At 33.2% G+C, this 72,089-nt stretch overlaps 5 protein-coding genes and 1 pseudogene across 12 annotated transcripts in view; 3 read left to right on the forward strand and 3 right to left on the reverse strand.

Moving 5' to 3' along the window:
- LOC106774201 (UDP-N-acetylglucosamine transferase subunit ALG13 homolog) overlaps positions 1-3,226 on the forward strand; it is a 4,844-nt gene extending 1,618 nt beyond the window's left edge. For 4 of the 6 annotated variants that reach the window (XM_014661106.2, XM_014661104.2, XM_022786031.1 and 1 more), the window contains exons 2-4: positions 604-833; positions 1,216-1,312; positions 2,728-3,226. In XM_014661106.2, the coding sequence (XP_014516592.1) occupies positions 654-833; positions 1,216-1,312; positions 2,728-2,984 (534 nt within the window). In that variant the 5' untranslated portion in view covers positions 604-653 and the 3' untranslated portion in view covers positions 2,985-3,226. Of the gene's footprint in view, positions 1-582; positions 834-1,215; positions 1,313-2,727 lie in introns of all 6 variants that reach the window. The other 2 variants (XM_022786032.1, XM_014661105.2) reach the window with 1 other exon arrangement.
- Positions 3,227-19,749: 16,523 nt separating this feature from the next.
- Positions 19,750-22,652, reverse strand: LOC106773360 (transcription factor MYB115-like). Its single transcript, XM_014660058.1, has 3 exons — positions 22,123-22,652; positions 21,716-21,842; positions 19,750-20,160 (listed from the first exon to the last, which is right to left on the reverse strand). The coding sequence occupies exons 1-3, from the start codon at positions 22,650-22,652 to the stop codon at positions 19,750-19,752; spliced, it is 1,068 nt and encodes a 355-aa protein (XP_014515544.1).
- A 22,868-nt stretch (positions 22,653-45,520) lies between these two features.
- On the reverse strand, positions 45,521-49,573 carry LOC106774361 (probable serine/threonine-protein kinase BSK3). The gene is made up of 10 exons (XM_014661333.2): positions 49,328-49,573; positions 49,010-49,230; positions 48,414-48,549; positions 48,155-48,288; positions 47,956-48,061; positions 47,544-47,629; positions 47,117-47,305; positions 46,783-46,947; positions 46,519-46,632; positions 45,521-46,053 (listed from the first exon to the last, which is right to left on the reverse strand). Exons 1-10 carry the CDS (start codon positions 49,407-49,409, stop codon positions 45,811-45,813), a joined length of 1,476 nt encoding a protein of 491 aa, XP_014516819.1. The 5' UTR covers positions 49,410-49,573; the 3' UTR covers positions 45,521-45,810.
- An 11,373-nt stretch (positions 49,574-60,946) lies between these two features.
- Positions 60,947-64,344, forward strand: LOC106773730 (rop guanine nucleotide exchange factor 7). The gene is made up of 7 exons (XM_014660473.2): positions 60,947-61,506; positions 61,984-62,106; positions 62,201-62,355; positions 62,489-62,563; positions 62,643-62,933; positions 63,152-63,508; positions 63,609-64,344. The coding sequence occupies exons 1-7, from the start codon at positions 61,191-61,193 to the stop codon at positions 64,101-64,103; spliced, it is 1,812 nt and encodes a 603-aa protein (XP_014515959.1). The 5' UTR covers positions 60,947-61,190; the 3' UTR covers positions 64,104-64,344.
- Positions 64,345-66,875: 2,531 nt separating this feature from the next.
- The window catches only part of LOC106773361, a 20,014-nt pseudogene continuing 14,800 nt past the window's right edge, over positions 66,876-72,089 (forward strand).
- The window catches only part of LOC106772942, a 3,555-nt gene continuing 237 nt past the window's right edge, over positions 68,772-72,089 (reverse strand). Inside the window, exons 1-7 of one of the 3 annotated variants that reach the window (XR_002669739.1) lie at positions 71,764-72,089; positions 71,293-71,374; positions 70,687-70,859; positions 70,093-70,156; positions 69,949-69,997; positions 69,392-69,518; positions 68,772-68,808 (exon numbers count right to left, since the gene is read on the reverse strand). The exon at positions 71,764-72,089 is cut by the window's right edge and continues 235 nt beyond it. Coding sequence is in view for 2 of the 3 variants with exons in the window: in XM_014659589.2 (XP_014515075.1) it covers positions 69,981-69,997; positions 70,093-70,156; positions 70,687-70,859; positions 71,293-71,374; positions 71,764-71,907 (480 nt within the window). In the remaining variant the exon portion in view is untranslated. Of the gene's footprint in view, positions 68,809-69,358; positions 69,519-69,948; positions 69,998-70,092; positions 70,157-70,686; positions 70,860-71,292; positions 71,375-71,763 lie in introns of those variants that run through there. The other 2 variants (XM_014659590.2, XM_014659589.2) reach the window with 2 other exon arrangements.

Below are 72,089 nucleotides of genomic sequence, written 5' to 3' on the forward strand. Positions count from 1 at the left end.
TAATATTTAGTCTAATATATGTTATTGCTATGTGGAAGTGATTTATTGTCAAACTTCATTTCTGTGTAATGAATCTGGACTGTGTGAATGAATCTTGTAAGCCCTCCATAATATATTTTCTCTCTTTTTTAATCTTAAGTAATACCAAGAGTGTTGTACAAGAAAAGACAATATCTAGGTAATTAATACTAATAACCAAACTAGCTTTCTAGGACATACTACTTAGCCTATCTAAACTAGTAATCAAGACAAATTATTTAACAATTTATAGTTAAATGTCAATATAAAACTAACTTTAATATGAAATATTAAATTAGTAAATAATAATACTTTTAAGAAAATTGGAGAATTATTAATATTTATAGTTTAAATATATTTTGATATAAAATGTTAAATTTAGCAAGACCTAAGCCCAATTTTCCAACCCAGGAGACTACTCAACCTAGAAGAAAAGCAAATCCATTGCTTATCTCTAACTTCAATTTCTTGCACAATGATCAGAAGGGTAGTTTCTCAGTTTAAACTGGATAGTTTTTGTTCATTGGCATGTTTTGTTTAATGATGTAATAAATTCTCCTTAAGGCTAGTTGCTTCTGATGTCAGCACAACGGAAGGAGGACTATAATTGAATTGAAACAAGTGGGTGTAGCTAAATGGGGAACGATGAAGGTGGTGATGAGAAAAAAAGAGTGGTTTTTGTGACTGTTGGGACAACCTGTTTTGATGCTCTTGTGAGAGCTGTGGATTCTAACATCGTTAAGCAAGCCTTGTTTGCTAAAGGATACACCCACCTTTTAATTCAAATGGGTCGAGGATCATATCTTCCCACAAAGGTACTTTCCCCTTTATGATTTGTTTCCCTCTGTTTTCTCATTTGATATTTTTTGGTTGAGAATTTCTTTTGTAATAATTAAATTTTAAATCAATTTGTGCTGATAGGGGATGTGAAATTCTCACTTCATTTGTTGAACCAACATTACAAGCTTGCTTGAAAGAAAGGTTAACATATCATTGGTTATCAGATAAATATGTATGGATATGTTTAACAAACTCAACTTAAGCAAACTGACATCTAGTAACTGTATGCAACAAAGTTTAACTAATTCAAAAGATGGACGGGGATAACAATTTGTAGACTTTATTATTCTCTTTTTTATAGTCTCGTTTTACTAAGTGTTACTTTCTTGTTATTAACCTTTTCTTTTATATTTGTAGTCTGAAGGAGATGCTTCTTTGGCTGTAGACTACTTCACTTTTTCATCCAGTATTGCAGCTCATCTCAGATCAGCTTCTCTTGTCATCAGCCACGCAGGTATGTTGGCTACAACTTGTCTATTGCATGATTTTTTGTGTATTCTTATGTCTATATTGGTAGGTTATCATGTACTTTGTCTTGGTACCTCATTCTATATTCTGCTATTATTAATCAGCTTTCAGGACGACTGTGTTTGTGCGAATGGTGTTTGGTTAATGTTTGAGAACCTCTTTCATTTGAAACTAAGAAGTTGATAGATATCAATTCAGTATATAGGGATCAAATCAGCAGTAGGAGGAATTTTTATTGCATACCACCGTCCAACTTTGGGTACCAATAGGAGGATCTTTTCAGTGAGCTTTGGTGTTTTACAGTAGTTTTCTTGGGTTCCTCTACCTAGGAACCTAGCAGTTTCATTCTAAACCGATTGGATATCAAATAGAAGTACACCTTGTTATAAGAGATTAACTTCACACATGAAAGATTTACAAATATGAGAACTCCATTTACAAGTTGTCTAGAAGATGCTTCCACCAAGCACTTAGAAACTCTGAAAGCATGAAGTAATGTTTATTTCTAGATGTTTTGTTGCAAGTCGTTATGTGCATGAATTTCTATTTGTCCCAGCCAGACATGATGAACATTATGGCAATAGACTGGTTATTGTAGAGACAACTCTTCTGTGGAGAGTAGTCTCTAAGTACACTTACCTTTATACACACCCTTCTACCATATATATACTCCTAATGATTTTTTATTGAATAACCGCTATGCTGTTTTAATTCAAAACTTCTAACACGTAATCAGTTATTTTCTATGACATGTTCTTATTGATTACTATCACCAGTCCATTATTAATGGATCCTTTCCTGATTCACTTGGATCTCAATTCTCATCATCTTAATTAATAGTGGCTGACCTACTTGATTCCTTGGGCCCATTTGATGTTAGCTTTCCCCAATTTATGTTCTGTTTCAAGCACAAACTTGGTTTATAAAACTATTCTGATTTACTCTAACTACTCTGAATTTAAGCGGGGTGTTACTGTAACATTGGTTTAAAGAAGCAAAGAATAATTATTCATTTGCTTTGTTGCTGCCCTATCAGCTGTACAGTATTCAATATCAGTATTTCCTTCATTAGTCACAAGATATATAATGGATTTGATGAGTATCGGGAGTCATTTTGTTGTATCTTATTTAAAATGGATATTTTGATATGTTGGCACTGATGTTTATTCCATTACTACCAATGCTATTCCTTTCATCAAACTCAACACTTAAATTTGTTGCTGTATTGTGATTAAGCTGGGAGAACATCATTCACATGAAAAAAAAGACAACAATGCATGATAAGTGGAAGCTTTAAGTAACCTCTGTTGTGTTATTGTCAAGTCAAGGGTTAGGTAATCTCTATTTTTCTGTTTTATTGTTTGGGGCTTGGTAACTTACTGTAACTACGAATTTATGCAGGGTCCGGTAGCATATTTGAGACATTGCGGCTTGGCAAACCTTTAATCGTGGTCGTAAATGAAGATCTGATGGATAATCATCAAAGTGAACTAGCCGAAGAACTTGCTGATAGAAAACATCTGTATTGTGCCAGTCCTCAAACACTACAGCAAACTATAGCGGATATGGATTTAAGTTCTCTCTGTCCTTACTCTCCAGGTGATGCTACACCGGTGGCCCAGCATATAAACTGTTTCCTTGGTTTTCCTGATGACTGATCTATACAGCCTTTTTGCCCCTCTTTTGTGGTTAAATGCCATTGGGAAGGATAATAATGAATTCTTGTCATATTTTGATGCCATAAATATTTTGGTCTTAGGAAGTGAAGTTCAGGTTAGTTTAAGTAATGTCTTGTGACACTTAACAGGGATGATATTCAATTTTGATAATCTTCGAATGCATTAAATATTCAGTCTTAGTGTTGAATTGAAGTGTAATGCACATGAGGGTTGGTACTAAAGTTTTGGTCGTCTCGGTGCCCTGAATATTCAGTTTTGGCGTTGAACTGAATATCATTTTCTAATCAAGCAATGTATATGTATTCGTGTACGCTTCTGAGTTAGTTTTTCACTAGTGCAGCGAAGGGAATATATTGCGAGTATTTTTTACTATACGTTGTGATTTATAAATCACGGCATATTCAGTCGCGGTAGTAAGTTAGAGACTTTAGTCCGTGGTTACAACCGCGGTAAAAAGATTGGGAAATATATCGCAATTGTAGTAGGAATCGTGGTCCAGACCTTTTCTTTTTTAAAGAAAAATATTTTCAGTATAGGCCGCGGTTAGAACTGCGGTAAAAAATCCAAGAATAGACCGTGGTTCTTGCACTAACCGTTGCCAAAGGACTTTAAAAAAAATAAAAAAACGAACACTTTCTACTGCGGTTGTGGTAACAACCGCGACATATTCCCCTGCAGTTTTTTAAAATAGCATGTCTGTTTTTGTGATATCCACTACCACAAATACAGACTTGCATATTAAATACACGTTCAAATTCATTTTCAACAGAACAAANACATGTTGAAATGTATTTTAACATCAAATAAAGTACAAAGTCTAATAAAATACAATCTAATCAAATGCAATGTTTAAATCTAGTAACTAAGATCTATTGTATAATCTAACTATATACTTTGCAGCAGCGTTCCTAATGAATAATAGTGGCTTCTCAGGAACTGGTGTAGTAGTCTTGAACTTCTGCAAAAGACAATTCATATTAATTAGTGTATATAAATTCTAAATTTGGGAAAAAAATCAAAATTTGTTAAAGTTAAATATTACCGTTTCCCAGCGACTTGTGATGTGAGAACGAACAATATGGACCATTCAATACATTATATAGTATTCACACTCATATGACCTATTTTGTTTGTTACACTACAATATATCATCACAGTTGTAAATAGTTAGTGAATAACATTAAAATGAAACAACTATAAGAAAGTATGGCTTTAGCATATGTCAAACCATGAGAGAAATCCAAGCAATCTTTCTACTGTTAGCAATTGATATCCCAACCATCATCATACTTGTTGGAATAGAACTATATATAAAAAAGGTTTTAGCATTCATTTATATAACAAAGAAAGTCCAAACATTGAGGTTCTTACCAATCAATTGCTTGTCTGAGATGTGTGGGAGGAGGCCTGTGCAATGAGCAGAACCACAAAGCATAGTTCTCTTGCATAGACATAACAAGAAGCTCCCAATGGTGTCTGAAATTCATAATAACTTAACTATTATATATTAAAATCACATATGGAACTTTATTATGTTAACAAAGTTCACTTACCCGGATATATAAGGCAAAAAGTATATTTTCTTGCCGCTTCCAAAACTTCTTATCAGATTTGTGTTGATTTGATCAAAATCATTTGATTCATGAATGGATTGGGGATCAATGAATCCATAATCATCAGAACGCCCCAACTTGTTANTGACCCCAGACATATACCTAAAATCAAAAATTAACTTTGATATAAGGATACTTGATATATAAATCAATTTTATATATAAATAATTGCTCATAGACTTACATCATCCATAACTAAATAATTGAAATATTCAACTCTTGTGTTCCCGACGCAAGCTCTCTAACATCTTGGCTATGAAGGTATATTGGGACCTCAGAGGCTGTCCCAAATACATTAGCATCATACTCAACCTCCAAAGGCTTATCTTCAAGGATGTTAGCAAGTAGATGCAATGAAGCAAGAGGATCATCCTCAGATAGATGAATCTTCTCCTGTGCTTGCGTCTGTTGTTACATGAAAAAATAAGATAAGTTTTGACATCAATAACCTTTAAAATTGAGAAGTGTAAAGAAGAATTTCATACCGGAGGGTCAGAAACTGAACCAACCAAATGTTTAGGCCAAGTGATAAATGACTTGAATGCTTGTTCCACAGTGAAAATCTCATTTGTGGCCAGAAGAACTGAGGCATCTGGTATGATCATTTCGTCCACTGAGACCTTCACCTCATCCTCTGATAGTTGCATACCATGAACAATAGTCGCTGACTTAAACAGTGTTCCACGAGCTACCAGGACCGTCTCAGTATCGTCTAAAATGTATAGCAGACATGGACTAGCATCATCCATGTCATCCCCTAGGACGGCTGGTGCGGAACAACTTCCTTTCCCGCTTCTCCCTGTCAAAGTAAATGTTAGATTATACAAAAGATAGAGATAATTGCACACAAATGTTTATTAAGTTTACCTGTGGGAGGTACAACATGTTCATGTTCCTCTACAGGAGATGGCACCAGGCGCATGCCATATGTCTCAAACTGCTGCTGGAACATGGAGCTGAACTCACTATAAAATTTAGCCCTGAGCTCTGATCTAACCTTGTATGTGATCTCGTCCGTAAGGTCCGCTCGGACCTTTTTTGTGATCTCTTGTGTCATCCTTTCTCTTTGTGCTTCGTTGTATGCATATGAAGGCTGACAAGAAGAGCTCCCAAAATAATCTTTAATTCCTACTCCAGGACCAGCAGCACGTACACGTCCAGGGTGCTCAGGTCGTCCAATTGTAGCAGCAAGAATATCCTAGCGACCCTCTGGAGTGAATTGACCTTGGGAGCTCTGCTCAACCAAGGAGTCTTGTAACATTACAAAACACCATTNTTCTTTAAAAAGTTCAATGTAGTATGTATAATTACAATTAATATTATTTTAGGAACAGTGATAACTTACAATTTTTTCAGAAATTTCCCGTGCAGTGTCGGAATAGTAGGTGCCCGATGGTCTCATACGAGCCAACTTCCATTTCTCATGTCTAGAAGGTGGAGAAGGAGGCTAAGGGGGGCTACCACCCTGAGATGGTGGTCTAACATCTGCCTTTTGCTTGAGGATTTTCTCCTCAAGCTTCCTATACCCACCACGAGATAATAGGTGGGGGTTTTTGTTATAAGCACTTGTTCCTTGTGCTTTGCTTCTAATTGCCTGTCACATACACATTAATTAATTAGTTCATATGTGTCGCAACCAGAATCGCGACGGGACGACGATCCAAAGAGAAAAAATGTTTAAGAAATGTTTTGTAGTCGCCACCATAGTTTATTACGAAAAACTACGGAAAAAACCATAAAATGATAAGGCAAGGTCTGCGAAAACTGAATTTCGGGTTCGGGAGTCGGTTACGTGTAGGGAAGGTATTAGCACCCCCACAACGCCTGTCCTAAGGCAGTACCTTTAACTAAATACGCGAATTTGATGTGGTTTGCAAAATGTTTAATTTCCCCTAAAAAATAAAACTCTAAAAAAAACAAAATATTTTTTGTGTTTTTTGTGTCCGACAAGTATTGACCTTGCTCCTACGTATTCTCAGTTGGACTGAGAAATCAGGGTTACGTAGTTCTTTTTGAAAGATTGATTGTTTGTTTGGAAATATTTTGGTATTTTTAATAAAGAAGGAAATGGTTTTCTAGCACAAGGCCTACGCGAACGGTCGCACATGTGCTTAAACCTTTTCAAAATATTTTTATTGATTTTTTATAAAGGAGAAGGAAAAGATTTTCAGCACAAGGCCTATGCGAGCGGTCGCACGTGTGCTTAAACCTTTTCAAAATATTTTTATTTGATTTTTGTAAAAGAGAAAGAAAAGATTTTCAGCACAAGGCCTACGCGAGCGGTCGCACGTGTGCTTAAACCTTTTCAAAATATTTTTCTTTGATTTTAATTTTTTATGATTTTTATATTTTTATTTATTTTTTATTAACAAATGAGTATAACAAACAAACAATAATAAAACAAATGTCAAAACCAAAATAATAATAAGGGCAAAAGATAATAAAAATGAAACAGTCCAACAAGCCCAATAAGAGTGAGGTGCAGAGATTAAAAACCAGTGTGGCAAAGAAACTTGCTCAGTCCAAGTCCAAAACCTCGTTTTTTGTTTGCAGCAGCAGAATGGGCTACAGCCCAAATGAAAAGGTGGTGCGAATAGGCAAAGGGAAGGGTGCGCGTGGCGGCAGGAAGAAACAATGCCCAAGCCCAAAGCCTTTTTTTTTGTTTGCAGAAATGACAGGGGAGTGCGAATGGGAATACAAGTGGTGGCGGGCAGAAGGAATGCGGCCTAGAGCCAGGCCCAAAGCCCTTTGATCCCAATCAGAAATTAGGGGTTCTGCCCTTTTCACTTCATTTGCATTCAACTCCAAGACCCCTTTCCCTTTCCATTTGCATCCGAAAGAAGCTGATCTCTCCAGAGACCTAGGGTCTCCTTTGAATAGGGTTGCCCAAGGAGGTTTGCCTCCCTTGCGTGTGCACTCACCGCCGCCTTCGTCATCCGTCGCCGCCACGGACCCCGTCGGTCGTAGGGGATATCGCCGGCAACATCGCCTACGCCGCTGACCTTCACTGCTCTCATCCTCTTGCTCGACGTCATTCACGCAAAGGGGAGAAACATTGCCGCCGCCAAGCATCCCTCGTCGTCGCTGTGGCTGGGTGCCACCGTCTCCACCTCTGAGATCGTTCGTTGAGAGCCACAGTCTAAGGCAACGCCGACGATGCCACTTGCCGCTGGAAACATCGCCAGCTACCACAAGGGTTTCCCCGTCGCTGAGCCAAGTCAAGGTGGTCGACTTCCGTCGAGCTCTCCCTGCCACCATCGTGCCACAACCGCTGTGTTCCTCTCTATCGGAGTGTGTGGGGGTTCCTCTTCTCCCGTCGTTCAGCCACCGTCGACACCGCTGCCGGAGGTTCTGCCAGCGCCTCCATCGTAGTTCCTTTTCTCTCCACGCGAGTCCAATCATCTCTTATGAAGTGCGACACCGAACCTTTGTTGTCACTGGCGCCTTTGGTCATCACCCACGGCTACCACCGAGCCTGCAACTGGAAACCAAAATTCAGAATCACCATTGACAAAGCCGCCGATTTCATTGCTTCACTTCCCTTTCAATCTTGGTTTTCTTGTTGTAAGTTTTCACGTTTTTCATTCTTTTTTTTTTATTTTTTTTTCTTTTTTCTTCGAAATAATAAAATCAAACGAAAACCAAATCAAATTCCAATAGTAAAATAAAAATTAAAAAAATAAAATAAAATAAAATAAGAGAAAAAACAAGTCATATTATCTAGCCACCCGGACAAAATTGGGTGTTGACAATATGATATATATTTGTTAATGAGGGTTTGAATAATATCAACTATACTAACCTATCATTCCTCTGACATTCGACTCTCTTTAAAAAGCCGCCAAGTCTCCTCATCAATGGACTTATATGAACTACATGGAGACTTATGTTTAAGGTGTCCAAAGATATATCTTGATGTCAACTTACTTTTAAAGTTTCTGAAGTTTTCAGCAACAGTTGACAAACACTTATTTCTAAGTGTTGCGACATTTGGAATGTCAAATGTCAGCTGAAATAAACATAATAAAGTTGTATCAGTACAAAATTATCAATATAAACAAATTTTAATTCAAATGATATTAACTAACTTACCAATATATCGTTCCATATAGTGTTCCGATCAACCTCGGACACATGATCAAAAGATGGAGTGAGAATATTAATCCTATCACGTGCCACTAGTCCAAGGTATGATCGGAAGTCATCTGCATAGGGGCTAGTTGCCACACCCGTGATCACGTTCACATTCACTGGAGTTCTTTCACCACTATTCTTTCTTATCAAAAGTTGTTTCATCCGGGTGGGTCCTCTAGTGGATCTGGTAGGGGGAGCCTCATCCCCTGAAAAATGTGGATGATCAGCCATATATCTGTCAAAATAAATAGCAAAATGAAATATTAATAAAAAAAACTTATGTAATATCATATGATTTAACAAAACATGTAATAGTAATCATAGGAAATATATAAAAGAAAACTTGTGTGATATTAATAAAATACTTATACAGAAATTGAAAATTCATACATAAAGATATGGATTCATAATATGTATATTCCCTCATCATGATCTGACCGAATTACATGTACATTGTCGTCAACTAGAGATTGGTCATCCAAATTTGTTGTAGTTTGAAATGAATGGTTGTCAGCAATATGAATATTAATCAGATTGTCTTCGTTAATTTCAATTTGTTTTTTGCCTTGAAGAGCGACATACCAATGGTCAGACACATGATCTTTGACATAAAAAACCTGAGATGCTTGATTAACCATGATAAACAGTTCATCTCGGTAACCCACCTTTCGAAAATCAACCAGTGTCATACCCGATTCATCTATTTTCACACCACTCTTATTATCAAACCACTTACATTTGAACAATGGAACGAAAAGCTTGGTGTAATCAACCTCCCATATCTCTTCTATTATACCATAATATCTCATTGATCTAAGTACAAGAGATTGATCTTTTGATGTGGAAAATTGAAGCGACTCAGCTTCTAAACTAACTCCATTATTTTGTACTATGCTTTTATCATCCAAAGTCTTCGTATAGGATGTGCAATTATTGACTTCATAACCTTTACAACACACGACATCAAACTTCAAACCATTTGCAAGCCACAATAAAGCTTGAGAAGAATGTGGCTCTTTGTCAATTTCAGATTTGAACCAAGACATAAATGTTTTGTTATGCTCCATCAACTGCCATTTTCTGATTGTCTTGGATTTTTATTCTTAACAATGGCTTTGTGTGCTTCCAAAAAAGGGATCACCTCATATGTGTTGTTCAATATATAAAGATGCACTTGCAACAATTCTTCGTGATCTTTTGTCACCACATTCACACCTCGAATGCTTTTACTTNTAGAAAATTTATTCAACCATGATGTGTGAGGAACTCCTATTGGATTCGTTGATGTCATGTAATCTGAACAAAACTCGATACTTTCTTCAGCAATATACCTTTCAATCATCGAACCTTCAGGACGATATGGATTTTTAACGTACCCTTCAAAATCTTCATATAACGCTCAATATGATACATCCATCTTAAGTATATCGGTCCGCACAACTTGATTTCTCTACCCAAATGAACAAGTAAATGTACCATGATGTCAAAAAAAGATGGAGGGAAAAACATCTCTAGTTGACACAAGATGATAACAATCTCGCCTTGAAGTTCATCTAACTTTGTAGGATCGATGNCTTTACTGCATATTGACGAGAAAAATGAACACATCCTGTTTATGGTTTGCCTAACATTTTTGGGCAAAATTCCACGAATAGCCACTGGTAACAACTGTTGCATTAAGACGTGGCAATCGTGAGACTTCATGCCAACAAGCTTTAAGTCCTGCATCGACACTAAACTCTTCATATTTGAAGAGTATCCTTGTGGTACTTTGATACTCTTTAAACAAAGGCAAAAACTTATCTTCTCTTGTCTAAACATTGTGTAACATGCAGGGGACAAATAAGTACGTTTACCAATCTCCTTGGGTGCCAACTCTTCTCGGATATTCATGTCAACCAAATCCAAACGAGCATTCACTCCATCTTTTGTCTTTCCCTGAATGTTGAGTAGGTAGCAGGGGGAATAGGCTGCGGTTGCTCAAAGAACCGCGACCTATTCCCCCTGCTACCTTCTGACATTCCCCACGTTTCAGCCTCGTGTAAAGTTGGCAGGGGAATAGGCCGCGGTTCTCTGAGCAACTGCGGCCTATTCCCCTATTATTTAATTTTTTTCCTGATGTGGTGTCAAAGGCTGATGGTTGACTAGGGTATATGTCGCGGTTAAGAGGGGAACCGCGGCATATATGTTCAAATTATTTACAAAATTGTCACCACGCACCATTATGTTGCGGTTTCTCATGAACTAGTGTTTATACACCAGGGAAAGAATCAAATATTAAATATGGGTAACGCAATCTTAATTCTTAGTAGATGAGTGTATCTCTAAATCAAATCTGCATCTTATTTACATATAATGATTTTATAGTACGAGTTTAGCAGGGGAAGTATAATCATCACAATAAACTTGAATAAGATAGATACTAAAAGATTTTAATATTATCTTAATAAATGAGATTATATTTAGTTGGTAATGTGAGATTTTTAATATAAATAATTAATAAATAATATTTACAAGTTAAATGAAGAAGAAACTATTAATAATGTAAGACGTATATAAAGTTAAAATTTTAATAGTTGTACTATTCTTATCCCATATTTGTTAATTTATATGGCTATTGTTTGGACAGTTGAATATAATATATATTGTAAGTATTGAATATAATAAAAAACTATATTTGGTATTAATTTTCCTGTGTTGAATATATATATATATATATATATATATATATATATGGTCTTCTATTTGTAAGAAATATAAACTAAAGTTCAAAAGATAAATAAGAAATAATAACAAATTAACTAAAGATATATGTAAAATAAAGATAATATATCTAACATTCTCCTTAAGCTGATGCATACAAATCGTATGTACCAAGTTTGTTACTAATATAATTCATAAAGACTTAATGAAAATTTGCACTCGAGAGACACCAAATTGCTAATGATTTGCAAGATGACATAAAAGACAAAATACCAATCTAGAAGATTCCCCCCTTAGCAACAAATCTGGGAGGTTGCTCAATGTAAATATCTTCTTACAAATCACCCTGAGGTATGCCACTAGTGGATAAAAAGGTAATTATTGGAGAGCCGCCACGACTATAAATAAACTTAAAAAAAACATCTTTTCCATGGGAAAAAAACATATATGAACGGGTCAAACGCAATGGTAACAAAAGAGATATCAGAAAAGACAACAATCGAAGAAGCCATGGATGAATAGGAGAGAGAAATATTAAAAAAATCCAAGATTCTCCACTCAAGGCACAAGAACAACCTCGATACTCTGAATAGCTGTTTGAAAGGAGACGAGATGTGCGACAACGCACGACGAACATGAAAGAGGAAAACAAGCGACCTCGACGCTCTGAATTACAATGCATGACGAAAAAGGGAGCAAATCCACAACTTTAAAAGGCGTTAAGAACGTGTAAGAGCTCCAATGAACGTGTTGTTCATGGCATGGTGGTTGCCTGACAAAGACAATCAAAATCATGTAATCATCGGTCGAATCTATAACTCCAATATTGACAGTGATAGATGACGACGATAGACGATGGCGCCGCCGGTAGCAATAGATGGCGCTGCTGCTGGTAACGACGAGTGTAATGGTAGAGGCAACAAAAAATTTTTTCTCAAAAGAACCTTAGGCTTTGATACCATGTTGAATATATTAAAAAAACTACATTTGAGATTAATTTCCCTTATGTTGAATATACACATAGTGTCCTTTATTTATAATAGAAGAAATATGAGCTAAGCCCAGAATAAAAATAAAAAATAATAACAAACTAACTAAAGATAAAAGATAAATATAAAATAAAGATAATATATCTAACAGGAAGTAAAATAAATAAAAATAGAAAGCTACTATGTTATACTTAAAATTTTGTAAAAGTAATTTTTACATTTATATGATTTTGTAACATTAAGATGATAACCATCAAATAATAATAATGCATAACATGATGGTTTTCAATTTTTCTGTAGTTTTTTTTTTCTTTTCTTTCCTTTTTAAATCATTAGATGTATTTAAGCTATTAAAACATATCAATGAGTTAAAGAAATGTTTAAATTTAAACATGTTAAGAAGTAGACTTTAAGTCTAATTCAACTCCACAAAACCGCTTGTAAGGTGAGGTTTGTATACACTTATATATTATAAATTGGCTTTATCTCTGGTTGATGCGAGACTTCCAACACATCCTCCTCGCGCCGAGGTATATACATTTTTAGATATTAATAGGTGGTCCGATAGTGACCAATTATATGTCCACACAAATCTCGCTAGGATAAGTTCGAACCTGGCTCTGATACCATGTTAAGAAGTGGACTTTAAGCCAGTTTTGTGGCGTTGAGTTAGGTTTAAAGTCCACTTCTTAACCCAAGAATTTACCTTTCAAATATTATGTCTATTGAAATATAAAATAATGAAAAAGAAAAAAAAGTAAGAAAAAACATGTAAGAAAAATAATAAATAACTAAAAATGATAATATTTATGGTAAAAAAAAATAAACCTATTTTAACATGTTTTTATATCATAAGTTCAATAAATCTATTTAGGTTTAGACCCTCTTTTGGTTCTTATATTTATTGGTGAATTTCAAGTGGGTCCTCGCTTTTTTTTCTTTGTCTCAATTGGGTCCATATACTTGTAAAATTGAACCAATTAAGCCTTCTCCTTTAATTTTTCACTGACTCTGTCTAATTGTGATGACGTGGTGCACACATTATTAACTCAATTATAAGGATTGAATTTCGTGGATATTTGTATTTAAAAAATAGTTTTTGACGTGGCAGGGAATTATGGATGTTTTACTGAACTTGCATTAGGGATATGTTTTTTCAGAATTCTCATCATCCTCCATCGTCTTCATCTTTCCTTTTGAGCCTTCTCCTTTCTCAAGGTTCTGGTTACATGACAGAGATGGATGAGCTGAGGGAAAGAGGTGTGTGGTACTATGGAAAAATAGTAGGTGGGAAAGGGGAGTGGAATTGTACGAAGTGGACGGCGAGGATCACGTTTTTCACGTCAACAATCCACGAACCCAGAATGCTCACAACATGTTCAAAAGCTTTGCAGATTTTATCCTTTACTAAAAAAAACTTTCCTTTTTGGGTCACTAAATAAAAAGAGAACTCGATCTAGGTTCCTCGTGTCGCCATTGCACAGCACGTGCGCACTCGCCGCGAGTACCAGCTCAAGCTCATCTGGGTCCTTCTCGAGTTGGAGTAGCAGAAGCGATGTTTTGGGGTACGACATGGGGAACTACGACCATGGGAGCATAATGCGCTGCGGCGGGAAGGCAGAGCTAGTAAGCTCACACAGCGGTGGCGACAATGAGGCAGTGAAGAGAGGTGGGCACGTGCAGGGTGTGGATCCGGAGGAGTTGAAGAGATTGGGGAATGAGTGTTATAAAAGAGGGAAATTTGTTGATGCGTTGAGTCTTTACGATTAGGCTATTGCGATGTCGCCGGTTAGTGTCGCTTACCAGAGCAACTGCGCAGCGGCACTGACAGGCTGGGACATCTGGGTGAGGCCGTGAGGGAATGCGAGGAGGTTGTGAGGTTGGATCCTAATTATGGAAGGGCTCATCAGCGTTTGGCTTCTCTTTTCCTCAGGTATGGATCACTGATCGTGTTCTTTTATTTGCTGTTTGATTTTTGTTGAAGGTGGTACTCGTCAAAGTTTGATGGCATTGATTGATTTGAGTCTTCTTCTCTTCTTGGTCGGGTAAGGGCACGATTCAACAGTTCTTCTCCCTTTCTTACGAACAAGATCATTGAGGGGTGACGAAGGTGTGGAGGAGGTGCAACGAAAGCGCGACGGAGGCACGACAGAGGCTCGACAGAGACGCGACGAAAACGCAACAGAGATGGGACAATGGCGCAAGGGCGCGTTGGCAGTTATTGTTCTACTTCCCTTCATTTTGATTTGCAACGCAAGCTTCCTTTCCCCTCCATTTTTCTCTGATTTTTTATTGTGCTCTGTTGGGATTTCCTGTTATTGTATTGCAGTCTTGAAATTGGGATTTCTGGGATGGTTCATTGGATTTTCTATGCAGGATTTTTTATCACATTTTTGGAAGTTGGAGTTGAATTGGGATTTTGATTCTATGTTCGAATTTGTGAGCTTGAAACTGTTAGGTTTAATTGAATTTGTGAGTTTACGTTTTTGGGGTTTAATTTTGTGTCTGTTTTGTTGAACTGTGGTGGTTGTTGGTGGTGGCGTCGGTGGAGCAGCGACAAGGGAGGACGCATAGGGGAAGGGAGGAGAAGATCTGGTGGAGTTTGTCGTGCGGGAAACAATAGATCGAAGGCTCCTTTAAATGTTAGGTGGAATTGAGATTGTAAAACACATCATTCACTAAATTTAATCACAATGACACATTCTTGTAAAATACGTACAGCTGAGCATCTGTTAACACCATTTGAGAACATTTAATGGAAAGGGCAAAATTAGCTCAATTTTTCAAAATTGAAAATACGAGAACCCACTTGAGATTCACCAACAAATATGAGGACCAAAAAGGAGTTTAAACCATCTATTTATAATTAATAAATTATAATTAAAATAATCTTTTAAGCATAAAAACCAATTAAGAAGTAAATTTAAAAGTTAAAGTAAGACTTAAATTTGTATTCATCATAATATTGCATTACCAAATGTAACAAAGGTTATTTTTTATAAAATTTCTATTATGCTATGCGAATTTCACATTGACGAAAGTGTAAAAGCAAAATTTAAAAGCAAAATGTAAATTTTAGTGCATACAAGAGAGTCGTAAGATCAAATCATGGAAGCTTGGGCAAGTGTTGTGGATTGTGATGATTTAGAAGGATTTGAACATCGTATTTAGAATTTTTGTTGAATATGTAGGTGGCATTTGTTTAATTCCATACAGAAAATTTTGTTACTACATGACTAGATAAGGTAATATTCCTAGGTAATAAAACAAGTAACAAATATAACCTGCTAAGTAACAGAACAAGTTATGTCCATTGAAAATTGTTTTCTTTGTAGGGTACATAAGAGTCAAAATAGGATGTTTTGGACCTAGATAGGTATTGAGTACATATTTATGTCACATTTTACATTTAGTTTCAAAATTTTAGTGGAATAATTATGCTTAATGATTTGAATAAGATTTTTTATGATTGACTTTATCGGATTTGGAAATTATAAAGAGGCTTAAAAGGTGATTTTTAATTGTACTAAATATATTTTTAGTCTAATGTTAGTTGCATAAAATATTGGAGAGCATCTCTTTCTCTTTTTCTCTTTCTTCTTTTTTCTTTAGCTAAGATGTCTTCTTTTTCTTGAACTCTTTCTTTTTTTCTCTTCAGGATGGATATTTCGTTGTAAGCTTTTATTTCTTAAGATATTCTCTTAAGCTATCCTTTTGATTTTCTTCTTGAGAGATCTTCTATTTATAGGCTTCATTGATATTTGTCTGTTAGACTGAGTTTGTAGTATATAGCCTTGATACTTGTGTTTTCTCTTTCTTCTAGAGTTGTTAAAATGGGCCACTCGGCCGACCCCACCTGGCCCACCACGGGTTGGTCACTTATTGAGTTAACCTAACCCGGCTCATTTATTAGCGAGCTACAAAAATTTGAACCCGTCCCGACCCACCACGGGTTGGTGGGTAAACAGGTTGACTCACTAGCTTACTTAATTACAATTTTTTTAAATAAAAAAATTACAAACTTTCTATAATTCAAATCTAAACAAATTCCACTCCCAAATTTAACTCCCAACATGGGTGTTTAATTAATTTTTAAAATAAAGAACTTAAATAATTTTTTCATGCAAAAAAAAATAATAAATATTTTTTTATAAAATTAAAATTAAATTTTAATAAAATAAAATTAAGTAGGTGGGTTGGTGGGCAAACCCAACCCATCACGGGTTCAACCCGTATGAGCCGAGTTGAAATCTGACCCGCATAAAAAAAATACAATTTTTTCAAACCCAACCCGGCCCGAACCTGTGGTGAGTCAGGTTGGCCCGCGGTTGTGACCCATTTTAACAGCTCTACTTTCTTCTTTTCATAGCAACCATTATGTAAGTCAACTTTGTCAAAGCATACATGTTTTTCAATCATTTGCGTGAACTAGGTTGTATGATCTTTTTAAACTTTGCCTCAAGTGAGGAACATTCTGTGAATATCTCCTTTATCTTTAACGTCCACATTTTGATATTTGATTTGTAACACTGCGGATGTGTGTAGAATAACTTATATGCAAAATTAGAGTAAATTGTGCATGCAACAGATATGACTTTTCTTATCACTTTCGTTGTTTTTGAAGGTTGAACATTTAATGTCATTTAATGTTTGCTCAGAAAAACAAAGTCTTTTTGATTTCCTATCGTTATGTAGCATTTTTCTTTTGAAGATACCAACTATAGATATACACTTCATCAAAAGATGAGGTACTTATTTAGTTCATGGTACCGTTTAGTCAAGTAAACGCTTCTTTAGCTTTTTCTTCTTTTTAGATACATAACATTTAACTGCACTATAAAAATTTATAATTAACTATAAATCAATTCAGAAAAACTGTACTAAACTAAAAAAATAGTTCAGAGTAACTGAACTGAACTATTTTCTGGTTAAATTATACGCAGTACAATATAGTTCAGTTAACTAATTTTTAGTTTATGACTGTACAATTCAATTAACTATAGTTCATGTTCAATTAACTCAACATTAAACTCTTTCCAAAGACATAAACCAAAAAACTGCAGAAAAAATAGAACATGATAAAGTGTTTTTTTTATTCACAAATATTTATGAATAAAACCTGTTAAAGATAAAAAATAAAATAAAATCACCGGGATGGAAATAAAAAAACTTAAAAATGTGTTTGATTTGTCTTATCCAATTTATTTTTGTTTTATATATTCTAGTTTTTCAAACGTTTTTTTTTTAATTTTTCTTTCATCCTATATTTCAGTTAACTGCGTCGAATTTCTACATGATATATCATAGTGTGTTTTAGTTACGGGGTATAATTAGTTTTTTTCTTTCTTATTTTATCTTTCTTTGTAAGAATTAATATGTTGTATTTTTTATCATTGTCAATACTTTCTTTTTTATTTTGAAGCCTTGATTTTTTTTTTCATGTGTTTGTTAAACTTTTGAATGTAGAAAATATAGTTTGTGTTCTTTATTAGACTCACGTCTTTCAGTATGATAGTTGTGTCTTTTTCAGGTTTTGAAAAACACTTTTTTTTTTTCACTATAAAAAATTACACAATTATAAATAAAGTAAATTTTATTAATGAATTTAAAATTTTTTATTACCTTTTTCGGTCAGAGATATATTAATATCATTTGTCGACAAACTATAAATTTTATTGTGACAAATATTTTTATCAATAGTGTATTTGTCAATTGATAAATTTTGTTAATAATTTATAATATTTATTATTGATATATATTTTTGTTAATAATGAATTTATGGTAAAATATATGTTAAAATTTTCATTTTAAACTTCAATTATTTTTGGTAAAAATTTTTATTCAGTCCGTTACTAATTGATTTTTTTTAAATAAATTGGTGCTAAATGAAGTTTTTAGAATTTAGGATAAAATTCATTGTTATTTTGAAAATCTGAGTAAATTCATCGGATAAATGTTTCATTTTCTAAATATGTGAATGAATTTATCGGTAAAATGTACTTAAAATCATTCGTCAAATCCAACTAAAAGAAGAAGAAAAAAATTGTTTTGTATTTAACAATCTTTTATATTTAATAGTTTTTAATGAGAAGTGGTTTATATTATATACACAACATTAGAACTGAATTATCATATGGTTAATGAATTTCAATTTGCCAAATTTAAGATAAATTAATTTTCATCTGGCAAATTCTTTAATATATATTTTAAAATTTTATGTGATAAAAAAATTTTGTCTTAAAAAATTAATTATTAATTTTTTATCTGAACAGTTTTTTTTATTAATATTTTATTATTAAATAATTTTTTCTTGAACAGAACTAGAGAAGAAGAAAGAGTTCCCAGATAATTAAACTGAAATGAGTTTTTAAAAATTGAACCATAAAATAGTATACTCAACTTTTAGTAAAAGTGAAGCAGTTTATTTAGTATAAATTAACTATAGTACACCAGTTCTACTTAACTGTTAACCCGTTTTAATATTATTTAATTAAACTTCAAAACATAAAAGTGTTTCATCCTATAGATAATTTTTTCTTTTTACCAGACACATGTTAAATAGTTCAACTTACGGACAAATTTTTCTGTGAGTAATGTCGCATATCAATTCAAAAATATCCATTAATATCAATTTACCAATATTTAATATATTGTCAATAATTATTAATAAATTCTATAAATCTGTTTTTAAATTTTATAAATGAATATATTATTGACGAAATTTACATTGTTAGTAATCCATTGGTGAATTATAGACAGGTTTTGCTAATGAATTATAAACAGATTTTACTAACAACCAATATCTATTGATAAAATTAAATATTTTTATAATATATATATATATATATATATATATATATATATATATATATTTATTGTTATTTTATGTTTGAGTAGAAGATTACCTCTTATCTTAATTTATTTTTAAAAAATTTAAAATATGAGGAATGAAATTTAATGATATGTATGGAATTTTTGTGAGATAGTGGACAATATAATATCAACGTGTTATTTTTTTCTATAAACAGTAATATTTTCGCGAAAATGTTTAATATGCCTTCCTTTTCTAAAATACGTATGTATCTTCAATTTTATACTTAAAAACAATACAATTTATAAAGTCAAAGTACATTTAAAAACTTACCCACTGAGAACTAAATTCAGGTAACAAACTCAAAATCCGGAAGATAGATAATAGCATAAAATGACATTCCTGCCTAAATATCACATAACTAATGTCTAAGAAAACACAACATAATTAATAGAAGGAGTTAAGCAATGTGTCTTACATAATTAAGCAATGTATCAGTATTTCATTCCCCTGGTGATTGCATTCTTTCCAACATTATTACTTTTAACTTGCAATGGCGCGTAGTTGCTGATAAAAAACATATCGTTTGTAGATGGATCAAACCTCAACAAAGTGGCTATCCCATTCTTACTGTTTTTGCTTCTGGGTTTCTTTAACACTTTTGTAGATTCTTCCGTAGCAGTGACTCTTTTAACGTAAGCACGGAGCATTGATCCTTCGTAAGGGTTTTTCTTATTCCCGTTGTAGCTCCTGCAACTCTGCCGTCTCTTTGTTCCATTCCAATGATTCTTAATACTATTTTCAGTCCTTCCAGGTAGCCTCTTAGCAATCTCTGACCACCTGTTGCCAAATTCCTGGTGGGCTTTTATCAGAATCATGTCTTCCTCTAAGTTCCATGACTCCTTCTGCATAGTTCATACACCAAAAAATGATGATTGTATGCTCCATATTACTAATACTGAAGGGACAATGATATTTTGACAACACTTTTTTACAACGGAATACGTGTCATTATTTTATTGGTCTATTTAAATTTATGTTTAAAAAATATTTAAAACGGACCAATCACAAACTGCCACGTATACGTTGTCAAAAAGTTGATAAAAAACTATTGTTAAAAGAAATTTTTCCAATACTGAAGATAGAAAAAAAAAATATTAGTTTATAGAGTATTATATAGAGTAAAAGTAACATTACGTTGATATTCATTTGACATACCTAATAAAGATAAAATGATTATAAGAGAACAAATTTTTATAATCATAAAAAAATAAATTTAAAAATAATAAAAATAGTATCAAATAAATATAAAAAATTATGTAGGAAAATATCATTTCTCTACTATAAATAAGCAAAATTGGACAACCATACTTTGCGGCTGTCTGTAAAGCTATGAATCTCGAACGACATATACAACATAAATATGTATTTTTTTTTTTCAAATTTAAGGCACAGATGCAGAACAATATTGAGAATATGTGCTATTTAATTTCAATAAATAAAAAATACATTCAGAAATTTTCTCACTCCATAACATCATTTCTCTCCAGAAAATATACAATTTAAGAGAGAAAAAAAATACCACTCAAAAATATTTTATTTCCAAACTATAATAAAATATCGATTTCAAAGAATTTATCATTGGGGGCGTGGCAAGTAGGATGGATTTAATAAATTTTACATTTCAAATTATAAAATGGATGGTATTAAATACCTATTAACTTTCTTTTTTATTAAATGTTCAATTTATTTAATAAAATTTCAGGTCAATGTATTTATTAATATGTTTTTAAGGATGATGTCTAATTTATCAATAATTAAGTAACATTTAATGACGAAAAAAGATGTTGGATTATTTTTATGTTAAGTATAAAGAGAAAGAACTATTTGATTTTGAAAAATAAGTGATAAATCAGAAAACATTCATGAAATTAAATGAATGTAATGCCATGTATTTTTTTTTTGTTGGTTTCAGTAATAAAATGATCACGTGAATTTACTTTACTTATTGATTATTTATCAAAAATAAGTATAAAACTTTAAAAAAAGGCACAGTTAAATATTATCTCCTGCTTATATTTCTATACATATATATATATATATATATATATATATATATATATTATAAAATTAAATTAAAAAGAATCAACCGTACCTTGTCTTAGGATGGACAAATCCTTTATTAATTATAAACAAACTGAAATGGTACGGAACACAGACACTTATTAGAAATCATTAATTCTCTTAAAAAAATTACTAAGAAATTATATAAATGCAGCTTTGATTAAGTAAATATTTTTTTTTCTTACAACGATTATCATTAACTGCACCTTGTTTATGTATAATTTATTACATAAATTTATGTGTTATTCGTTTAATAAGTTTAAACTTGAATCTCATAAATATGATTAATACCAAAAGTTGTATGTATATATTGATAAGAATGGAAGGAAGAAAAACCCTAATGTTTGGCCGGAGATGATTGTGCCATCTTTCTCGACATTGCTTTCCAACTCTGCCGCACATCAACTTTGCAATTTCTGACCATTTCTTCGCTCCAAATTCATTCACCAACTCCACAAGAGCACTACAAAACCCACAAATTTCGATTTAATTAAACATTAATAATTTTTTCAAATTTCTTTTTATTAAAAACACGTCAAAAACAAAATAAAAGTTAATGATAAGTTTTACATATAATTGTTTAAATTATTTAATAATTTTCATTATATTATTACCACTAGATAAATAGTTTTCATTAATAAAATATGGCACTAATTATTCTATTTTTCATGATGAAAAAATGAGAAAAATAAAAGAAAATGAGAAAAGATTGGAAGAACAGATGTTATTTAATATTTATATACCTGTCTTCTTCGGGAGTCCACTGCCCTTTGATTATATTATGAGTAGCATTGTTGGTATTCTTTTCCATCTCTACCATCCTTCGATAAGTGTCGCTGTGAAATTCACTCATACCCAATCCATACTCATTAGAGAGACAGAAAGGAGATGATGGTGACATGGGAGAAGAGGTTTCAAAAGGATGAACCATAGTTTTCTGGGAAAAATCCCATATGATTTTGCCTTCTTCAATTTTGCTGTTGTTCTTTGGTGCTAACATCACAGGCTGGTGACTGTTAATGTTAACAAAAGAACCATCACCCAAAGAAGGGGTTGGTATCCCATACATGGGGGTTACGATGGAGTTGGAACCGTCCATCAGAAACGGAGGGTTGTGGTCTTGAAAATGGTGGAAAACATGGTTAGGGTTAAACATGATAGGTTGAGATGGAGGAATGAAAATGGAGCTTTGGGATGGGAACATGGTTTGAGCGTGTGGATTCAAGTAGGGGATTATGGGACATATACTAGAACTCCATGGATCGAACTCCATGTAAAAATGCTCACAACAATTCAGCGGGTTACGAAACAGAGACTGAAAGAGAGAAACTTGTATGTATGTATGCAGATATAGTAGAGGATTCTTACAGTTATATGTAGTGTTGGACTTAGAATTGTATGGTGAATAAATTGATGTGTATGCTTTCTACGGTCGTGATTCAAAGTTACTGTGTCTGTTCGTGTTCCACTCTTTGCTGTGTTGGCAAGAAAATGTGACTTTATTCAACTTGTTTTAAAATTTTGACAAGAGTAATGAATCATAAACATTAATTTATAAACCACATTGTTAAGATGGAAGGATAACCATAATTTTAATTTGTTTCTATCTAATAACTAGGTTTTATTAATTATTTTTACAAATTAAAATAAGTCACATTCAAATTAGTTAAGACCATACAGGTACATAATCATCTAGGATTTATTTTATATATATATATATATATATATATATATATATATATATNTAGACAACATTTTTTTGACAACATTTGAACATTGATTACGTGTCAATCTGTGATTGGTCAAAAATTACTCCACAATCAATAATAATAATAATAATCATAAACATTATTGTGGAGTAATTTTTGACCAATCACATATTGACACGTAATCAGTGTTCAAATGTTGTCAAAAAAATCTTATCTAAATATCATTATCCATATAATATATATCATCACTTTGTAACTCCTCATTAATTTTCATTAGTAATTTGGTTTATTGAAATGTATTATCTTTTATATTTATATAGTTTTGATGATTTTGCCCCTTCCAGTAATGTTCTTTAGTAAAATAAAAAAGGATAAAGATATTTAGACAACATTTTTTGACAACATTTGAACATCATCATACGTGTCATTGTGTGATTGGTTCATGGTAGTGTCATTGTGTCATTTGGACCAATCACACAATGACACGTATGATTGATGTTCAAATGTTGTCAAAAAAATATTACAGTGAAATCGTCAAGTCTTATATGTTGTTTAATTAGTGAAGCGGAGAACATGGTACACAATGGTTTACTATTACCTACTCAGTCCCAAGTTGGATTAATGCATTGATTATTGAATAATAATTCTTTTATACACCTAAATTTTTTATATTTATTTGAGCATTATTTATTTATTTTTTATTTTTTTTCTTAAAAATTACAAAAAATTATATTTTTAGAACCATTTTATTCTTATTTTATATGTTAAATGAATGTAAAAGTGTATCATAGTATTATTATTCTTGGTCAAAACGTATTCCGAATTTTTGTAATAATAATATTATTGTGTAAGTACACATGAATATATTCAGTTTTGGTCTTAGTCTTCTACATGTACAAGTTATACTAACAAATGTTTTTTTATATATAATAATAAAAAATAATGGTATGATACATTTTTACATTCATTTTACACATAACGTAAAGATAAAATAATCTTAAAAGTATAATTTTTTTATATTTTTTTAAGAAAAAGAAGAGTAGAAATAGATATATCAAACCAATTCTATGTCAATAAAAAGTAAACGTAGAGAATATAAAATATAAATTAAGAAAAGGTTACTTACATTATCATGTGTAACATTAAAATAGAAAATATTTTTAATTTAAAATAAATAATATATTCTTTAACCTCCTCTATTAATCCTGATAAAAATAATTAAATATATTAAATTTATGTGTGAAACTTATCCAATATTTTTTTATGAATATAAGTATGAGTCAAGTCCATACTAAGTAGGTAATATAAAAATAAATAAATACATTAATCATATTGTTGGTTGGACCAATGTTAAGTAAGAAAAATAAATTTAAAAAATTCATTAATTATAAACGGTTCAGAAACTAAGTGTGCTAAATTAAGTTTCAAATTCAGATAAATTTAGTAACTTACTATTGAGTTTTTCTTTACTCTATTGAATTTTAAAAAATTTAAAACTTTTCAATTGAGTATTAGGAATGTAAAACTTTTCTGTTAACGTTAAAATAAAAAATAATTTCATAATTTAAAATAAATAATAAATTCTTTAGTATCCTTTAATCCATGTAAGTCATCTAACTTGTCCAAAAAAATATAATATTTATTAATATAAGCATGAGTTCAGACGACGTTAAGTAAACAATATAAAAAATTAAATACATTAATCATATTACATAGTGATATATATATTTAAATCTCTCCTAAGTAAGACTACTACCATGGTGCAATGACCATCCTTCAATCTTGAAGTTGCTTTGCTTCATCATAAACATATGATGAGGAAGCCTCCAAAGCATCTTATTCCACACATCAAAGCATCCTCAAGAACTTCTTTCCTAATCTATTTATTTTCACTAAAAAAATCAAACCCAAAATTCACTAAAAAAATCAAACCCAAAATTCACTAAAAAAATCTAACCAATCCTAGGATGCCACGTGTCAATCTTTATGTCTCCCAACAAAACGAACTACGTTCACACCCACCGTGGGTAAAGCAAGCCTAATCCTTGCAAATACGGTTGGTTCTAATCCCCAACTACAAAGCCCATATATAGGTCCATAGTTTTTAAAAAGGTTTAAACCTCTTTTTGGTCCCTAAGTTATGAGAGGATGTTCAGTTTAGTCCCCGCTTTTAAGAATGTAAATCTTTGGTTCCTAAGTTATAAAAAATGTATCAAATGAGTCTTTTTTTTATGTTTATGGTCAAAGTACAAAGAGCAATCTAAAGTGTTGTTATTATTAAGAAACAAATCAGAACAATCTAAAGATGTAGTAGTTACCAAAAACAATATTTCAAGTAAAAAAAGGACTCATTTGATACATTTTCTATAACTTAGGAACTAAAGATTTACATTTTTAAAAACGGGGACTAAATTGAACATTCGTTTATAACTTAAGGATAAAAAGAGGTTTAAACCTTTTTAAAAACAATAAAAATTCTATCTTATAAAACCATTATTTTCATTAAATTTCTTTTTGTGGGTACTCTCTAGGATACTTGTACACTCACACACATTGTCTGCTATTCACAATTATTATTTTTTTTAAATTTAATTAAAATAAAGGTTTGAGTATTTGTGTAAGATCCTTGCGTCGTCCCGCTTTTTACTTTTCTATTTTTTCAAAATTATTCAAAAATACACATTTTTTTTAGACGTCTGTATGTCCGTCTGTGTCGTCTAATGTTTTTAAAATAAAAATACAAATATTCATGTGATGTTCACGTTATCTTAGTATTTCATTTTTAAAATCAATTCAAGAATATGATTTTTTTTCTCTCTCTTGTGGTTCTGATATCTCTATAATCATCCTAATACTAGCTATATTTCTCTTTCTTCAAAAATATTAAATATATATATATATCATAATTAAAAAATATCATCAGTTTTACTTAAATATTTTTTTTTTAAAAAAAAATTATGTGATCGTTGATTTTAGGGATATCTCTCTTTCTTCAAAAATATAAAAAGAGAAATATATAAATTTCAAAATTAAGAAACATCAACATTTTTACTTAAATAATAGTTTTTTAAAAATTATGTGATTCTTGATTTTACATAGTTAATAAAAATAAATAAAAATGAGAATAGTCTTGTGAGGTTTATTTTAAAAATATTCAAAATTTTCAAATATTTCTTTAATTAATAATTACAATATTTTTTATTTTGGATTATGAATGAAAATATATAAGATAAGATCAACTTTTTTAAGAAAAAAAATGATTTTATTCATTTTATATAACATTTAATTAGTTATTGTTATGAAAATAGATAATCTAGTTCTATTAAGCCTCATTCATTACAGATTAGTTACTTAATGAGTCAATCCAACTCGACTCAGTTATTAGTAAGCTAAAAAACTTCAAATCTGGTCTGATCTATCACGGGTTGATGGTTAAACAGGTTGGTTTACTAGCTCACTTAATTATAAGGTAAAAATTGCAATTTTTTTTTTAATTCAAATCTAAATAAATTTCACTCTAAAATAATGTTAAACTTTGAAAGACAATTCAAAATAAAAGAAGTATCATACAATCCGAATATAATCCAACAAACAAATAAGTTTTTAATATTGATAATTTTTATGTCAGTTCTCCGTATATAAGATTAGATTTGAATGAATAAATCCATAATATTTTATTATCTTGAAACATCTTTATTAATTTCCATCTACAATATAATAAAAAAGGTGTTACATAATAATAATATTGAAAAACAAAATAATAAATAATTAAATTAAATTAAGTACAACCTGATTTACAAGGAGTTTAGTCTGAATGAATTAGGTTTTAAATGGACTGAGTTGTTTTGAGAATTAATTTTAGTAAAGATAATTATTTTGGAAAAAGATAATCTCTTTTTGCATAAAGCTACCGTTCTTTTTGCATAAACGCACCTGGCAGTTAGAGATACATTTGGATAGAAGCTGAGAAGGTTAGACATGCTGCTTAGGTTACGTAAGAGTAAGAGTAGAGTCAATATTTTAATTAAGTTTTACCTTTGTTGGCAGTTAGTTTTACCTGTTTGATTCACAACGCGCAACATCCCCATATTCTCTCCACGCTTTCACAGAGCTCGAACAATCATTTCTCTTTTCTTTCTTATCTCTGCCGATTGAAGACACATTCTCAACACGCTCATCTTTGGCTGATCAGTGCAACATTTCTCTGTAATTGAATTCTCATTCACTGCAATTTTTCTTTCCAACATTTAATTTTAATTCTTCTACTTCTTTTACATTCTCCTATTGCACTTTCCAAATTGAATTTACTGTTATTCAAACTCTTTAAAATTAACCTATTAAAACATTTACAATTTACATTTTACTGCACCTTCATCGATTTCACATTTTGTCATGCATGCATTGTACTTCACTTTCATTTTTCTGATGTTAGATTCAATTTCAAGTTACTTTTACATGCTTTATTTTTCATTTTGACCAATTAAAATGTTTTTAAATTGCTTTTCCTGCTATGATATTTACTTTTACTTTCTGCATCTGCATTTTATTTCGTATTTCATATTTCAACTGCTTAGTTCATTCTAGTTATTACTTCGTTCTGACTTCTAAGGAACATAGTTTGATTGTTAAATTTTAGTTTTAAATTTTGTTTCCCAGTTTTCATGCTTTGGTAGTTAGTTTAGTTAATTCTGTTAAGTGTAGAAATTTAGGTTTAGGTGGTGAATTTTTTATTCTGTTTTCTAATTCAAGTTGTAATTATTGTTACATCATTTCCATACTCATTAAAACATGTTTAATCATTCATTTATAGTTTTCAAGTTTGATTTCCAGTTTATACTAGTCTCATAGAATTAAGTTTTCAGTTTCCTAAATTTGGGGATTTTTTTTAGACTCTTTTGTTAAATTCATAGTTCCTATATGAAATTAAAGTTGTTTTAAACTTGTTTTAATAATTAGAATATGAATTCATGCATTGCATCTCATAGAAAATCATTTTCCATTTTCTGCACACTTGTTATGATTCTTAAGGACTGTCAAATCTGGTTTTAAGAATGTTTTTACTGGTTTTGCTTTTAGATGTTGCTAAACATTCCATTTGCGTTCATGTATAAGTTCAAACATGTTTACATTGTTTGCAGTACCTTATTTTACATTTTTTTAGCATTTTGTCAAACACCTTGTTCTTATTAGATTTTCATTGAGACATATAATCAAACAGCTTGCTTCCTTGCATTTTTACACTATTTTAGGAAGATTTAGAGTTAGATCATATTTCTATATTTTTTTTTCAAGTTGATTTACATGGTAGTTAGTCATCACATAGCATTAATTCATCACCCCATTGTTGACTGAGACCTATTTTAGTTTTAGCAAATCACCGCTTACCTCGAGGACCACTGGAGAACCAAAAGCTACAGGGTCCTTCGATGGCCAAAGTAATAACAAATGTTGCTGCCTCCCTTGGTGCCAAGCCTACCACAACTCATGAAGACGCCTCACTCAATGCTACAATTGCCTTTTTTATTTTATTTATGTTGCCCAAAGAAAAGGCTTCCCTTTCAGCACAAACAATAACATCAATAAGGAGAATTGGATTATAAAAAGAAGAGAAAACAATTCCATTGAGTGTTTCTCTTACAATGCTTTTCTATCAGCGTCATGATAGGCAGCGGTGGTGTCTCAGACTCCTCACGAAGAGTCCATCGGAGTGCAACGCGGGTTGGATTTGCCCTTCGGTGATTTTTTGATTCGGTTCGTTAGGGAGCATTTTGGGAGAAAAGGTGAAATGGGGAGGAGGGAATCTGATAGCAATTCAAGCCCACAAGAAGATTACAATAATACCATCAAGCCCAACGAATAATCTAACTCAAATATATCAGCAAGAACCCGTAGAATACCTAAATATTTAGTTGATTATAAATTGTGAATAGTTGGACTGTTTGGGAGAGGAAATATTTTGTTATGAGCTGTCAGTTTGTTAGTGGATCTATTGAGAGTTTATTATTTTCATATCTCTTTTATATATATGCCTAAGTAATGAAATTGAAGGGAGAAGAGTTTTCCTCTTTTCTATATTTCCTCTCTCTATTCTGATACAGGAGGCTCCTTGACCTCGAATCAAGGCATTTTCATATATCAATTTGGTGCTTTCATTGAGAGACGCGAACATGACTGTCACACCCCATTTAATACCCCTCCTTAGTGGGGTACATTTGTCAAGCCGTCCCCTCTTCCTTGGTGATTGGGAGACCAATTCTGCCAAATATTTAATTCCCTTTCTCCGTGATCCGTGTAGCAGCTGAAGAACTGTGAACTTCCAGGAAGTGGAAGTCAGGTGGCAAGCTAGGAGTGGTACGGACGTTCTAAGTGGAGGCAGTATTTAAGGTGAGATTGAAACCTGACGCCACTTTTCTCATACAAACCTTCTTCTTCCTCAAAGCTCCAACTCTCTGAAAACTCAAAATTCTCCTCCTTCTCTCCAAACTTCCCAATCTTCTCTCTAAATTTCTAACCTTCATCTCTTCTCCGATCACTTGTATCCATTCAGGATTCTTGTTACCGGCATCAAGACCTTCAACTTGCACCAAGCAAATTTCCGTTCGGGACTGGTAAGTGTCATGATCCTTGAAACCTCTTTGTCTTCTTGCATGCATGCACCCTTAAGGCTTGCATGTAACTGTTAAACCATTTTCTTTGAACCCACTTTGGTATTTAACACTAGAGCTTTGGAAACCTTGAAGAGATTGTTGCCGTCCACTTACCTTAGGAGTTTAACTAGATTAGAGGTAAGGGAAGCTTATAATATTTAATTATAATTTCTTTGTATGATTTAGATTGTATGATGGTATGATTTAAATGGTATGATAAAATATGATATGCTGCTGTATGAATTGTATGATATGTATGAGTTTTTAATTCTGTACTTGGTATGAAGTATGAAACTTAGAGAAAACATGAATCTGTGGTCGAAGGTCATTAGGACCATTCGGTCCTCCCCTTTAAACCGTTCGGCTTTACAAGTGTTCGGTCTTAGACTGACACTTAACCTATGAAGCATTTGGTTTCATAATATTTTATTATTACTTACCTAAAGAATGTTCGGTCATGTGAAGCGTTTGGTCATAAATCTAGTGCACAGTCTTATTAAATGCTTAGTATAAATTAGTATTCACTATGATTTAGTAGTACTCGGTCTTACACCAAGTGCTCGGTTTTGAAGTGCTCNNTCATAAACCAGCCTTCGGTTATTTTAGTACTCGGTCTTACACCAACACCTAATCTTTAAAGTACTCGGCTTATAAAATTATGTAATTGTAAAGGTGCCTGGTCTCATACTGTTACTTATTTTCCAAAGAGTGTTCGGTCTTGTACTGACACTCGGTCTATCGAAGAGAACTTTGTTATTTCACAAACATTCGATCTGATTTATATAGTACTCGGTCTTGTAAATTGTATTCAGTTATTAAGCGTTTAGTTCTTTTCATAAATCAGTTGTCTTTGAATTTCCTGGTCTTGCTTGATACTCGATTTTCTTTATGATAGAACATTCGGTCTCTTATTGAATTTTCTTGACACTTCGTTCTCTTCTGTGTTAGATCATTCGGTCATGCACTAGAGTTTTCTTGGATAATTAATCTTCCTTTAAGAGCCAGACCATTCGGTCATGTCTTTAACTTGGTTTTATTACATCGGAAGTAATGGTGTGAAATTGATTGAGTTTGATTGAGTAAGAGAATTCCAATGGAGGAATATCTCTTGAAGTGGTGATGGTTGGTAAGGTATGAACATGGTCAGACTCTGGTTGTCGTCCTGATCCTGATATTCCGTGATGACGTTTTCTCATGTAGAGAAAGGTTACTCATGTGTGGGAATGGCAGGAGGTCCGCGGTCATACGAATAGATGACCGTTTGAGGACTAACCTCGGGTGGCAGCTGATAAGTAAAGGCAGCTACTACACCACACCGGGTGCTAGGGACGTCGGGCTACGTGGTTCATACCGTCCGGACACTGTCTTAGTAGTCGATCATAGATGAATGAACTTAGGATGCCTGTACCAGTGATTGTATGAATAAAATGTTGACTGGTTAAGTTTGTGTGTTTATTTGTACGATGAAATGATTAATTAAATTTACATAAGATTACCCTTATCTGTCATGTCCTTGTGTATGTTGTCGTTCGGTTATTCCCTTCAATGCAATGATCATCCTTTTGGGTGTGAGCAGAGGGCATCTTGGAGGATACCTTGGAGGCTACTCTGGAGGATGCCGTGCAGGCCGAGCAACTCGTGGAGGCCGTGCCTGAGAGTTATGCAGGACCATCCGGTCCTTAGGATAGTTTCTTTTATTTTAGTTTCTTTTGATGTTGGCCGTTAGGTCAATGAACTTTATCTAAGACCATTCGGTCTATTTTGTAAATGCTGTATCCCAATCTGACTGTTGTACAACTTTAAGTTTTAATGATATTTCCTACCTCTTTCATCCACCTATGCTTATTCATCACTGTTCTCACTTATGATTCATGATAACTCCTAAAATAAATTATAGCTTCTGTTATATATTTATTGGGATGTTACATTAACAGACCATAATACCCGTTCCAAATCTATCACCAATTTGGAAGAAGCCATCCTGAAACTCACCGTCAACCAAAACGAAATCACCAACCGTTTGGATGCCATTGCATCCCAACTTACCTTACGTGACCCTCTCTCTCCAAAAACCAAAGATCGTTGTTTACCCTTTCTGAAATTAGACGTTCCCCAGTTTGATGGAACGGATCCCATGGGCTGGATCTTTAAGATCTCCCAGTTCTTCGAGTATCATCAGACACCAAAGGCTGATCGGCTTCAAATAGCTTCTTTCTACATGGATGGACCAGCCCTTAGCTGGTTTCAGTGGTTGCATCGGAATAACATACTTCCTTCCTGGCATGAGTTTCTTCAAGCGTTGGAGGTTCGTTTCACACCTTCGTATTATGACGACCCACGCGGATCTCTCTTCAAATTAACACAAAAAGGTACGGTTCAAGACTACCTGAATGAATTTGAACGACTTGCTAATCGTATTGTTGGTCTCCTTGCCACTTTTCTACTGAGCAATTTTATTTCTGGGTTAAACTCGGATATACGCTGCGAGGTTCAAGCGTTGCAACCGCAATCGTTGACACAGGCGGCATCTTTGGCCAAATTATAGGAGGATAAGCTTAACGACCAACGCCGAAATTTGCGTCAACGGTCCCCTATTATGCCTTCTCTTGGTCCTCCATTGTTACCTACCCCACCGTCAAGATCGTCGGCAACACTACCCAACCTGCCTAAAACACATTATAAGAAATTGAGTCATGAGGAGATGTTGAATCGTCGTGAGAAAGGACTGTGCTACAATTGTGATGAAAAATTCAGCCCCGGGCACAAGTGTAGGGGTCGTTTCTTTTTATTGGTTGCCATAGATGAGGATGACGACATAAAGGGGGAGTCATCGGCCCTTGGGGTGGACCCTAATTCCCTTCTTTCAGAAGAAAGAAGTCTGACCCACAATGAAGCCCAAATCAGCTTTAATGCTCTAACTGGTTTACCTGCCCCAGAAGCACTAAGAATGGTGGGCCACATTGAAAAACAGCCCATCACTATTTTAATTGATGGGGGAAGTACCCATAACTTTATTCAGGAAAGAGTTATGAAATTCTTGAATTTGGCAACCCAACCCACCAACATATTGAGGGTCATGGTCGGCAATGGAAGTGAACTGGAATGCCATAGTATATGTCCAAAAGTCAATCTGATGATCCAGAACCATATGTTTGCAATGGACCTTCACGTTCTTCCTATTAGTGGTGCGAATGTTGTTCTCGGTATCCAATGGCTAAAGGAATTAGGCCCAATCTGCACTGATTATTCTCAACTCACTATGAAATTTGTAAAAGATGGGAAATTGGTTGAATTCACCGCCAATGCCCCCCACAAGCCCAATGACATTTCAGCCCACCAAGTCAAACACATACTACAAACACATGGCGCAGCAGGTTTCTTCCACATCAGAATACTTCCTAGTACACCTTCACAATCTCAACCAAATATCCTTACTCATCCCATTACTGACATCTCTGCCCTCTTACACAAATACCGTAAGCTTTTTCAGAAACCTCCCTCACTTCCACCGTCACGCCATAATGATCACAAAATCCACCTCCTCCACAATTCTGCCCCAGTCTTTGTGCGGCCCTACAGATACCCTCATTTTCAGAAGGCTGAAATAGAGAAACAGGTAGAGGAAATGTTAACCAATGGTATGATTCAGCCAAGCCATAGCCCTTTTTCTTCTCCGGTACTGCTTTTTCTTCCGATCCCAATTATTGATGAACTGTTAGATGAGTTGGGTGGAGCTTCTTGGTTTTCAAAATTGGATTTACGCCAAGCTATCATCAGATCCGAATGAATGCTGCAGACATTCAAAAGACTGCATTTCGAACTCATCATGGACACTATGAGTACACAGTCATGCTATTCGGGCTTTGCATTGCTCCTTCTACCTCTCAAGCCGTAATGAACGAATTGTTAAAACCGTTTATGCGAAAATTTGTGATCGTTTTTTTTTACAATATCTCGGTTTATAGTTGTTCATTGGAAGACCACCTTCACCACTTAGAACAAACATTCCTACTATTGTTACAGGGGGAGTTTTTTCTAAGGGGTTTTAAATGCTTGTTTGTCCAAACACAGTTGGAGTATCTAGGGCATGTAGTTTCTTCTGCGGGAGTTGCACCTGAACATTCAAAAATCCAGGCAATGGTGGATTGGCCAACACCAACCACTATTAAAGCTCTTCGTGGTTTCTTGGGTTTAACAGGATTTTATAGGCGATTCATAAAGGGATATGCTNTTATCNCCTCACCCCTTACGACTCTCCTCAAGAAAGANGCATTTAGGTGGTCCACAGAAGCTCAAACTGCCTTTGATACTTTGAAGAAGGCCATGACAGAGGCACCAGTTTTAGTCCTCCCAAATTTTGACTTGCCCTTTGTTTTGGAGACAGACGCATCAGGTGTGGCCATGGGTGCAGTTCTTATGCAGGAAGGACATCCTATAGCATTTCACAATAAAACATTTTGCCCCAAACTCATGCGGTCTTCAACATATGTGTGTGAACTTCACACAATCACTTCTGCTGTCAAGAAGTGGCGACAATATCTTCTTGGACACTCTTTCACAATCCTCACAGATCAACGCAGCCTCAAGGAGTTAATGTCAAATTATTCAAACTCCTGAGCAACAAGTTTACTTGTCAAAGTTGCTAGGATTTGATTATTCCATTCAGTATNAAGCAGGAAAAACAAATGTCGTGGCTGATGCCCTCTCACGATCCCAAGACCTGGGTAACAGCCAGTTTTTAATTCTATCCATGCCTCGTTTTGTGTTTCTAGAGGAGCTTCGCAAAGCTCTACACACGAGTTCAGAATTTGCTCAATTATTCAAGGCAGTACAAATGGATCCTGAGGGTCATGAGAACTATAGTATCCACCAAGAATTGTTGATGTATAAAGGAAAGATTTGAATTAATCGTGAAAATCCTTTCATTCCACTGTTGCTGGAAGAATTTCACACGACACCATTAAGTGGTCACACAAGCATTGCAAAGACTTTATCTCAACTCCAACAAAATTTTTATTGGTAGGGCATGCGTGACAGTGTCCAGAAGTTTGTGGCTCAATGTGCAACCTGTCTGCAGACCAAATATGAAACCAAGAGACCCGTTGGCCTACTTCAGCCTTTATCTATTCCCTTGGAGTCGTGGGTTGATTTGTCATTAGACTTCATTACAGGTTTACCGCTCTTTCAAGGAAATACAGTCATTTTAGTGGTGGTTGATCGTTTCTCCAAAGGTGCTCATTTTGGCATATTACCCACTCAGTTCACTTCATTCAAGGTTGCTCAACTCTTCTTGGACATGGTTTGTAAGCATCACGGGTTTCCCCGTAGTCTGGTTTCTGATCGGGATCCCGTTTTCATTAGTCAGGTTGTGTGGCACCAAACTTCGGATGAGTACATCCTTCCATCCAGAAACTAACGGACAAACAGAAGTTCTCAACAGAATCCTTGAGCAATATCTTTGTTCCATGGTGCACAACAAACCTACAGAATAGGGAAAATACTTAGGGGTTGCTGAATGATGTTACAACATTACTATTCATTATGCTACCGGGATGTCTCCTTTTCAGGTCACATATGGGAAGGAACCTCCCTCCATTCCGCACTACTTAGCTGGCACTTCTTCTATTGAAGCGGTGGATTCTTTATTATCAAGTCGCCAAGACATGATAGATGCTCTTTGAAGGAAGCTTCAAAAGGTGCTAGATCAAATGAAGATAATTGCTGATAACAAGAGACGTTTGGTTGAATATCAGGTGGATGATTGGGTGTATGTTCGCCTTCGACCATACCGACAAAATTCTGTAAGGGGAACCGCTTATCAAAAACTGGGTAAGCGCTTCTATGGCCCATTTCGCATATTGGAGCGGATAGGTCCTGTCGCATACCGACTAGAGCTGCCTTCAACTTCCAAAGTCCATCCAGTTTTTCATTGCTCTGTGCTCAAGGCTCATCATGGCCCCCTTCCTCTTCAACAAGCTGATCTACCGATTGCCACACATGGAAACAATCCATTGATCAGTCCTATGCCTATACTGGACTCCAAATGGGACAACTCTACATCACCCCCAACAGAATTGGTTTTGGTACAATGGATGGGATTATCTCCAGAGGATACCACTTGGGAAATTTGGAATGAGTTACGTGAGACATATCACCTTGAGGGCAAGGTGATTCTCCCAGGGGGTAGTAATGATAGCAATTCAATCCCACAAGAAGATTACAATAATACCATCAAGCCCAACGAGCAATCTAACTCAAATATATCAGCAAGAACCCGTAGAATACCTAAATATTTAGTTGATTATAAATTGTGAAGAGCGGGGCTGTTTGGGAGAGGGAATATTTTGTTATGAGCTGTCAGTTTGTTAGTGGGTCGGTTGAGAGTTTGTTATTTTCATATCTCTTATATATATATATATGCCTGAGTAATGAAATTGAAGGGAGAAGAGTTTTCCCCTTTTTTATATTACCTCTCTCTATTCTGATACAGGAGGCTCCTTGACCTCGAATCAAGGCATTTTCATATATCAGAATCTAAAGTGTTAAGTTATTTCATCTAGTTTCTTATAAACAAATACTATCCATAGGTAACAAAGTGATTACCCGTAAAATTTATCGACTCAGATACATCAAAAAACTTTACCAACATACATTATCAAAGGATATTTAGTCAACAATTTCTAACACAAACTTATTGACAATATTTCTGTTGGTAATAACAAATTTTTGACTAATTTATATCCATTAGTAGTATTCTATCTATAATAAATAATTTTCTTATAATGTAAAAGACTAAGAATCCAACAAAAAAAATTCCTAAATATGTACTTTTAAGTTTGAAAATTTTCAACATTTGGGAACTCATCAAGCGTCATTGGAGCCTAAGAGTAATTGTCAAGTATCTTAGGAGAAAACTTGTTTCCTCTATGATGTTTTATTTTCTTTTCTATCTCTTTAATTTGTAAACCCTAAGTTATCCACCATGAATATCTAAATCTATTTTTGAGATTAAATGAAATAAAAAATTTTCTTATTTATTTTGTGTTGTTAATATATATGTTTTCCTAACTCTATGTTAGTATTTGATTTCTATACTTAATGCATGTTGTGATTAGAGAACCCATGACTTAATTGCCGGTTCTTGAGGTGTTGAAAAATTTCTTTTGAATCTAGAACTAAATTTAAATACTTAATAGAGATTGTATATAAGGATTCGAATATGATTCATTAGTAATCTAAAGACTCTTGAACTTAATGAATTGTTGCTTGATAAAGATCCTAGTAATTGGATCTTGATGACTTATCATAGCTTTAAAGTCACTAGGAATAAAATTTGAGTATATTTGTGGGTTTACTTTGACTTGGAATTGGAATTGAGATATTTGTGAATGCATGAGAATAATGTGGATGAAAGTCCTGACAATTGTAAATACTTTGTTATTTTTTGTTGCACACCACTATTTGATAAAAATACAAAGTGTCTTTTGTGTTTTTGTGAACATTGTTGTCTAATTGAATTGTGAATTTTAAGAATTTTCAAAGTGTTGCCTTTTTTTTTTTAAAGATAACAATATTTATCAATTATCATGCTACGATCAATGTTTCTTTTATACTAATGTTACCGAAGAAACTTGCCAAACACTGCCAATTATAACCTTATGGACTGAACTCATTAAGGACTTTTTGATGGCTAATGTATTTTACCAACAATATATTTATTGGTGATGCTAGATAGTCTACCGTTACAATCTAATAGTAATTTAAAATTATTGACAAAATTATATTCTTTATTAAATTTTCATCGATAAATAATGTATATTTTTTTATTTCTTGTAGTGATTTTTATAACAACAGTAACAATATATTTAGTAATAATATTTAAATTCAGTATACACAATTGCTAAGAACACAGAAAAGAAACTTGTGATTAAAAAGTTGTCAATCAAGCAAAGTTTTTACATGTATGAAATGAATGATAACCCTATATCAATAGGAGAATATATGCTTCCCAACTAATGAATGATAATTCAAGTGTCAAAAGAACAAAAATCCCAAGATAAATTTGAAGCCTAGTAAACAATATACATGAGGGAAATGTGACAACATGGATAATGACCCGAGGCCAATATTTGTTAAAATATTTGTTTGACTTATTTGTTAATTTTTATAAGTGTGGATATTTTTACTCAATTCTAGGAATTATTTTTCGATTTTTAAAATACAGTCATTCCATAGTGAATATTGAAAGAACGAAATTTCAAAATTTTGTATTACACATTTTTAAATACCACGAACAAAAAGCAATTTTGTTTCCCGTCACTTTTTACATAATTTACCGATAATTTTTCTGTAACTTTAGTTGTTACACTTTTACATTCACTAGTGATAAATTCATAAAATTATTCTCTCCTACTAAAAGCATTTCCATTGATGAGAAAAGGGTCATGATTATAAGAATCACAACACAATAGACAGACTTGAGAGCGCATGACGCGACACCATCGCTAGCAGCTAGAGCAATGAACCAAACTTGTAATTGATTAGAAAAAAAAGCAGAATACGATATTAAAGAAGGTTTAAACAATCCACTCTACAGTCCCACGTGCTGAGGGATGATTGTTATAGCACAGTATTTCGTGTTGGTGAGTGTAAATTCTTGTGAAATGAATGTGAATATCAGAATATGATTAGCAATATACTTTGCATGTGGGGACAAGAGGACCCTCGTTCAGGGAAAGCAGAAGCATGCACGTAAAGGCAAAGAAAGTGGTGGTTAAATGGATTTCATAGACATGCCTCAATCATGATGGTCTTGCATCACTCACCTGTCAACCCAATCATTCTGCTCTGCATTGCCTTGCCTCTCTGTGGTATGTGTTTTATGGTTTGTCTCCTATGATGAGTGCATATGTATGCACCCTTTTCCACATTGACTAACCTTTCCAGCTTAAATTGCGCAAGCACCATCCATAGAAAGTTGTTGGATTTCTTTTTTATTCAAAGTATATAAACATATTATCCATCCTAGCTAGAAGAAGAAACTTTGATTTGCTTTTAAGTGAACAGAATGGTCACATCCCACTTGCATGACCAGGCTATACCTTCACTGAGATGTAGTCACAAATGGAAATATCTTCAATTTTGAATATTCAATAACCACACATAAGAACGAACATATAGAATGTCACCATTTTAGAGATCTAATGGGTGTGACAAGTGGTGCATTTAAAAGTAACTGAAGATATTATTTTTAAATTAAAATGATTATCAGTTAAGAAGAGAATATAAGTCTAACTTAATCTCATATAATCAGTTTGTGAGATGAGATTTATATTCATACATACTTTAAATTAACCTTATCTTTAGTCAATTTAGAACATTCAGTACACCTTGTCAGCTATTGTGAGAACTCCAACTAGAGTATGTTCTCTTCACCTATAGTTTCGCATCTAGTTGCACCTCAACCGGTGTGGAAAGTGTTGTGAAAAGGATCATAACTCTGGTGGTCTTGATTTTAGGTTTAGGAAACCATCCCTATGAGATTGCATATACAATGCCTAAACCTTAAAACATTGAACCTACCTTAAAACACAAAGGAGGAAAGTATGTGGTCCTTTAACTCTCATCAACGTTATTTGTCACATGCATCTTCATGCATCATATGCATTAGTAACATTTTTATCATTATCTTTGTACATAACAATAAAGGTGTCATGATATTTTTTTTTTTTAAAATGTCATGCTTTCTCTTTCTTCTTTGCACAAAAGTCGTTGGGTAAGTCAACTTGTCAGAACAAACATGCTTTTCTAGTCCTTTGCTTGAAATAAGTTGTACAATCTTTTTAGACTTTGCTTCAAGTGAGGAACATTATGTGAATATCTCCTTTGTCTTTAACGTCTACTTTTTGATATTTGATCTGTAACACTATGGATGCGTGTAGGATAACTTATCTGCAACATTAGAGTAAATTGTGCATGCAACAAATATGTCTTTTCTTATCACTTTTGTTGTTTTTGAACGTTGAACATTTAATGTCATTTAATGCTTGCTCAGAACAATAAAGTGTTTTTTGATTTTCTACTCTTAGGTAGCATTTTACAATTAAGTTCTTTTCTCTAAGGATACCAAGCGTAGATATATACTTCATCATAAGATGAGGTACTTGTTAAGCTCATGGCATCGTTTAGGGGAGTAAACGCTTCTTTAGCTTTTGTCTCTTTTTAGACAGGTAGTGTTTAACTTGCTTAAGCTTTTTTTCATATTTTAATAATTATGTCCTTTAATATGTTTTTTCAGAGACATTGTCTTGACTTACTTTGCCTTCGAGGGAAGTTGAGTACCTATTCCAGGTATTATAAGCATTGAGCGTTTAACTCAATCTCTCTTATACGCTTTAGGCATAACAACTTTTAGCCATGCGTTAAGGTGTTTTAACCTAGAAGTTTTTCAATTTCCTATGACCTAAGTGTTTTCCTTATATTTTTCTAGGTATAGGGTTCAGGCTTTAGGTTATGTATGTTTGGGGTTCAAGCTCTAAGTCTTGTGTTTTCACCCTAAGTTATTTTCTAATTATTATTCCATTTTAATGTTATTTGATTAACTTCAAAACATGAAATCGTTTATGCGCATAGACAATTTTGTCTTAACAAGGATTTGTGGACACTTCTCCACTCCTTATTAGAAGGCTTTATTTTTGTCTAATGAGAGAAAAGGTGGGAGATCATGCTTTTAGGGTTAGAAAGAGACACCTTTAGCCTATAAATAGCGATGTCTCCACCCTTGTATTTCATCTTGGATTAATGTAATGTTATGTTGTCAAATTATGGCCATACAATTCCTAAATCAAGGCTAGAACAACCCTAGAGACCTCTCTAGTCCCCTACCTCATGGAGTTGGCCTACCTTCTCCTTGAACAATCAAACCATTCACCATCTTCACCCTATAGCCCAAGGCCGTGAACTATCTCAAGGTTGTGAACTATCTCCTTCACCACCATCATTTGTGCATCATATTACCTTATCCCACGTCATTTCGCAACCATACCATCCATAAGGACCATCTCCTTGCTTCCTTCTAAGCTTTGATACCTAGCTCAAGGAGGTTGTTATTATTTTTGTATCAAGAGCTTTGGTTCTTAAAGAGTTAAGTATTATTGGTCCCTATCTATACTTTTGTGTTTCGGTGTTGTTTATATGTTATCCTTGCTTGTCTTGCTTTGTTGTTCATTTCATATTCCATGTTCATGTTCACTATGGTTCTCACTTTGATGATCTTGGAGCCATTCGGCCTTTTGGCTTAGTTTTTTATGTTCTCGTGTTCTTGTTTGCTTTTTCATGTTTTTGAGTCTTTGTTCATCTTAGTATTCAGTCATATCATGTTTGTTTGAGTCACTTTAAGTTTCAAATCATTCTATGTTGTTTAGAGTCATGTTAAGTACTTTTGATGTCTTTACTTTCAAGTTGAAACATTGAAAATCATAAAAAATATATGTTAAAGTGATTTTTGAAAACTAAACCATATTTGTTCCTTTGAGTGATTTTATTTTATATATTTGAGTTCATAGTTGTTGTTAGATATGAACAAGCTCGTAGAGTTAGGTTTCCATTATGTCATTTTTTGTGTTTCATGTTATATTTGATTCTAATGGGTTTTCTTCATTTTGGTGCTATAAACTTGTATGCTCTTCAAATTCTTTGCAACATTTCAGATTTGAGGTTTGATTTGGTGTGTGTGCGCTAAAAATTTTGGTTGTGAACTATCTCCTTCACCACCATCATTTATGCATCACATTACCTTATCCCACCCCATTTCCACAACCATACCATCCATAGGGACCATCTCCTTTCTTCCTTCTAAACTTTGGTTCAACCTAGTTCAAGGAGGTTTTATCAATAGGTCTTGCTTTGATGCAATTGACAAAGAATTTGCTGCATTACAAAAGCAACTGAAGGATCAAAACATGAAGGAGAATTAGTCTAGTGAAGAAGAAGATTTCAATTAATCACTTTGTTGAATTTCAAATTTTTGTTAATATTTGTTCTTAATTGGTCTGTCTCTATTTCTGTTGAACTTTTAACTCTGTTTAATCTGGTTAACGATTGAACATCTATAGATAACTATAATAGCATTGTGTGAAGGAACCTGTTTTTATTTGATGGTATCTTTAACTAATTGTGGTTTATATTTTGCATATAATATGTTATGAATTTTTGTTTTTTTGATAATGCCCAAAGGGAGAGAAAGTTTAGTTATCAAATGCAAGAACATGGAGTTGGCCATTGTAAAAAAACAAAATAGAGGGAAGATTGTTGATATGGGGAGTCATCCAATCCAATTGACCCAAATGGTTAAAATGATTAACTTGTTCTTAATTTACTTTTGATGATGTTGAATAATGGTTAAATGTTCCTAGCATGATTAACAAGTTAATAAACCATGTTAAAATTTATGTGATGTCAAAATCCGTGTTGAGTGTGTGATGATATTAACTGATTATTAAAATTGTTAAAAATAATGTTTGCTATTTGTTTTAATCGATTAAGAAACTTATCTAAACGATTAAAATTGTATGTATGTTTTAATAGATTAAGCAACTTATCTAATAGATTAAAATTGTCTAAATGTACACTAGGAGACTTAACTCTCTGTTTTAAGTGATTAAAACTGAGAGTATTATGCCTATCAATTGAGGAAATCCAAAGTTAAAAGCCTTCAAGAATGCGTTTGTTATCACCACTCTCATGCATCACACAAACATATCAACCAATCCAACTATCACTTTATAACCATGCTTAACAAAACATATAATTATACACATACATAGCACGTCAATAATTAACATAATTAAAATAAGTAAACACATTTTATGCCCATAAGAAAAATTGAACTCATGACCACCAACCTATAACAAGGAACTATAACCATCTGTGTGACACTTCACTTATGTACAACTTACCCTTTCTTATTTTTAAGGTTTAAACCTTCATTTGGTCCTCGTATTTGTGTGTCAATCTCAAGTGGGTCATCGTTTTTTTTCGGTCTCAATCAGGTCCTAAAACTTGTAAAAATGAGCCAATTAAGCCATCTCCGTTAAGTTTTCATTAACGTCGTCTGCAGATGCTGACGTGGTGCAAAATTAATAAATTGATGTGCACTGTTTAATTACGTGGAATTTTTATTTAAATTAAGACATTATGACATGGCAAAATTTAATTAGTTTATGTTAAAATTAAGGGATTTTATTTGCTTTGAATTAGGAAAGTGGTCGGAGTGATGAACAAGGGGGTATGATGGTTGTACGACAAGGAGAAGTTGCAGTTATGTGGAAACCATGATTTTCTGGGTTTGGCTGATGTTGTTGGTGAAGGCGTGACGAGAAGTTGTGGTTGGTTTCCCTGGATTTGTAAAAGCAACATTTGTTTGATAATATTTCTTTTTTTTTTTAACTTGCTGAAGTCACGTATACAAAATTCGTGAAAGGAGAAATATTTAAGAAACTTCATTGTTTGATTCTATAATTCCCATCGCCATAGAAATTCTAAAATATATCATACATTTTCAAATGGGGTTTGGTGGTGGGCGCAGGTTACATGGTAAAACTTTCTCTTTGTATTAAACTTTCTCTTTGTATTATTGATGGAGGTCAAGTTAAAACTAAATTTCTTACTCAGATATCAATATTATTGCTCTGCTCTGTTGTTGCAGTTGGTGCGGTCAGGTGGAAAAGTCATGGGGAGTACTCCAAAATTTTCCTGGACCATTACCATTCTACACTAATTTGTGAATTGCAAGAGGCTGATGGTGGGTAGATGTTTTTTTTTTTGTTTTTTTTTTCTTAAAGACAAATTTTAGCTTAGTGTAGATAAAACTGACAAGGAAGAGGTGAACCGATGAATAACCCAAATCTAGTGTGGAACCTTCGTTAAAGAAAAATTTTTCTGCAGGTTATCTTAAAAGAAAACTTCATTGTTTAAGAAAACTTTTCTCCTTGATGATAAGTGTTCAATGGCCTTGTGCCTCTTCGACATTCTCCTCTGGGACTCATCATTTCTCTTCTGCTTATTCTGCTTCCGCGAACCCCCACCTTGGTGTGAGGGATTTAGATTAGAAGCACTTTTCTCGCCAGTGATGAGTTGTTTTTCAGTTAGGGATTTGCTTTTGGGGTGTCATATGACATAGAATCAGGGGCAGAGGCAGAAGACATGGCGGTGGAGACAGAGATACAGAGAGATTGTGGTGCTTGAAAGAGGAAGGGCGACGAGGACGATTGAGGTTTTATGGGGTTGGTGGCGAATTTTTGTTTTTTATATCTTGCAATCTCTAAACCTAATTTTTGTTCCTACTTCCTTGTTTTACAGCAGATGTTTGTTTTGGTGAGATAATCTTAAAGGCGTGAGAATGGCGTATTGGTTATTGTCATCCATTTGAATATCGAGAATGGAGTATTGGTTGTTGCGATGAAGGAGATGATACGCAAAGTTGATGTTCCAATGAGGTTTCACATGGATGTTGCAGTGGTGATCTTTGCGTCAGAGGATACCATGTTAAAAACTCTTAATTTAAAAAAAAATCTACGTAATAAAATATTTTACATCAGTGTGCACCACGTCAGCATCTGCAGACGGCGTTAATGAAAACTTAACGGAGATGACTTAATTTGCTCATTTTTACAAGTGTTAGGACCCGATTGAGACCGAAAAAAAAACGATGACCCACTTGAGATTGACACACAAATACGAGGACTAAATGAGGGTTTAAACCTATTTTTAATTAGTAATGCCAAGGTTTACCACCCATATATATATATATATATATATATATATATATATATATATATATATTTACTTTTCCTGGGTCTTACGACTTTTAGAGAAACTCTTTGTGTTTATGAAACTTGGTTTTGAAAAACCTAGTGTGGATAGAGTGAGAACTTTCAGTGGGTGTGTCCTAAGTGATTGAGTGTTGTTGTTGTTATTAGGAAAATTGTTCATCCTTTATGTGTCAAAGGAGGTATTGTTCATCTCGCATGTCTTCAAGAGAGATGCTTTTTAACCCAAACTTTATTCTTTGTTATTGTAAGTTGTACTTATTTCTTAGTGATTAGTTAATCTCTTTATAAAATGATTAACAATTGGATTAAGATATTTTTTATTCAAACAAGTATAAAATTTCTTTTGTAAAGTTCTCTTTGTTTACACTCTTTATTTATCTGTTATTTTCTTAATATAATCCTTTTATTCTGAAGTCAGGTTATAAAAAGAGAAATTTTGTAAAAAACACAATTTTATTAAGTAAACCAATTGATCGTTATGGTTTTTGTTCCCATAGATAGATTTTGTTGCGCGATTCTAACATCATGTCCTGAAGAATATAAATATATACAAAATCTCCGGGATTTCTCATGCCTTTGCTATTTGAAAGCATTAATTGCACATGGTGTACCATCTTCTCACATGAGATGCGACTACATTATCATATCAAGTAGAAACAATACAACCATAAAGCGAAAAAATATGCTAACTTTGAAATAAGCATACATATAAAATAAACTATCACAATTAAAGTCACACATACGTTGTTCAAACCGTTTATGTGTCTGCTGAAGTTGTACATCATAAACCATGTGGGTTCTTTTATTTCTTTGTTATAGGTAAAATTTATATAATTATAGAATTTAAGAATATGAAGAAAGGTAATAATATTTATCATCATTGTTTTACATGCTTATTTACTATATATTAACTAATAATTGTATTTAATAACACATTTCCATGTGACATCATAATTATTGAATCATCCTTTTGGTCGATCATAAATTGTACTGCATAGATATATAACTTTGACATAATTGTTATTGAGTGGAGACAAGAAAAGGACATGCAGGTGAAACAAAAGAAGGAAAAAGAGGGTGCACGCGTATTAAATTTCAAATCAGCGACTGTATGTTGTCACTCCCGGGCATCACGGAAAGCCAAAAGCCAAAAAAATAAAAAAGAAATGAATGATGGTAGAGGATATGGGAAGCAAGGCCTAACAAATTAAACTACTTTAGAAAAGGAAAATCTATACAATTTTTCAGTTTTTGTTTTTTCTGGCTTCCATGTTAGTCCCATCTTTCAGAGTCTCTTGAGCATCATTCTCCATTCCAAGGCTAAAAAGACAAGCTGCTTGAAGATACAAAGCAGTAGGCCATTCTGGTGATACAACTTGGGCTTGCATGGCATCCCCAAGACCTTCTTGTGCCATCTCATTCATTAAATATGATAAGCATCTCCTTGCATACACTGTCGGTGACACCATGGTCCCTCCCTCTATGAACTGAAACAAAATAAATAAACAACTTATTATATTTGTAAGCACCATTATTACAAGCTGGTGATGCTGGAAGGAAAAACCCTGCATATCATATCATCCATAAGTAGGAAAATCTATTTTTAACAATCGTTTATGTGTCAGCTTGTGATTGATCCGTTTCATATATATGAATCAATAAAATAGTGACACATAATCTCTTGTCCAAAAGTTGTTAAAAAAAATTGTTAAAATATCATGATTCAAGAACTATGATATATATTAATAACTTTTTTTAACAACTTTTTAATAATAGATTATGTGTCATTATTTTATTGGTCTGTATATTTCAAAAAGGCCTATCACAAACTACCATATAGGCTGTTATAAAAAAATTGTCCTAAAAAGTTGTTAAAAAAACATTTTACTAACAAGTTACATTAAGCATAGCTTACAATTTAAGCAATAATGATTAAGTAAAAATCCTCTTACTTGAGTGTAGCAGTCAATGGCAGTGACAAAGTCTTTAGCTCGAAAAGCAGTATCGCCATGCTTCTTCAAATTCAAGGTTTCCTGCATTTGGCTGGTCCACAATTGAAAGGAAAGCTGCAATTTCAGCATTAAGATGAATCAACATTGTAGTCATAGTAACAACAAATATGGAGGAAGAAAAAAGTCTGTAAACAAAGCTTCTCTTGTAAATTCTATTCAAGTGAGATGAAACCCTCTTTCTAAAAGTTTAAACTTGTAGAAAACCTCATTCGCAATGCCTTCATCGTCCTTGTAACCAGTCTTCTCCAATATTTCATGGATTGCAGTAAGATCAAGTCTCAAACAAGCTTCACCGAAAGGTGTTAACAACAATTGCTTTGTTGAGGATGCAGTATCTTGCCGTAGACCCATCAGAACATACGAGGGGACCTGCTCATATACTATCCAAATCAGAAATTATAGTCTTTCCTAACATGAAGGTATAACGTTTGTCACATTTCACATGGATTGTGTAACATCTTAAAAATTGAATATAATTCCTAATTATGTAACATGATCTCACATGCTATTATGAAAGGTCGACATGAATGATGTATACCTCTGTTTCTTTCTGAAGTGACATAAGAGACGTAACAAGAGACTTCGCATTTGGCCTCTCACGAGCTTCGTATTGCAAACAACGAGAGGCCAAACGAACCAACTCAGTTCCATCATCCTTTGAAAAGTGACCCTCTAAGGCAGAATCCATCAACATCAGAAAGTTTTTGCCACGAATAAGATCAAGTGCCTGTAGAGAGAAGTGAATGCTGTGAATATCAATTTTTGTATTTCATGATGTTTGGCACGTTTATTAACCGACATCGATGAATCATCTTATACAAAACATGGTCCCATGAACATTAAAACGAAAAATACAATTATATATTATTAGATCCTGTTCAAATAGTCTAGATTCAAAAAATACACATAATTAAATTTTAACATCATTGGGTGTTTAAGACATAACAATAGTAGGAAAAGCTTACGTGGCTTGGTGGAATATGTTTACCACTCAAGAGATCTAGCAGCAGAGTTCCAAAACTGTATACCACGCTCTCTGGGGTCACTCTACCTGCATATGAACCAAATGTACCGAAGAACAAGAGTCACATATAAGGAAAAAAGGAAAAGAAGCTCAATTATTTTTCCATATAATTTGGTCTAAATTTGTGTTTCTGAAACTGAAAAAAATAAAGCAATTAGTTTTTGACTTATTTACAGAAGAGGGTGTAAAAGTGAATGCAGGCCCCTTTGTGATACAAAAAGATCCTGTATTACAAACAGAACAGTACAACTTTATGGCTGATTCAGTGGCGTCAGATCTCTTTCAGTTGTGCCACGGATCAAGTACATACACACTCATCTAACAACAACACATAAACAACCTAAAAACTTTACCAGTCCGTAAGTACTCAGGAGGAGTGAAAGCCAAGTTTGTACTGTAACTCTTGCCATCTCTGCTGTTCTTCATGAGTCCAAAGCAGGACAACCTGGGATTACCATCCTGTTCATACAGCACAAGCCAGTCCCCAAGTTTAAAAGAGCCAGAAACAAGGTTTAATTGAAACTCGGATGTATTTATTAAAACCCTTTATACCTGATCAAACAATATCCTATAGGCATTGAGATCATGATACAAGCCCCTTCCTTTACTAGTGCAATATTCTAGAGCTTGAGCTAAGTAGAAAGCGACCCTCAACCTCATGGCCCACTTCATTGGCTGTGCCTCCCCTGCACCAAATAAACCATAATTTTTTTCATGTTCAAAATTGCAAGTCCTGAGAAAACAATTTAAGGAAAGATTTGAAACCCATCAAATATTAACATAAAAGTTTAACGTAACACAAAAAACTCACAATGAAAGAGATGCTTGGCCAGAGTTTCATGTGGCATAAACTCTGCTACTAGAAGCCTCTCTTCCCCTTCATAGCAATAACCAATCAAATTTGCTAGGCGTTCGCTTCTAAGGCTCCCCACTTGTTTGGCTTCCTCCTAAAAGCACAGAAAACATCATGTCAAACTCTGAAAGAAAAGATGTACAAGAAATTTAAAGTTTTAAATTGCTCAATTTTTAGCCTCAACATCAGGATTTTGGAGATCTCAAAAATTGCATCAAGACCACAATTGTGGCTATTGCATTTGTAGATCTAACAACTACATCACAGCCACAATTACACCAGCTGCATTTTCACTAATTTTAAAATGGTGATTTCGGGAGCGGTGTTAAGGATTTTGAAGTCTCTGCGCCTTAATTGTGGCAGCATCAGTCAAATTTGTCATCAGTTTCTTTCAAAATCAAGGTTTCAGACAAAATTGCAACGATGACTGCAAATTAAAACTTTGCTCCATAATTGTATGCTGTACTAAGCATTTAGAGTCAATTTCAATGGCATTTATAACCTTGAAAAAATCTGTGAAAGAGAAAAATGAAGTGTAAGTGCATGTTACAAACTAGGAATTGGCGAGAATCAGGCCAAGCAAACTTGTTGAAACGTTTGATGGCGATCCACTGTCCATTATCAAGCTTTGCTTTGTATACAACATTGGGAGCTTTCTCACCATGCTCAGACACTATGTTTTCTGAGGAAAACCCATTTGTGGCAGTCTTCAGTTGATCCAAACTGAACTCACCAAAACTGGGCCACAATTTTCTCTCATGCTTCTCACCATTTTCTGCAGCAAAGACGACATTTTTTAGAGAAGCAAAAGACTTTGTAGACAAAAGATGTGCGTGTGAACTAAACAGACAAAAAGAAAGAACAAGATAAACCTTGGTCAGAGGACTCAAGGACAGAAGGCTTGAGGTGGGAGTGGAACCAGCAGAAAGAGAATTTAGAGCAACGAGCCCCCATGTAAAGAGCTAGAGCGTAACAAGAAAGAAGAAAGAAGAAGAACAAAATGGTGCAATTGAAGATCGAATGGCAAATGTAGAATTTTCACGAAGTGGTCATTGTCGTGAGCCCATTTAGTCTATGACACTTTGTGTGTGTCAGGTAATGTTTGAAGATAAAAGGCATAGAGTTGGCAATTCAATAGGTTCCTTCTATTAAACTATTAAGGTTCTCCAACAACTCTTCATTCACTTGATGTGGAATGGAAAAACTTTTTTTAACAGCACTTTTTAAATAATTTTTTTGACAACGGAACAGTTTGTAATTAATTTATTTTAAATAATTTTTAAATATAAATTCAAATAGACTAATAAAATGATAATACGTATTCTGTTGTAAAAAAATCGTCAAAAAGTATTGTCATTGTCGATGTAGAATACACATCTATAAGCTTTTTATTGTTACTTTTTTTATCATCCCTTTCTTTCTTTTTATGTCTTTCTCTATCCATATCTTTTGTAACAGCATTTTCTTTACTCTTCTAGAATACACATCTATAAGCATTTTCTCTATCCATATCTATGTAACAGCATTTCTAAAGGGTCCTTCCCAATCTTAGCATCTTGGTTTTATTTTTGCTTTTCTGCCTTTTAATAATTTTTCTTAGTATTTATTAAGTGATTAAATATGTTTTTAATCTAATTTCCAAAATGATCAATTGGATTTTTACTATCACACGTTAAGGAATATTTATGAAAACTAATCCCGTTACCAATCTAATGAAAATTAATTGGAAATGTTAACTCAGATAATCTAGTATTAAAGGTACTTGTTTTGTTCAATAACATTTAAATGTTTTCAAGAACTACTTGAAAGTTAGTCATGTGCTATTTATCAATCTTTTCGTGTATATAGAAATAAAACTTAGCAACAATTTAAACTTTTTTAATTTATTAACGGTAAAAGCTCATTTAACTTCGCCTAATATATTCTGGATTTAAGAAAAAGGAAACATATTAAAATGTAGTGACACTTTTAAACTGTTGAGAATGTTTGAGCTTCAGTTCTACTTAAAACTAAAACATATACATATTTAGGCTTTGGTTAAATGAGAATTAATTTAAAAAATGACACCGAAATATTTTAATTTATTTTTACGCAAAGTTTTAGGCTTTGGTAATTTGATAATCGGTGTATAAAAGTTCACATTAATTTTAAAAATGCCACTAAAAGTTTTTAATTTATATTTTGGACAGAGTTTTAGGCTTATGCTATTTTTATAACCGAAACATAAACGTGTTTGGGTTTTGATTTTACAAATAATCGAATCCTAAATATATGTTTAAGATTATTTTAATGAAATTTTACACTCACACCAAACATTATGAGTTTTAATATCTAATTGAGCTCTTCTACTTTTCTCAGTTGTCGATAAAAAATATGGTTTTTCTTGTTCAATCCTATCAATAATTCTCATAGAAATATAAGGACCATTTTGAACTGTTTTCCAGATGTCAATAGACCGCACAAAAATTTTCATTCTGACTTTCTAGAATGCATAGTTATCACCAATAAAAAGTGGTGATTTGTTGATGGAAGCACCCTCAGCATAAACTTGGTTATGACCAACCATTTTCCAAAATTTTGAAAAACTATCAAAGCAAGCTCTGATACCAATTGTTGGAAACTGGTATCGCGCAGTGAAAAGGTTTTAAAGAGCATGTTATGGTCAATAACCAAGAGGGGAAGGGTGAATTGGTTCTTTTAAAAATTGTGATTTTCTTTTAGAACTTTTATCAAACAGTTGGTAAACTAAAATAGCAGAGATAGAGAAAATCACACAAAGTATTTTATCATGGTTCAAATCAAAAGATTATATGTCCAATCGTTAATAACTATAAACAATGATTAATTAACCTTTTTCACTAAAAAATCCTTTACAGATCACAATCTGATCAAATAAAGATTAAAGACAAAGAACAACTTTCTTCGACAATGAACAGAAGAACCTGTTCAATCAACTTGAACAAAATCGCTTCGACCTTAGACACACTAAGCGCAAGCTTCTCCTATTCATAAGACTTGATTCAAGCACACTAACACTTGAGAACTTCCTCAGACTTTTTCTGTATTATCAAATGGCTCAGATAAACCTCTAAGAAGTTTAGGAAGGTACATATATAGCCCGGGGTTCAGAAACTGAAAAGCCAACTCCTAATCGCCAGTGATAATCGATTATCACAAGTGATAGTCGATTATTTGCGGCCGTTATGAGGTTTTCAAAAAGTGATAATCGATTATCCTGAGGAATAATCGATTATTTGCACGACTTGGGCAATATTAAATGAGACAATGATAATCGATTATTCTGTGAAATAATCGATTATTTGCGTTAGCAATCTCTTTCTATTTTGGCTCATGATAATCGATTATCACACGAAATAATTGATTATTTGCGCAAGGTTTCTCTAAACTGGAAAACTTCTGAGTGCTCTTACATCAACAAAGTTATTCCTATACAATTATTTCTACAAAATGCTTTTAATGTAAATACAACAAGAGTTTTCAATTCTTCAACTTGAAACATCGTCAAAACTTCAGTAGCTTCAAGATACCAATACTCCTCATTGTTAATAGAACCTCACATAGAAGGTGATCAAAACGAATTTAACAAATAAAAAGAACGTTGAAGCAAAAGTGTCTTGGCTTGCAAAAGAAGCAATTTTGAATGACAATATTACTGACCCAACAATTTTGACCACATGCAAAACAATTTCAAAATACTTTCTCTAACAAGTTTTTGTAATTTAGCTTTTAGGTTTACAATAGATTTGAACTGCTACACAATATTCTTGGAGTTACTGAATTTGCATTAAGGAGGAGTATTAAAGTGTAATGCAAATTTTAGAAAAATATAAAAAATACTAAGATAGAAGTACTAAAATGTAATAAAAGTTCTAAAATATTGTACAAAAGTCTAAGATAGGAAGAAAAAAATCAAGAACATTCTACATAGGTAAAAATCTAGGACATTTTACATAAGTTGTGGCTAGCATGTTCTAGAATAATCTATAGATATGTAAATACTTATGTACTCTACCATTTGATAAGCCAACATCTACTATAACTAAAACTACAACATTTCTTCCAACTACTACTTCCACATTCCACTATCTCCATATTTTCTCTACATTACTATCTCTACATTTTCTCTATCCCATCAATTATTCCTTTCATAATCTCAAAATACTAACAGAACTAAATTTCCGTGTTTGTGAGTTCATGGTAGAATCGATGTTTAGTCAATGATGCTTCTACAGTAGAGAAGACTAGCAGAAGAAGTTGCTGCTATTGTAGTAGATACCAGATTCAAGTTAAGGAATTTGGCCCAGAACTATCCTGATACGCCAGCTTTTTTACTATGGTCACTCCATATATGGTAAAGGATACCCCAGAAATATTTTCTTTCTTACTTTTTCTGCCTTCTTTACTTTTTGTTTTGCTTCTGTCTTGATACGTCTAGCAGTAGAGGTAATATACGAAGAGGTTTTTGTTATATTGAATTTAAACGTTGGTGCTTTACTTGTTTTGGACATCCCACGTATCTAGCTATTATTCTTGATGACCTTAATTATTGGTTTAACATATAACACCTGATGACACAAGGGGGAGATGCATCTATTGAAGCAGCAGTAACGACAATTTCTAATTACCTGAACCAGTTAGGCGTAATAATTGCTGAGGTGAATTAATTTTGTCGTGTGTTAGGTTACTGTATTAGAAATGATTGAGGTTCATCTACTTCATGTGTTAAGTATATTATGTTGTGTTTTCAGTATCATTGTTAATACAAATGGAGTCATGAAATGTATTTCTCTCATGTTGGATTAGTTGATATATGTGTTGTCTGTTTCCTTAGATAATGTCCCCTTGAATTGTTGGATGAATAAAGTGAAAAAATATAGATACTAAATAGTCTTTTACACAGGCTTTTTATAGTAGCTGCAGTACTTCATTTAGGAAACATTGAGTTTATGAGTTGGATTCCTCTCAGCCCAACGATGAAAAGTCCATTTACCACCTAAAAACAGCCGCAGAGCTTTTGACGCCAACGTGTTATGGTGAATTTCTGTGGAAAACAATAGTTGTACAATAGCAAAAACTTATTCCCTATTGTATATACATATATATAGGGGGATGAAACCACTTTTTTTTTTGTTATTAACAACTCATAATGTTTTTCTCTATCACCCGTTTTTAATACATGTATATATAATAACATGAATTGGTTACTAGCAATTAAGTTATTATTTTAATAAATATATAGAAATAAGTTGGCTTAATGATTTTCGGCATTTCATTGTCATGTTTTATTAAAATATAGTGTAAATACTATCTCTTTTTTTAAGTTATGAATTATGATACACAAGTTCATAAAGTCATTAATTTCTATATAAAATGTGTGCTTATGTTTACATTTATAGTTTAAATTTAATTTTTTTTTGTAATTCTTGTATTTAATAATTTATTTGAATAAGATTTGTGACGATTCAATTTATTGAATTTGAGAATTAAAAAAGCTTGAAAAGTAATTTTTAATTACATACATTATTTTGGATAGCCTAATGTTTTGTTGATACAGTTGAAATTAAGGTTTGATTTATTGAAGGAACGAAAATAAGTGGTCCAAGTTATAAAGCCAAAAATTAGTTTATTTCAGGATGGAATACACAAGGAGCTAAATGCTCCCTGATTTTTCATTTATACACTCTTTTTTTTCTGAAATGGATCATACAATTAACATTTTCTCCTACACCCCTAGCTTTTGCAAATACAACCCCTTTTTAACATTAGGTCAAGGAATATGTTCTATACCTCCTAATTTCCCTATACACACTCCTCTACCACTGACAAATTAGATTCAACCAGATCATGTCATGTGGCAATCCTTTACTTATGGATCTGACCATTATGAAGCTGCCACAAAGGAATCTGTAGAGAAAAAATTAACAAATTCGAAAACCAGATTCAAGCACCATTAAAAAAAATCCAAAATCTCAAATCCTTACGCTCTAATGTTCATTTTCCCTATTCAAATCAACCTCCACCGTAAAGTGAGACAACACTCAAAGCCCCTCGCATTCTGCAGTAGTCACCGCGAACAAGCACCTTTCTCCCAACTCGTTTGACGGTGCAAGTATCTCACATGCCCAATTTGAAAACCCTAATTTGGGTGGGGGAGGGGACTACCATGTGGAAGTCCCTCATTGGACAACTTAATAATGTGGTCAAAATTGGTCAAATAGTCAACCCTAGTCAAGGCTAGCCAAAGAAGAGGGACCAAAGTGCAATTAAAGGAAACTTATCGGTCGCAATGCAATTTTGAATAAAATAAAAAAAGGGCTGAAATGAAAATTTGGGTAAGATTAAGAGTGGAAAATCTGAGTTAGATATTTTTTTATGATTTTTCAAAGCACTACTAGAGAAAAATGATAAGAAAAGAATTACACATGATTCTAGACAAACATGGATAGATTAAAAAGTTAAAATGACTCAAGCAATAAGATGAAACGAATATATATCAAGAAAAAACCCCAAGAAAAGCTTAAAAACACATAAACAAAGCACAAAATGTAAACCTAATGGTGAAAATATAATGGTTCCAAAAAATAGCAAAACTAGAACCATAAAACACAAAATATGATCAAGTAAAAACCAATAAAAGACAAGTAAAGGAAATTCAATAAACAACACAGTAATAACCAAGGATTAAGACCAAGAAACTTAGCTCTTTGAAGAACTAAGGTTCTGATACCAAATGATGGCAATGATCTAGCTAGGACAAGCCAAATCTTGAAGCAACCAAGCCATATAGTCATGGAGCTCACGATTTTTGTGTGGATTGTAGAATGTGTGGTGGATGATGGTTGAAGGTGTCACGGTTTTGGATGGATATATGGTGAAAGATGAAGTATGCAAGGGTTCTCTAAGAGAGGTTGGGCCAACTCTTGGAGGAAGGTAGCTAAAGGAGGTCACTTGGGTTGCTTTAGCCTAGGGTGACCTTACAAGAGTATAAGTGAACACAATGACAACATAACTTTAATCTATTTCAACGGTGATTACATGATGGAGAGACACCTCTATTTATAGGCTAAGGTGTCTCAGAAGGGGTAGAAATTTAGACTTAAAAGAGCCACCTTGGTTAGCTTGGAGAGCAAGGAGAAATCCTCTCCAATAGGAGGAAAACAAGTGGCAAAAACCCTCTCAAATGAGAGAGTGACATGTGGCCACACCTATGAAAAAACTCTTCATTTCTAGAGTGACATATGGCCACTAACTAGGAGGAAAACTCTCCAATAGGAAGCATCTACATGCCTCGGACAAAAATGAGCTCCCTTGTCCTCCAACCTTAGCCAAAATGTTGACCCCTTGGTCAATACCCCCATTTGGACGTCCAAACATGGTCAACATTGAGCCTTGGCCCTTTGTTGACTTGGTTGGTCAAAATCCTATTCTACTTCGACCAAAATACAAGGCCCAAATTGAAATCCTACACTACTAGGCTCATATTACAAAGCCCAAATAAAATCTAAACTACTTGACTCATAATACAAAATCCAAATAAAATTTAGACTACTTGGCCCAAAGTACAAGACCCAAAATTTATTATTACTTTACTAAATTTTTATGATGGCTTAAGATGGCCCAAGAGAAGGAGTTCAGACCCATTCTCCCTAGATGACTCCAACTCTTCATGAATGTGTTAGGTCATGGCTAGGAGTTTTCCATCACTTATTGACTCTACTTTCCTTTTTCCTTAATGGTTGACCCAAACTCCTTCAAAATGCACTTCCATACCACTCTTCACATACCATACCCTACATCATCACTTGTTCCACGTCCATAACTCCTTCTACATATGAAGTTTCCTTCAAATTTCTTGAAAAACGTTTCATCATTTTCCTTTACAAATGCAAATAGATCAATAAGGGTATTAAGAGGCCCCAAAGATAAAAGAAATTCAATCAACAACAAAAACCCAATGAAGTTGAAAACAATTAAAGATTTAGTTAAGAATACAATTGTTTTCTAATCAATTGTGCGACCCTATAATCTTAGCTCACCATTCTCTTTGACCCTTATGAATCGCTAGCTCCAATTCCACTGCTAGAAAACAACCCTCCATTATAACTCAAAATAGTTATAATGATGTTGATTGTGGGGACAAGCAGAGCAATATTTTTAATGAGTAATATTTTCCATTGGTGCTTTAATTTCTTTGGGTGGCTATAGTTGGTGTTTTCTTAAAACATTATCATGGACCAAACAAAAATTATGTGCCTAACCAAAGCACTTTTGTGATTGAAATGAAGAAATAAACACTATCGTGGAGTTCAACAGAGACCACGGGGAAATGGTCTGCTAAAATTCGCAATCGTAAAAAGGTTGCTAGAGTGTGGCTTCACACTTTTGACACATCAGAGGCTACTGCAACTATTGCTATTTTGAAGTTCAAGCAAGCAATCTCAAACACAACATATCAAACAACTAAGTGGAGGAAACAAACAAAACCTGATTGTCCAAACCGAAGTAGAGAATGCAGAGATCGTTTTGAATAAAGAACGTAGATAACGTAGAGAATGGTGGGAGATGACAACATGTTTTGTCAATGGTGTGTGGGAGGCGATGGCGTGGGGAGGCAAGGACTTGCTGGAATGTGCATCATGAGAATGAAAGAGGGTGCGTGGAATGAACTGAAATAAGAGTGAAATTAAGAATTAGACATACTATGAGAGATAGTGAACTAACAGTCATGATAAAGTCTTACTATAATAGGTCTTCCTAAACCTATGATAATATATGATTTTTGAACATAATTTAAATTTTGTCGTAATGCCTAACTTACTATGGAAGTGAATTTCACCTCTCATAATAAGTTTTTTATTTTCAATTATTATGACAAGTCCCCTTTTACCTGTCATAGTGTTATTTGTATTACAAAAATTGTCACCAATAAACTAATTATAACAAGATTTCTTTTACCAATTATAATAAGGCTTAATACCTCATTTGGTCCTCTAGTTTGTCAACTTATCTCATTTTGGTCCTCTATTTTGCAACCGTCTCAATTTAGTCACAAATTTTGCAAAAATGAACAAATTTCATCACATCCGTTAAGTGGTAGCAGACGGCGTTAAATGTTGTCCACGTGTTGGAATGAGAATGTGGTGAGGTGTTATTTTTTTTTAAGTGGCAATTGGGATTTTGGGATTTAGGGATATTAAAAATTGAATCACTTTTGAATGGGGTTCTTGATGTTGCATGAATCGAAATCCTCCTTCTTTACCACCACAACTGAATCTATGCCTTTGTTGTACTTGAAATCTTCATGCGTGCAATAAAAAACAGTGAGAATCAATCTTGTACACTAAAACAAGACACCCTTAACAGAATTTAATATGTTTTAACTCATGATTGAAACAGAACTTGAAACCAGGTTCTGTGTTGTTTTACACATAATAAATTAGATGAAAATCAGATGACTCAGATCCATATCAATGTTTCTAATTGAATCTGTTTATCAAGGTTCGATCTTTGTGTTTAAATGTGTGGAAAAACTAGATCACAAGAAACTCAGATGACAGAAACTCTGAAAAGAAGAGAAAATTTCATTCTTTTAAAAAGAGTTTGAATGAAAATGCTGAGAGAGATTGGACTCATGGAGAGTATCGTTGAGTTGAAATCTGTTCCTCTGAGCCCAATGGTTATAGTCTTCGAAAGGCTTGGCCACCCCCATCTCTTCCACCAACATCATATTGCCTTGCCTCAGCTTGAAAGTTTGATGATGATGACGCAACAAGAAGCAGCGTAAGAATCATCGAAAACAAAAGACCCAGAAACGCCATTTCAAATGATGTCCGAAAAAGATTATGAACTGAAAGAGAGAGTGGGTGAAAGGTATTTGCTGGCATTATATAGAAAGAAGAGAAGAGTGTGTTAAGAGAAAGTGAACGTTTTGTGTCACCAGTAGCCTGGATTGACTTCGTCTTCTCCAACAATGAAATGCGTCAATGTCTCTGGCTTCTTCTCGCAAGCACTTCAAGAAATCCCCAAACTCAAATTCTCGAATCCCTAATTCCCAATTATCAGTGCTCTGATTTTTTAATACCCCTAAATCCCTAAATTACTAAATCCCTAATTATTAAATCCAATTGCCACGTAAAATAAAAAATAACACCTCACCACATTCTCATTCCAACACCTGTCCAACACGTCATCAACACTTAACACTGTTTGATAAGACTTAACGGATGTGATGAAATTTGTTCATTTTTGCAAAATTTGTGACTAAATTGAGACAGTTGCAAAATAGAGGACCAAAATGAGATAAGTTGACAAACTAGAGGACCAAATGAGGTATTAAGCCATTATAATAACTATTATTTTTATTATGAAAATGTCATTTATTAATTTACCTCACCTATGATTAAGTTTTCACGTTTATCATTAAAAATACATTAAGTTAGTATTAAATTTTAATATTAACTTTTTAACAGTATTAATTGTTCTGATAAGCAAGTCAACTTAAATATTTAATAGAATTAAAGACAAATATTTAAAATAGGATAATAAATGAACATCTTCAAATAATATCTCTGTTCATTGAGAACAAAAGCAACTAGAGTCTATCTTAATTGTATGATAAAAGAAACAAAACAATGAATAGAGCAGCAAAACATTTCTCAAATTTTTTTAGTGTCTGAAATTTTGAATCCATACCAACTTAGTTGTTGTGTTGGTCTTTGGTAGAAGCTTTTTGGCTCTGCAAGTTAAGTTGGAACAACCGGCATTATGATGAAGCAGAAAATTTTGATTTCGAGCATAAGCCGCCTTGTAAGGTAAGTCAGAAATTATTATAGTTTATTTATCAGATCTCAATTGCAACCCTCTAATCTTAAAGAGTAATGACTTCCTTTTTGTTTTCCTTTTAAACACGTTCTCTTGCTTTGTTTGCTAAAAGAAATATACATATGAAATCTTAAAATTGCTGCATATATTCATCAACAATACAATATTGTATTTTCCTTTTAGTATAATTTATTTAAAAAAAAGTCAATTCTTTTCTCACAATTTTTTTACAATGTGATAGTTTGTAATTGGTCTGTTTGAAATATTTTTTTAAAATAAATTTAAACAGACCAATAAAATGATGACACGTATCCTGTTGTCAAAAAGTTGTTAAAAAAAGTTGTTAAAATATCATTGTCCTATTTATTTTATGCAATAAATAATATTATTAAAATATAAATATTCGACCATTTATTAAGAGAAACATTAACTTCGAAGTGATGACCTTTTACAAATGGCGCAAGTCTTTTTACGTAGTTTGTTTGTTTAGTTTTTGTCTCTCTAGTTTTATTAAAATAGTTTATAATATAAAATAATTTAATTATTATCTATTAATTCTTATGAAAAATCACCAGTATTGTATATGGTTGTTTGAGTAAAACCGAATTTGGATATTTTAAATTAGATTTTTATGTTTGAGTTTTGTGTGATAAAACAAGACAGAGAGAGAAGACTTGATGAGCTTGATCAATAGGTTTTTTTCGACGGATATTGCACTCGTTTTGTTAAAATAAGTATTTTTTGCATCAAACAATTGACAATATCACTTATTTAAAGAAATGTAGGATTTACTACTTAAAATAAATAGAAAATTACATATTCTTATTAAAAAACAAATTAGATAAATAAAACAGAGTTGACTTATCTTATTAAAAATACGTTTAAAAAAGTTACAAACAGATCATCACATTAATAACTAATAAAACTAGTTAATTAAAATTATTGAAAGTTTTTTGAAATAATTTAATTTTAATAAGACTATATTGTTTAAACTACTTATTATTTTAAAAAACTGAAATAAACGCATATGTTTTTTTTTTTTTCTAAATAACCTTGTCAGAAAACGTTTACGCCATGATCAAATGTCCGTTATTTGTGCTGGATGACACTCAAAACAATCTCTTCAATTAAATCCCAAGACAAACCATTTTAACTGGAACAGGGGAAAAAAATAAAATAAGTTTTATTAAGTTTCAAATTCAAATAAATGAAATCTTTGTTAATTTTTTTAATCTACTAAATACTTAAAATTGTTATATTTTTAATTAAATCATTTTTGTTTAATTTTTTTTATTAACTGGGATATAAGATTGTTATATTGTTCCATTCATAGTTAAAAAATATAAAGTTTTGTAATTAACAAAATGAAAAAATTTTATTGTTTTAACTTTTTTTATTGACTATTCTATAAGTTCATTAAGTTCATCGTAGAGATACAAACACAGTTAACATTTAAGTTTAACCATATAAAAGATTGAAATTATCTTTACTCAAAGAAAATAAATTAATTAATTAGTCTTTCATTTTCATTTTTATATAGTTCTTTATTTTCTATTTTTATAGCATATGAACTTACATTCTAATTTAAATTCTCATGAAACATGTCTCATAAATGGTCCATCTGTCTACCTTCGCCATCAGACACTGTTGAGAACTTATGAAAGGTTCTTTCACCAAATAAGGAGAATAAACTGAAGAACAAACAGCACTATCAGAAGCCGAAACAATGTGTTCCATTGGTGTGCCTCATCATTCCCATTAACCCAATATCCATTTTGAGGTCCTTGGTGTCTCAACCACCTCTAAGTTTTCACAACATTCAAAGGGGTCTGAAAAGTATTCTGCACTGTTTTCTAGTATGGCCTTTGTCTTGTGAAACAAGGGAAAGCAGCAATGAAAGGTGAGGTTTTGACTGAGAAGAGTGATGGTGTTGAAGGATACACAAAATGGGAAAATAGTTGCAATGATAAGAATATTGCTGATTTGGTTAAAGATAAAGGTAGAGAAAGCAGTTCCCGCTCTGAATTGCTGTCATCTGAGATGATAGAACTTGATGATCAGAATTCCACTTCATCAACTTCGATGGAGTGGCCTGTTCAAGAAATCTCTGAATCCAACTGTACCGGTCCACATGGAAGTGATGATGCAGAGAAAAAGAACACTGGTAGTGAGATTTCTGAGGAGCAGGATCCTGTATTACCAGTACCAGGTATTCAAGTTTAATTTATGTAACCACATAATACATAACTTTTGTTTTAGTTAACATACTAGTGGTATACTAGAGGTATGTAACTGATAGGATTTTCTTCATAGAATTTTTCATGCAAATTTGTTACAAAGTTTTGTAAGAAAATCTTTTTTGTTATTTTTTTTCTAAGAGTTTTAATTGATAGATAATTTCTTTGTGGATAATTATTTCCTACAAAAATATAAAATTTACAAATATTTCTTACAAAAAATGTTTTGGCAAAATTATTTAAAAAAAAAGGTGACAGAAAATTCTTTGAAATCATTATTCATGACAAAATTTGTAAGTGTATTTCCTATAAAAGTTTTCAAAAGAAAATTGGCAAGTGGGTTGTTTAATAGTGCAGGGGTTTTCTTAATTTCGGTTTCATTTTTACAATGGAGGCTCCTGGCTTACGTTATCAACATATTATGTTCTCTAATATGAATTTTTTCTCAGAGCTGGAGCTTGATATGATGAAGGAGAGGTTTGCAAAACTGTTACTTGGAGAAGATATGTCAGGTTCGGGTAATGGAGTCCCTACAGCGTTGGCTATATCCAATGCCATCACGAATCTATGTGGTATGTATCCATGAAGCAGTTTCTAGATTAAGAACTGCAATTCTTGCTTCAATCTGAAGTTCTGATAGATCAAACATTTTTTCTGAATTTCTAGCCACCCTCTTTGGCCAACTTTGGAAGTTGGAACCTTTGACATCAGAAAAGAAAGCAATGTGGCAAAGAGAGATGGAATGGCTTCTTTCTGTCAGTGATCATATTGTGGAATTGAAGCCTAGATGGCAAACATTTCCTGATGGAAGAAAGCTTGAGGTGCAAATAATACTTAAAAAACAATTTTGATGTTCATTTATTATTAAAGTATAATGTAAATTCTAGAATAATATAGAAAAGTTTAAGATAGAATTATTGAAATGTAATGCAAATTTTCACATGTGATTAATAGGTCATGTCTTGTAGACCTCGCTCAGATCTTTATGTCAATCTGCCAGCTCTACGAAAATTAGATAACATGCTTCTTGTAAGATTTTACAGCATTTATATCACATTACTCCACTTTCTAGAAATAGCACATTCTAAACATTTTCTCTTTCCCAAAGGAAATACTAGATAGTTTTGTGAATCCAGAGTTCAGATATGTGGACCAAGGAGTTGTGGTCCCTGATACAGATGGTTCATCTTCTTTCCGCCAAGCGATTCAGCGACTAGAGGAGAAGTGGTGGCTTCCTGTACCTCAAGTCCCTCCTAGTGGTCTCCATGAAATTTCAAGAAAGCAGTTACAGCACAAGAGGGATTGCACAAACCAGATATTAAAAGCTGCAATGGCCATTAACAGCATTGCTTTAGCTGAAATGGAGATTCCTGATGCTTACTTGGAGTCTCTTCCGAAGGTATAATGTGGATTTTCATTCCCTATTTATCCAAGCATCATGAGATACTAATGATTTCTGTGAATTTGGTTAAACAGTTTGATTATATCACAATATTATTACATGTCACACAGGTCACCAAAGTCACTGAGACCACACGTTTGTCAATCATGATACTTTGTTTGCACATGCTTTTTCTCTCTTAAGACTAAAATTTCTGATACAACCCTCTTTTTCAGACTGCAAGAACCAGCTTGGGGGATGTCATTTACAGGTATATTACAGCCGACAGTTTTTCTCCTGAGTGTTTGCTAGCTTGCCTTGATTTATCATCCGAACATCAAGCCATAGAGATTGCCAACAGAGTAGAGGCTTCCATTTATATCTGGCGTTTGAAGACCAACCCGAGGCCTACTGGTCGCACTACAAGAAATAATTCAAAATCATCGTGGGAAATTTTCAGGGATCTAATTGTTGAGGGAGACAAGAGCGCAACTCTTGCAGAAAAAGCAGAAAGTCTTTTGCTTTCCTTGAAGCAACGTTTCCCCAGTCTCCCTCAAACAACCTTAGATACGAGCAAAATCCAATGCAACAAGGTTAGTATCTAGTTACTTATCATTCTCCCTCTTCAAGTTTTCCTGTCTTGAATATTCTTTTAGTTCCTACATTTAATAAAAATATTTGTCTGTTTTCTAGGATGTTGGGAAATCTATTCTGGAAAGCTACTCTCGAGTACTAGAGAGTTTAGCATCTAACATTGTTGCACGCATCGATGATGTGATCTATGTTGATGACTTGACTAAACATTCCGATTCATTCTCACTTCTCTCAAAAGTTGGTGTAATTGCACACAAGAGCATTTCAGTTCCATGCTCGAGGCCAGGCGAAAAACCATCTTTTGACAAACAAAGCTTTTCTCCTGCAAGATGTGTTAGCCCTGCAAAGGGAGCCAAATCATCATTCATCAACAGATGCAACCTTCCCCAAAGAGGAGTAGGTGTTAGTAAAGTTTTGACTGAGATGAAAGAAAAGAACTGTGTCTTCTGTCCAACGGAGATGTTTGTTCCAAGGTTAGAAACATTTGATGAAGTGCCAGCATTTGAAACAGAAATGGAGTCAAGTGATTGCACAGAAGATGCTAAGCTCAATGTATTGGACCGGGCATGGCTAGAGGGAAAGGATCTTAATTGACCAATATCAGCGAGTTTAGTTTTGATACACCACAAGAAAATTTATATTCTCAACAAATTGATACCATTTTTAAGTATCAGATTTAAAGTTAATATTTTCTAATAATATGACAGTTCATGATTAGTTGACAGTTTTCTTTATTATCAGTGTATTCTAAATAATATTCTTATCAGATGCATTTCTTGTCCATATTGCATGTATGAAAAAAAACGTAGAAGGCATACAAAGGTTTTAATTTGCAGACTGTATACGTAGGGACACATTGGGAACTCTGTGCAGCCTCGTCATGTGATGTGGTTCTAATTTCAAATATTAAAATCGATTTTAGAATGTGAATTTTCATACATTTATATATATATATATATGTTGATGTTAAGAAATGTTTTACTAGTGTTTTATTTTTAATTTAATTGAGTCAAAGTGTGTTCATTATTTGTAGGATTTACTTAATTTTTTAATTATGGGTTGGAGTACTGAATTAAAATTAAGATAAGAGTGTTAGTGGGTAGTTACTTTTCAAGTTTTAAATATGGTAACATTTCTTATTATTTCACAATCAAATATAAAGAAGCATTTTAGCTTCAAGGATGCTATTATTTTGATTCTAAAAACCAACAATTAGTATCAAAAGTCTTCTTCTTGAGGGATCTATGAGGGAAAAATTTGAAAGCATGGAAGGACATTAAAGTTTTTTAGAGTAACATCATCATTCTTCAATGGTGAAAATTATCAAATTTGGACGGTACAAATGGAAGCCTACCTAGAAGTTCTAGATCAATGGGAAGCAGTTGAAGAGGATTATGAAATTCTTGTACTACCTGGCAATCCAACAATGGCTCAAATCAAGAATCACAAGGACAGAAAAATTAGAAAAGCTAAGGCAAAGTTGTACCTCTTTGCTGTAGTTTCACCAACAATTTTCACTTGAATCATGTCTCTAAAGTCAGCCAAAGCCATATGAGATTATCTCAAAGAAGAATACGATGGAGATGATCGAATCAAAGGCATGCATGTGTTGAATCTCATTAGAGACTTTGAATTATAGAAGATGAAGGAATCTGAAACTATCAAGGAGTACTCTAAGAGGCTTCTGAACATAGCAAATTGAATAAGATTGCTTGGTTTAGAATCTAAGGACTCTCGTATTGTTGAAAAAGTTATGGTTACCGTACCTGAAAGATTTGAATCTTCCATAACCAAGTTAGAAAACACTAAGAATATATCCAAGATCACCTTGGTAGAGTTGTCGAATTCCTTGCTGGCACAAGAACAACGAAGGGCTATGAGAGAAGAAGGCTTTCTTGAGGAAGCCTTGCCTACTAAACGTGAAGACTATTGGAAAAACAAAAAAAGGAACCAATAACTAAATAGAGAAGGTGTTGTCAAAAATGAAAGCAAAACAGGAAGCTTCAAGGGAAAGTATCCTCCTTGTAAGCATTGTAACAAGATGGGTCATTCTCCATTGAAGTGTTGGAGAAGGCCTGACGCTAAATGCACCAAGTGCAATCAACTTGGGTATGAAGTTGTCATATGTAAGAACCAAACTCAACAATAGGAAGAATATGCTCAAATTGCAAATGAAGAGGAGGAAGATCAACTTTTTGTTGGAACCTGTTTTTCAACTAATGCTTCAAGCGAATCTTTACTAATTGATAGTGGTTGTACTAACCACATGACCTTTGACAAGGCACTCTTTAGAAATATGAGACCAACTGATATCACCAAAGTCATAATAGGCAATGGTGATTATATCTCAGTCAAAGGAGAAGGGACAATTACAATTACAAGTTGTACAAACACAAATTTTACTCCAAACATTCTTTTCGTTCTATACTTGAAATGGATGTGATTTGTCAAGCTAAATCTAGGATGGAAAAGTTGATCATCTTCCTGGTCAAGTTGCAGCTCAATTACCTTAAAGAAAACCTTAAAGAAATTTTTTTACCTTTTACTACTTTTTACATTTAATTAATTGTATATTAATCTTAATTTTCCTTTTAATTAATATACGTAACAATTGCTAAGGAACAAACGTGTGCTTAATTAGCTCAATTGTTAACGGTGTTCAAACATAATTATGGGAGTTAAAGCTTATGTATTACTATTGTTATTTCTTTTTATTATTCTAAAGATGTAACATGTAATTTTACCAAACTTAATATCTACTCTAATTTTATAAAAATAAGATAATAAGTGAATATGCATTTTATCATACAAAAAGGTGAAAGAATAGGGTACTTATGCATTCTTTTTTAAATATGAGAAATCCTTTAAAATCTAGTAAATTTATAAAATGCTTTCAAATATTATGGTTTGTATGTTATAAATCCTTTTAAATCTAAAACAAAAAATTATAATCAAAACATTTTGTTTGGAAAATGTATAAAAAATATTACCATTGAATTAAAATCTCTTGAAATTACATTTTTTTATGTGAAAAAAAAAAGTTTAAAAGTCCAATAATATAGATGTCTACTTCAACAAAACTATTTTAATCTAATATATATATTTTAAGAAAATAAAGTGAAATTTTTTAAACATTCAATAAATTAAAAAAATATTAAAAAGTTTTAGAAAATAAAGTAATAATATTTTTTAAACACTGATTAAACTAAAATAATATATGAAAAAGTTTATTATTTTTATATAAAAGATATCACTCAAAAACAACATCGTTATAAATATATAAATATTTGATATCTCAATTAAATGGAGACATCTTATGATAATATTATTAACAATATGTTTCTTAATTATAGTTATTATGAAAGTAAAAAGTATTTAGTTACAATAATTGTTGAGGTTCAGTCACACTGATTGAGGAAAATGGAAGCTTACAAAAAGGGTTTTTGCCTTCTTTGCCTTCTAGTCTTTGTAAGCATTTCAGAGATTCATAGAGTGGGAGGCCTACTACTCCAGATAATGAAGCACTGAAGCTTGTTCCTTGTGCCTCTGCAGCACAAGATGAAAATGCTAAAGTTTCTCAGAGTTGCTGTGCTCAGGTCCAGAAACTTGGCATAAACCCTAGTTGTCTGTGTGCTGTTATGCTTTCCAACACAGCCAAGTTATCTGGAGCTGACCCTAAGGTTGCCATAACCATCCCAAAACGCTGCAACCTTCCTAATCGCCCTGTTGGTTACAACTGTGACGTAAGTATATTTCGCATCTTCTCTTGTTTTGGGATTTGTTTGAATACTCTTAAGGAAAACAGTAAAAGGATAAGCACTCTAGTCTTCTTGCTGAATAAAATCTGCACTTGTAACGTTTAATGTTTATTAACTTGTTTACTGTATTAATATATTTCTTTCCTGTAAAGGAACTCTTCTAAGATGAGAAAACAGATATTAAATTGAAAGAATAAATATATATTTATCATAAGGGAACCTAATACGCTATTGACAGCTAGTTTATCAGGAACCAAATCAATCAAATTTATTCTTAAAGATTGTTGCTTCTATTTTGAAAAATGTTGAAGATTTGCATTATATTTTATTCATGTTTTTTTAACTTAAATGTTTGTAGAAAAACTCATCAATTAAATCTAATAGTGAAACATGGATAACTGGTGGTATGTTTGACTCTTTGTCAAGAACCAACATTATAGATAAAAAGAAAGGAAAAGAGAAGGAAAGAAAAAATCTTGAATAACAAGAGACAGATAACAGATAAAGGACCAAAAGAGCAGACAAAGCAGCAAAGAGCCCAAAGGCTTTGTTTGTCCTATTGTTGATGGATAAGGATAAGGATAGGTGAAGAAGGAGATGGGTCAGATTTTGAATATATATGCTGAGACTAGAATCTTTATGAACTAAAAAGATTAGAAGCTGAATAGACTAGTTGGTTAACTAGGTTTTGGACAGGTCTGTGAATTATTATTCTTGCTAGGCCACAATCTTTGAAAGTGGTTAGCACTGAATAACAGAATCTCAATTAACTTTCTTTCTTTGGTTCCAAGATGGTTCACGAACCTGTCTATGGTGTGTCCTTCTTGTGTTCTTTGCGTGATTCGTGCATGCATGTTACATGCAAGAGGCATTTAAATTGATGGATGAGAAGGAAAGAGGGATATGGAGATGTGTGGTAATTAGTTCTTTTGATTGATGTGTAATGTGAGTTGCTTTTCTTGTGCAACTAAAAGTACTTAAAGGAATACTTTTGGAACGTTCCAGTTACCGTAACATCTATTCACGTCACTCAGCAGAAATAGTGACCCTTAAGATGTAAATCATTGATGAGTGATGATGAACAAGTTTCAACACGCGGTTATCAAGTTCGCTCCAAATGTTGTTCTGCATATCAAATTACTTTAAAGAATGTTCTGTAGCAATGATGAAAAGACAACAAATCATGTATAACCTATTTTCCTTGAACAAAAATGATAGAACATAAAGAACCTAGTAAGACACTGATAACATGTAACTGTTTTTAAAGCCTTGTTTAGAGAACTATTACCCAACAGAAACCACAGACATTTGTACATAGTGGTAGTTACTCTACTAGACTTTTTGACCCAATCATGTAGCTTAATAATAATAACTATACAAGTGCAGTCTTCATGGTAACTATGTTTCGAAGACATGGTAGCAGGTGCTCAAATTGTTTACCAATGCCAAATCATACAAATGAAGAAAAGGGTAAGAACCTGCCACATAATCTCCAATTAAGGTGAATCATTTCCGTTTGGATTAGCTTCAATAAAAAGATCCTTGCAATATTTCATGGCACGAAATAAGTATCTCATTAGAACATGTTAATTGAAAATGGTTTAATTATTTATTATGTTTAGACTGGACTCATACAGAACTATTCCTTTGTAGCAAAACTACAAAACAGGATATAAAATCATAGATGGATTTATATTTAGGGTAAGTTATTAGTAAGAAAATAGAAAAATAGAATTAGCTAATATAAGCTGCTAGCTTTTAATTATAAACTCTAAAATCTTATTTAAAGTCAAAAAGATTATTTTTTCAGTTAAAATTATATCTATTGATTAATAAACTACCAAACATACTTTAGTTTCTATCTTTTGGTTAGATAAGAATCTTAGTAAAATCTAATCTAGACAAATAATAAGATCAAAGTGTGTCAGGCATATTTATCTACAATCATAGCTGAAGTACTAATACAGACGTGATGCAAGTAAAGAGCTTCTTCCATTGAAGCAAATAATTGTGGAGGTTCAGCCACAAAATAGTAGCTGATGATGCTAACAATTCCTATATAACTTTTTCCAACAGGATGACATAGCATAACGTCCTTTACAGTAAAAGAAAAAAGAAACATACATGATAATAGATTCATGTGATGATTCTGTCAAAGCCAAAGAAAGCCAACTGCTGTCCGTAACACTGCTGTATAGCTCTTCCATATAACAAACGATGGACTACACTGCTAAACTATGCTGCTATGTACCTGCAATATGCGTTAATTGATTAATGAAAAATGCTTGAACAGGAAATATGACTAAAATACTAGAAAGAAAGATCAGATGTATACATAATTATACGTATGACTTCAGAAATAGATAAGAATCTTAACATGCTGAACTGTTCTCAGTCTATTTCAATTTTTTATATTGCTATGAAATTAGGCAGCTAATAGAAATTGTTATCTACGTTTCATTGTCCGTCCCCTTCCCCTATTCCCCTATTTACTCTTGGGCACTTGTGGGTTGGTGAAGAGGCTATGCAGTGGTCCATGAATTCATAAGATATATCAAACCCTTCAGAACAATCCTCTTCTTTGTTGGTCCAAAGACTTAATCTAAACTTAAAAAGGAAGGAAACACTATCGGATATTTAAGAATGACATTTGACTATTGGTTCCGGAAGAAAATCTATACCTTGAGCAGCCCATGCCTTGGTCAGGGTGATCTTAATAATAGAGAGACCCTGTGAGTAGAAAGTTAAGACAGAAAAATAATGAGTGTTGACAGACCTGTACAATTCATATGAATATTTTCAGACAAGAAGATATCATAACATACCTTGCCACCAGTTTCCTCTTGAAGCAAGTTCTGACTCATCATCTCCGGCATCATTCTGGTACGGCTAAACAAAAGGTTATATTAAAAATTCTTGGTACTAGAAAACAATTATCTATAAAATAGAACAGGAGTATATAATTCAATATTTCTCACGGGATTGGTATATTGACATCATGATCATCTATCAGTCATAATCATCCGAATATTTTGAATCATAATAATTTAGATAGGTTGTATAAGTTGCATCATGATCTTAACCTGCCAAAATAAGATACACTCCTATTCATTACAGAGACCATTTTTGGGTTTGTAGAAACTTTGGCTGTAAAATTTAGAATTATACTTTATAGGGATTAGCATGAATTAGAGCATAAGTTCAGTGAATGGTGTGTACAGTATATACACACATTAGTATAAACAGATATTATAAATTGGCAGACCCAATTGATAAGATTCCCACTAAGTTCAGGGTGGGAATGCAAACTAGGTGGAGAGACCATTTCCAGAATCTGAACCTGTGACCAAGAGAGGCACACCCCTCTACTACAAGAACAAAAATAAGAATAAATAATAAATAAGTATACTGCAACTCACCAAAGTGCTGAACCCCTCATTATGGGTACTCTGAGGACTAGGACAGATGTCCTGACCCCCATAATAAATTGATGAACTAAGGTGACACGGTTGAACTCTCTGATCCTGATAGATGGAACTCGTATTATTCACAGTGTTCTGAGCTTCGCTACCACTGCCCTTGGAGTAGTAATCTGCATTGATTGGAAGGAAAGGGATACCAACTTAAGGAAAAGGAAAAAAATTTGAAAAGAAACACCATTAAAAAGTGGTGCTATAGATTTAGGTACGTACACATTCAATGTATGCAAAATCTTACCAAGATAAATTCAATGGTACAAAACTCAATAATAAATCTACAAACAGATTTCTTTTATGATTATTCTAAATATAAAAATAATTAGCTGTCAGGATAACAGGATGTTGGCTAGGGGAATCGGATCAATACCCACTAAGGGAGTAGACAATTTAGCACAGGGAAAATGTGGAAAGTTTAGGAAAATTGGAAAATAGTGCTAACAAGAAATATACCATCATGAGATTATATGTTATTTCAAAATTGTCTCTTGAAAAGTCACCAAGAATTTATACGAAATGACCAGATCTATAAAAACAGGGTTGATCTACCTTGAATACCAACTTTGGCGTTCCGGGTTTGATTGGCAATTTTGCGACTCAATTCATAAGGCAGAGATTCTCTCCCCAACACCTGAAATATAACCAAACAAATCCCAAAAGAAATCTTAGAGCCGTTTCAGCATGACTCAAATGTGCAACGAACATGAGCATGATATATGATTCAAGCCAATTCAATGATCCAATCAAGTATTTCGAAAGCTAAATTCAATCATTCAGGTGGAAAGGCTGGTTTCTTGTTCAAACTAAGAAAGAATTCCAAGAGTTAAAATAAATTCAGTGAAAGATATGTCCTGAGAGAAAACTCAGACTTTTAACACTACAGCCAAAAACATAACATAAACCAATTATAAACTTAACCATGAAATGCAGAAAAAAGAAAAGCAAAGGGACTGATTTGACCAACAACTAAAATGCAGAAGAGTCAAAACAGAAATCAAGGTGCTGAAATGAAAAGCACACCTTGGTCTTGGACGATAGAGGGGAAAAAATGGAACCAAAAATCCCACCAGCGGAAGGAGGAGGAGGAAGGTGAGACTCTTTGATGGACCCAAAGAACTCAGAAGTGAAGGATAACGAGATACCCTTTTGCTTATTCCCTTCCATTTCACCTCTAAAATTAAAACCTTTTGTATGAAAACCAGTGTTGAAACATAAGAAAGTGATAGAAGATCCTTCATAAACAGACAGCCCCACAAAAGTACACCAAACACCGCCTGATAAAGGTCTTGAAATGAGAAAATCCCAATTACGTTATTCTCCGGAAACAAACAGAAAACAAATAGGAG

Source organism: Vigna radiata, chromosome 9, assembly GCF_000741045.1.
Source record: "Vigna radiata var. radiata cultivar VC1973A chromosome 9, Vradiata_ver6, whole genome shotgun sequence".
Classification (NCBI taxonomy): domain Eukaryota; kingdom Viridiplantae; phylum Streptophyta; class Magnoliopsida; order Fabales; family Fabaceae; genus Vigna; species Vigna radiata.

Coding starts and splice junctions, on each gene's coding strand:
- LOC106774361 (XM_014661333.2), bottom strand. CDS start 49,409: ATGGGGGCTCGTTGCTCTAAATTCTCTTTCTGCTGGTTCCACTCCCAC. Junction 48,550..49,009: donor CTGATTCTCGCCAATTCCTA/GTTTGTAACATG, acceptor CTGTGCTTTTAG/GAGGAAGCCAAACAAGTGGG. Junction 46,633..46,782: donor ATGAAGGCATTGCGAATGAG/GTTTTCTACAAG, acceptor CTGAAATTGCAG/CTTTCCTTTCAATTGTGGAC.
- LOC106773730 (XM_014660473.2), top strand. CDS start 61,191: ATGAAAGGTGAGGTTTTGACTGAGAAGAGTGATGGTGTTGAAGGATAC. Junction 62,107..62,200: donor TGCCATCACGAATCTATGTG/GTATGTATCCAT, acceptor CTGAATTTCTAG/CCACCCTCTTTGGCCAACTT. Junction 62,564..62,642: donor AATTAGATAACATGCTTCTT/GTAAGATTTTAC, acceptor TCTTTCCCAAAG/GAAATACTAGATAGTTTTGT.
- LOC106773360 (XM_014660058.1), bottom strand. CDS start 22,652: ATGGAGTTCGATCCATGGAGTTCTAGTATATGTCCCATAATCCCCTAC. Junction 21,843..22,122: donor TGGACTCCCGAAGAAGACAG/GTATATAAATAT, acceptor TGGGTTTTGTAG/TGCTCTTGTGGAGTTGGTGA. Junction 20,161..21,715: donor ATCTCCGGCCAAACATTAGG/GTTTTTCTTCCT, acceptor TGAACTATGCAG/AAGGAGTCATGGAACTTAGA.